Source organism: Agelaius tricolor, unplaced genomic scaffold, assembly GCF_023055355.1.
Source record: "Agelaius tricolor isolate 1412-34295 unplaced genomic scaffold, bAgeTri1.0.p SCAF_6, whole genome shotgun sequence".
Classification (NCBI taxonomy): Eukaryota; Metazoa; Chordata; class Aves; order Passeriformes; family Icteridae; genus Agelaius; species Agelaius tricolor.
In genome coordinates, this window is record NW_027269266.1 from 23,648,367 (window position 1) to 23,720,455 (window position 72,089).

General features: G+C 40.3%; 1 protein-coding gene across 1 annotated transcript; it reads left to right on the plus strand.

Annotated features, from left to right (window-relative positions):
* The first annotated feature begins 1,020 nt into the window (after nt 1–1,020).
* Nucleotides 1,021–29,874, plus strand: SDHAF3 (succinate dehydrogenase complex assembly factor 3). The gene is made up of 2 exons (XM_071429046.1): nt 1,021–1,302; nt 29,093–29,874. The coding sequence occupies exons 1-2, from the start codon at nt 1,141–1,143 to the stop codon at nt 29,294–29,296; spliced, it is 366 nt and encodes a 121-aa protein (XP_071285147.1). The 5' UTR covers nt 1,021–1,140; the 3' UTR covers nt 29,297–29,874.
* Nucleotides 29,875–72,089: the final 42,215 nt, after the last annotated feature.

A 72,089-nucleotide genomic window follows, 5' to 3' on the forward strand; every position in this document is an offset into this window, starting at 1 on the left:
TCCAGAAATCTTCCCTGAAAGAAATGTCTGCAGAAAACACAGTTTGAAAATATGAAACTGTACCAATCAATTTGAGGATCAGGCTGCCTCTGCCAGGGCCCAACTGCTCACTCTGACAGCACCACTGGCAGGAAAAGGACAGGAGACTGTCATTGAGAATAGTGAACCTGTAAGTATTTGCTTTTATTTCAGTAACTTTGTGTTACTGGGAACTTCAGTTTTCCATCAATGAAGTGCTTAGGACAATAAATAAAGAAATAATAATCAGTAAAATAGCCTGTACTTTGCTTTTTACTCTGTTGCTCTCATATAATGACTTGTGCATTCAATGAGGCAGTACATTTTTGTCATTTCCTAGTATTTTAGTAAAACTTAATGCTCCCTGGCCCTATGGAAATGTTTCCTTTTTGTTTTGAATCATGAGTAATTTCACTGGCTGGAAGGAGCTTAACACTCACCCGCAATGAGGCAGGACTTTTGCCACTGCTGCCACTGCCTGACTCTGCTTTTTCCATTATATCTATGGCTGCTGACATTTGAGGGTTTTTCCACATGGGTGAGTTGGAAGTGATGTTAAGCTGCTGAAAAAGCTTTATGGAGAGCTAAGGAGTTGGAGTTTGAGCTGTCAGTGGGAGGTAGGAGAACGCAGGAGTGTTCTCGGTAGTGACAACGCGGTGGCACAAAGTCCCACGGGGGCAGTAAAGGCTTCTTGCTATGACTCCTCTCGTCTCATAGTGAAAATGCAAGTAAATCAAATTTTAGCGTATGATGCTTGGGGCTTAGTGGCCTAATTAATTTGTGCCACATTCTAATCTGGTATAAAGTACACATTTCATTCTTCTGGTGGTGAACCTGGAGCCAAAAATGAACTGATTTCTTTATCTAAGGAAATAAGTCTTATGTGAACATCGCGATCTCTGCCACCCGCAGCCGTCTTTGTGAAACAACATCCTCCATGTATTCTTCAAAGTACTATTTGCAACCCCATTGCTCGGTATCGCTCTAAACGCCACCGGCGAGACGCAGACTCCACGTTTGCGAGCAGGACCGCCCCACACGGGCCGCTGGGCGCTGCTTTGGCTGCGGCGGGGGAGGCGCGGCCCGGCCCGGCCCGGCCCCGAGGGCCGCCCCAGGGCCGCCATGGCGGGCGGAGCGCGGCGCCTGTACCGCCGCATCCTGCAGCTGCACCGCGCTCTGCCGCCCGCCCTGCGCGACCTGGGCGACCGCTACGTGAAGGAGGAGTTCCGGAGGCACAGGGCGGCCGGTCCCGCCGAGGCCCAGCGCTTCCTGCGGGAATGGGAGGCAAGTGCCCGCCGCCCCGCGGGGCAGGGACGCGGCGGGGCCCGGCGGGGCGCAGGGCAGGCCCCGGCAAGGTCAGGGGCGCCGGGCGGTCGCAGCTGCTCGGGTGTCGGGCTCGGTGGTCTCAGAGGTCTTTTCCAGCCCAGCTGATTCTCTCTGCTCGGGCATGCTCCCGTGAAGGGCGAGCTCCTTGCAGAGCTGCAGAATGCCTTGTGACTCCATGTCTCTAGGCAGGTTATTTTCTATGGTTCTCAGTGCCTTGCCTCGAATGTGTGTGAGCACACACAGGTATATGTAACAGAGTGGCCTCAGTTATATAATTAGCTATGTATAAATATATAAATAAAAGCATACGCACAATTATCTGTATGATCTATAATAATGCATTGTATAAGTATATATAAATATTTACAATGACATACATAACTAATTGTATAATTATAATTAGCTAAGTATGGGTGTAAATAGCTTCCCTGTGAACTTGCATTTGATTTTGGAGTAGCATTTTTTCATTGTTTCTTAAGGAAGTAAGTCTTATGTGAACATTGCTTCTCTGCTTAACACCCCTTCCCCTGAACTTCCTGCCTGGTTTCTCCAAGGAGAGAAAAGCACATCACTCCCAAGTGACGAGATCGTAACAAGTTTCACAAGCAGCAGAGGAAGGAGACCTGTAAGGTGCTTTCCCCACATGCCTGGACCCCAGTAGCTATCAGCATATTAACAGGTCACCAGGAGTCCACGTGGCAAACGTATAGGCACTTCACAGAGGAGAAGCTTCAGTTAAAGCATGAGCACAGCTGCAAGAGACAGATGTATTGACAAACTTCCCATTCATTTTCATGCTCCTTGAACTACTGGCTTGGTAGTACTTTTGAATCTCAAAACTGGTTTCCTTTCTGTGGAAGGAAACTCTGTTCGGCTTTGCAGTGGAAGGTGGTTAGCAAAGGCAGCATCCATTGCCTCCCAGCTTACCAGAAGAAGGGTCCTGGGGGAGAACTGCCCCATCCCTTCTACCTGCAGTAGCTGAAATCTTAGGGCTTAGAGTAACTGGGGCATCAGGAATAAGCAGAGAGAAGACTGCCTGGTGTTCTCTACAGAGGAAAGGAATAAATGTATTTTAATTGCCTCTTGCCAACTGATAGATCCTCAAATCAGAGAAATTTGTATCAACTTCTCAAATGCCTGGTGCTATTGTAATTTTCAATTGCCGTTTACTTAATACTGCTGAAATGTTTCCGCATCACTGCTTTCAATTTTAACATGAGCTAAAGAGACAAGTTACAAGTTACTATTTCCAGTGCTAAAATCTTCCTTAAAATAGTTTTAGAAAAGGAAGGAAATGTTTACATTGAAATATCTTTAGCCATTTTTAAAGTGAAGTATACAAATAGTGAAAATGTTTCTCAGTTCTGAAATGTTTTAAAGGTAGATTATAGAGAAAATGGTGACAAAAATTAGACTACGAGTAACGAATTGAATTTTGAAACCTGACATTTAGTGCTATTAGCTATGATATGTTCAAGGAAAGGAAACTAATTTAATAACTGTTTTGAGTGTGTGAATATAAAGAACTTTGCAAATATGTCTGTCTTCTAACAAGATGCTGGGAGATATTAGCACGTAGTTAATGTGTCTCTTCTCATATTTAATTTTTGTTTTGTTCTGGGGTCTTTTTTTCACCCAAATAATAATTTATTTTGAGTGTGAAATTTGAATCAGACTTTCACATTTTTGGCGTGTGAGACTTGCTTTGCACCTTATGTTATGCTGTGTTTCCCAGCCCCATGAAGACTTGAATGAGGTAATCAAGGAAAGTGGACTATGGACAAACTGGGATTAGGTAAATCTGGGCTCTAATTACATACTAATTAATTCATGTTGGAGTCAGTCCTCTGGCCTGTTTTTGGCTAAGATATAGTTAGTTTTCTTTGTAGTAGCTTGTTCAGTGCTGTATTTTGGATTTAGTGTGAGAATAATGTTGGTAATGCACTGTTGTAGCTGTTTTTAAGTGTGCTTACTCTAAATCAAGTATTTTTCAGATGCCCATGCTCTGCCAGTAAGGAGATGCACAAGAAGCTGGGAGGGAGAATGGCCAGGACAGCTGACCCAAAGTGGCCAAGTGGATATTCCATACTATACAACCTGTAGGATGTTCAATATATAAACTGGGGGAAGTTGGCCATGAGGGTTGATCACTGCTCAGGCATGGGCAGGGTATCAGTCAGCGGGTGGTGAGCAGTTGTACTGTGCACCACTTGTTTCTCTTGTATTTTATTTTTTGCACCCTTCCTGGGCAGTTGGACACTCTTTTGAAACAGGTAGGAAGCTCCAGGACAGGTCTTGCAGGACACACCAGCATAGCTGTGGAGTGCTTAGATTCTTGCCTAAGAGTCACCCAGTTAGCCACGAGGGAAGCTGAGATAATGCTGCTGCTCATGTAGCTTGTACCATAACTGTGCTTCTTGCCTCTAATTTTATTAAATGAAACAAAAAACAATCAAACCGAACAAAAAAATCCACCTAAACAAATCACTACAACATTAATACAAACTGGTTGTCCTGTTAAGTTTCTTTTTTTTTTGGAAAAATGCATGCTTACAGCTCTGATAACAGTATTATGGCATGTTGCATTTCCAACTTTTTTCTTCCCAATTTGCTTGTTCATTAGGCTAAGCATATACCTTGCTGTATGCACATTGGTGTTGTCAATATTCAGCTTCCATCTGGAAATGTTCTTTTCTCATACCTTCTGTAGAATGCAGGGCAGGGCATCTGGTACAGAATGGCATGATATCTCATGTTACAGAGAATTAGTATTCTTAACTTTATGTTAAAGTAATATGTCTTGATGTATATTTATCAGAGGGTAAAGATTATGGATATGATGATTGCAGTGATGTTTCTTGACTTTGAATGAGGATTCCAGTATGAAGTGTAATCTTAATAAGTCATCTGAAGTGCTTTTTGAATGAAAATTTCCAAGATGTTGTATTTTAACATGAAACTCCTTGACTATTGCTAAATCTCCTCAGGCTCTCTTTGGGTAGTCAGACCTTCTGGGTGCACCTGAATATAGTTCATAGCCTGTGGTGTGCTTTCTTGTCCTCCAATATTTGATTCATACTAGCTGAACATTTAGAAAACAGGCCTGGGATTTCAATCACATTGTGGTTGCCTCACATGATGCCCCTGCCCCCCTTGCTATTTAAATTATGTTGAGTCAAGGGAGCTGGGCATATTAATTCAAGTTTGTAGTCAGGTGGAAGTCAGCCTCTTGTCCCAGGCTGTGGTTGCTGTCCCAGCCTCAGGGAGGCTGTGTCATGGGGAGGTTCAGGTTGGACATCAGAAGGAATTTCTTAGCAAAAATGGTTGTTAAGAACAGACTGCCCAGGGAGGGGTGGAGTCACTGTCCCTGGAAGTGTTCAGGAGATGACTGGATGTGGCACTTAGTGCCATGTTTTAGTTGACAAATTGTGTTTGATCAAAGGTTGGGCTCCATGACCTTAGAGGTCTTTTGCAGTCTGAATGATTCTGTGATTGTGTCTCACAAATGGAATAAATTTCCTTTATTTCTTATGAAACAGAGTGGAAAACCTATAGGGAGATTTCTAAGATCAGCTTTAAAAATAAAAGGAGGAGAAACAAGAAGTAAAAAGCTCCGAGATTATATTATTGTAGGATGTGAGTGGTTCATGTTGTTTTCCTGTAAAGGAGATGAGAAGGGACCTCATCTTGTTTAGAAAGCACAGGAATTGAGGGATTTAATGTTAGAGCCAACCATGCAGATGGCTAATGAAGTTTTGTAGGAAACCTAAGCTGACCTATTTGCACTTATAAAATAGGGAAACTATCCGTTGAGTATTCTTGGAAGAGTTTTTAAGTGGGTAGCATCAATAGTAGACTGCAAGTCCATATGTGCTCATGTCAAAGTAGAAGAATATAAATATTGTGGTTTTCCTATCATTGGTATTGGATTCCTAGTTTGTGTCTGGAAACCTGCTGGAAAATATTAAAGAGGGATGATACAAAGAAAGTGAGCTTTGTTGTTCAGGAATTATGCTTCTTCAGGTAGATTCAAATTAAGCATATAAATTATTAATATATGTTCCTATCTATTTTCTAAATAGTTAATATTTTAATTAAAATAATTGGTACTCATTTACAGGAGACTGCTGATATAATTAGATTGATACTGATTATTATCTTGGAATGGTATTGAATTAATGTTGACAGGTATGATAAGTCAGTTCAGCAGTCTTCTAAATCACGGTAGCTGATGAGAATGCTTACATAAGATAAGTAATATTAAGATAGTATTGATTACTTCATTTCAGATTGCAATAGGTTCAATATTCAGCTAAGTAATTTCAGTAACAATTTGTTTCACATTTAAGCATTAATTTTGAAAATGACCATTTTGTACTTGGCTTTTTTAAAAAGCCTGACCCTGTAGATGAGAGGGCCTGGACTGTCACTATGACAAGCAGAATCATTCTGCAGAATTACACAACATTTTCTCAATTTAATAGATTGAATAAATTGCCTTTTGAAATTCTTTGGCCACTCTTGACCTTTGGAATCTTTTTCCAAGCTTTCAAATGAACTGTCACGTAGCCTCTCAGGAATGACTAAATTTTTGAATCAGTGCATTTGATGCAATACAAATAATTGTCATTCATCAAATTTATTTTCAGTTGCCTGCGTCACTTGAAGTATTTACTTTGCTGGGAAGATTGTGGGATGCTGTCATATCTCAGAGAATAAAGTTGTTCTGATATGTCTTTTTCTGCTCATGAGCAGATACACTTACAGAACTTTTTGCTTCTTAATTTTCTGGGCAAGTATAATCTTCCCTCCCCATCTTGATTTATTTTTAAACTACTAGCACTCAAAAATATGTTGGAATGTTGAGTGGAGAATTTGAAGAGCAAATAGTCAAAGAGGGTGGAAGAGGAAATTGTGGCCAGTACTGGAGTCAGACTGAAATGGGAATGGGATGTGTGGGTTCCCCTTTGTGCTGTCTTTCAGCAAATAATGTAGGTAGTACAAGTATAAAACAGCTGCTGGCATTCTGAATTCTGCTCTCAGTTTCAGTGAAGTGCATTATATAAGAGATGTTTTCTTTGCCTGACAAAGAAATACATTTTTTTGGAAGTAAAATATGTCTTTAGGTTTTTTGCCATTTTATTACTTCTATTAAAGTTGTGAAATAGGATTTTAGAGTAGTATTTCATTTTAACATTACTGGATACATTGGAATTTGCTTTTAGTGATTTTTATGGCTATCTGGATGAAAACCTTATTAAGAGTAAATTCCTACTGAGTCCTATGTTTTTATCCCCCACTTAGGGTGTTCACTAGTTATTAATCTGTAAGAACTAAACTGTAGTCAATTTCCTGTATTTTCTTTTATATTTCTCAAATGGTAGGAAGGAATTTTGCACTTTTCTGAGAGCCAGGGAGTTGTGGCTGATAAACTGAAGAGCATTTGGGATTAGGGCATGAATGGCTGCAGGAAATCAGGCTGCTGCTCTGACCTGGTGTTCCTGGTAGCCTGCTTGGTTGTAGGATTTGAAGTCTAACTCTGATGAAATTTTGCCTGGATGCACCCATGATTTGGTGAGTGTCCTGAATTAGTATTTATGTGCAATTGCAAAGGTTGACATTTGTTGTGAATCCCAACATTTGTTGTGAATCCAGTTTGTTGTGAAGTTTCATGCAAATGAAACTCTTTCATATTATGCCATCACTTCCATCCTTTCAGTGCTCTTTCAGTTTTGGCTTTAGAAGCAGGAGCTGGTGTCTGCTTCTCTTCTGTAGAGAGCTCAGACAGTCTGGGAGCTTTCTGAAGTGGTGAGACTTGGGGTAGCCTGGTGGATACCCACTGCCTTGTGCATGATGCACACCCATTGCAGGAAGGGGAATTTGTTACTTCTCACCTGGAAAGCAGCATCATTGTCCTTCAGGTTCACCTGGCCACTGCTGAGACCAGTGATTTTTTTTGCTGGGTTGGTTGTTTTGTTTATTTTCCCCCCCTGTGTACATGCTGGTTTTAGACCTTTACCGTATTTTCTAACTTCAAAATTTTATAAATTGTAGCATCAGCATTCTCAATGCTTCTGTCATGTTACTATGCCCATTATCTGTATGCTATCATATCTATGATTGCATGTAGCTAGTCTGTAGATGGCTCTTTTGATAACTGCTTATCTGCTAGTTGAAGTTTTTATTTACAACTGTTTTGACCCAGCAGGAAATCACATGCAAGTCAGAGGGGTGACATCCAACAGTAATGTCAGTCACTTGCTTCTGCCAGTCACCTCAAGTACAATGCAAGTATAAATACATGATGTGCAAATAGGTTTATAAATTTCAGATGGTTTCATAGCATGCCTTGGATATTTAAAATGTGGCATGAATTGAATCCCTGAACTGAATATTCTTGGCAGAAAATAGCAATTTTATTAGTTACAACTTAGGTTGAGAAGTTTAAATTGCTGGAGAAGCGGGATGCATCTCTAATGAGTGTTAACAGTTTACTCCTTACATTGAATAGCCCTGAGAGGCCACATTTCTCAGGGCTGAAGATACTCTAGAAGTTTTGTGAATGTCTGCTCCATGAGCAGAGACCTGCACCTTCCTAATGAGTACAGGTTAGTGACAGGCAGTGTGAGAACAGGTCTCTAAATAAGAAAAGAGCCAGACACAGTAAAAGCAGAACCAGTAATGGAGCATTTACAGAATTGTCAATTTAAAAGGTAATTCAGGTTTCCATCTAGTGGTGGTATAAAATTCTATCCAAGCCATATGAGGCAGCATGTGCATAGCCATGTTCCTAACATACCATTGTACTGGTGCATATGTGTGAAACTTAGGGAATCAAAAGCCTTTATTGTGTATAAATTATATATGTAATAGCACATAATTCTCAAGACCTCCAGATTTTTTTAAGTCAGAGCTGCAATGACCAGCAGTCTGTTATTTTGTGCATTCAGATATCCAAATACTCTTTGAATGTACATTTATCTTATTTGTTGTGAATGAGGCTGATTCCTCTTTTTCATTATTCCATGACAGCCATTTAAAAACGTTTAACTTGACACAGGTTATTGAGAGCAAATGGGTTTCTTAAAAGGTTTTCTCCAAGTTGTATCTGTGCAAGTATGAGTTTTGTTCAATTTCTTGCTTTCTCTTACATGTAAACAAAACAGAAAAAAAAAGGAAACGGGAACAGATGAGTATTCTGATTCTTGTGCCCCAGTGTTTTAGCCCTATTTTTAGTATTTAAAGTATTTTGCAGTAGAATTCAGAAAACCTGCTAGATTATGTTTTGAGATGAGAGTTAACAGTGATTGAAAGATGGACCAAGCACTGTGATGCTGCAAGGATGTTCATTGACAAAAGGCACAGATATTTAAATTGTTTCAGCTTCTGCCTAAAAATTTCCAGTTGTTCAGTCTTTGTGTGATTTAGTACATAGCAGGCCATAATGTATATTTTTTTCTTTTGCACAATTACTTACCACAGCAGGCTGTTCTGTTCTTTGGGAGGGGGACACAGTTTCTGCAGGTCCTTCTTTATGTATCTTTCTCACTTTCTGCAGTTCTTTCTCACAGCTTTTTCTCACAGCTCTTGCTGTACAATCTTCAGCAACTCAAGAGTATTGTTCATGTCCTTTAGCTAATTCTGCTCTGCAACACAAGGTATCGAGGTCTGAACTTTGTTGCATTTTAAGACAACGCAGTATCTTAAACACTACATGGGTCAGACAAACAAACTGAGTATGAATTGCAGTTGTAAAGTTATGAGGATTTCTGCTTGTTTGTATTTTATTGACACCTTCCTTCTAGCATTTGTTTGGCACTTGTGTGAATATTGTCAGCATGTAGTGTTTTGTAAGCATGGTAGGTTTTTTTACCGCCTTGTCAGTGCATTTCCACTATCAACACTGTAAACACTGCCAACTTTCTACAAGTGCTGTCAAGTACCATATTTTGTAATTACTGCAATAATATTATGAGTGCTGTAATTGCATATACTGTATAGATGTGCCTTTCTGTCCTGTGTAGATAGAAAATTGATATTTTCTTCAAGTTAAAATTGCATCTGGAGCACATCAGAATAATTGTTTAGAAACTGTTTTTTTTTTTTTCTTCTTCTTTCAGTGTAATGTGAGGTTGCACAAATAGTGTTATGCATATTGGAGGATTTTAAAGCCCCAGATTTTTTATATAGAGAGCTATACTTAAGGCATACTGATGTGTACCCATTGAAGAATGAAAGGGGTTTTTTACACAGTTCACTGATATTAAAGTAGTTTAATTGAATATTGTTTTTTGCAAGAAGTTGAACCTCAGATTTTGACCTTTGACCTGATGATCTTGTATTTAGTGGCATCTTTATCACCATTCATGTTGCTTTAGCAGTCTTTTGTATGCTGAGAACTTTGGCTGTTTTGAGACTGAAGCTGACTGTACTTACAACCATACATCTTCTTTCTTCTTGGTGATGTCCTGCTTTTTGTGCAGCTCACTCCTGGGAATCCATCAAGCAGAAAATTTCTGCTGAAATACATTTTGTTTCTTTGTCTCAAAGCTGCTAATTTCAAGCTGTATTTTTTAAGGATATAATTTAGAAAATATATTTAATCATAGTGTCTGATAAAATGTTTGAGCTTCTAGCTTTTAAAGGTCGTTTCCAGAAGTAATGTATAGTAATGAGGTATTTCTAATGAACAAGTTAGAAATCCTACTAGAAGCATAGTTACTGAGTGTTGGATTTTAGGCTTACTGAAATGTGGGAGGGTTGAGTCCTGTTAATGTCCTGGTTTTTATTGTTTCAGGGGTATTAGTGAGAGACAGAGCAGTCTAAGATGAAAAAGAGCATGATGCACTTTTTTCTTCACTGCAGTAACTAGGTAAATTTGTAAAATACCTTCTAAATTGATCTTGCAGCCATATTTCAAAACTAGCTAACAAGAGACACAATGTAGATGCATCTTTCCTTTCTCTGTGGGAATTACTGAATGGTGTAAACTTGATAAACTGGTTTTATACAACTTAATTGGTATTTTTTCCTTCCTGCTGAACTATTCTATTCAGTAATTTAGAGGAAATGAACATTAGGTCACTGAAACATTTTTTTTTCTTTTCTTTTTTTTTTTTTTCTTCCTGAACCAGAAGAAATGTGGTGGAAGGGTTTAAGTCCCTGTCACCATTGCTTCTTTGGAGATGTCATGGCTGAAGGTGTTGGGTGGTGTTGGAAGTATTGATATTTGCTTTTTTTTTGCTTATTATTTCTCTCGCTTATTGGAATAAGCCAGAGAAACTGGTTTATTTTTTTGTGGGCCATCAAATACCATTTATCTATAACCAGTTTATTGCTTCTTATGATTGCATAGTGAAAGCATGTGGTCTTTGTTGTAGAATTTGGATTATAATAGGCAGTCTGTATTGAGGTAAGAATTCATATTACATTAGCAATCCTTGAGACTTCCATCACCTTCTGACTGGAGTCTGTAATGCCCTTATGTGTAATCTCATGGCTGATTTTTGACCTGATGAAAGAAGTGTTGTTCACAAGTTTGCAGTTTTTAAAGTGTACACATGATGGCAGCAAATACTTAGGTAGAGAAGCCTTGTTCCTATGCTAGAAAAAAGAGGCTGCTGAATTTTCTAATACAAACTAGAATTCCTACAGATTCACTTATTGTTAAATTATTTATTGAAGTATATATTGAGAATTGTTAACTTACTGCTACAAATGTTGAGAAGGCTTTTCAATTAGAAAACTTTACTGGGCTTTCCACCTGGTTTAGTCATAATGTGCTTTCTGGTTTGGATTTGCATTGGTAAACAGCACTCTTGGGCACAGGGTGTGACTCTTGTGGATGGTGCTGGGCAGGGCCAGGGGTTGGACTGGTCCTTGTGAGTCCCTTCCAATTTGGCATATTCTTTGATTATAAAATTCAGATCAGCTGTGGGAGTCCCCAGGAGGGTAAGCCCAGAGCAGATGGAGCCTCAGTATGTAGATGCAAAACTCTTTTAAAATTTTATTTTTGTCATAATGTATCTGTTGAGTTTTAAAGCAATTATATTTTCGGAAGTGTACTGTAATAGCCCAAATACAAATGTTTTTTCTACCAAATAAAAGTTTTATTGCTAGTAATGTCACATTTTAGATGCTGTTACAAAGTATGTTAGTATTGCATAGTACTGTTTAGAGTAGGAAGTTTGCTATAAAAATGAAAATATAGTATAAAATATTATTTACCTGCTTTTATTCCTGGATGCCAATGAAACATTTAAATTGAATCTCTTTCTCTTTCTTTGCCCCTTTCAAAATGAACATGGCATATGTCAGTCATCCACCATGATATTTTAAGCCAGAAAGTTACAGGTTGCCACAGTTCCAATAATAAAACCTTGTGGAAGGTGTAGGTCAGCTTTTGGCAGTGGTACAAGCAGGCTGCTCTAAAATTAAGGATATTTTGGTTCATGTTCAATTACTTGTTCTGTCTACATACTTTATTTGCAGTAGTTTAAACTTGATTTTATGCTTAGAATTAATTTTAAAGTGTTTGGGAAATCATGATATTCTGTTGTTTTCTGGGCCTTTTAAATTTGGTTTATTGTTCACAGTGAAGTACCCTGGTGAGCTATTTAACATCCATTATTACAGTGAGTCATTTTAGGAATTTATTTAAGAGATCCATGATGCGAAGGGTTTTAATTAAATAGCAAACATGTCTTTTGTTCTTCAGTTCAGCTGCTGATTGAGAAGTGAAAAGAAATTTCATTGGTAGCACTAGCAAATGTTGTTCTGGTTCATGGACAGTTCAGTACCATCAGTGTAACTGAAAGGATTTACACTGTTGGGAAAAACATTATCATCCTGTCAAGAGGGAAGTGAGAGTTGCTTTGTGAATAATGTCAACTCTGATTTGTCTTTAAAAAAAAAAAATTATTTGTTTTACTGGTGAATCTGATTTTTGTGGAGTCCCTGTCTGCCAGCAGATGCCACTCCTCAGCAGCAGAGTGTTTCCCAGACTTCACCAAATAGAAGAAAATAATTGTGGTAGACCCTTGCCTTTTAGATATAAAACAATTAAATATTTATATTGCTATAAATATGTATAAACAATTAAATATTTATATTTTACAATGGAGCTGTTTAAGGGTTTGTTTCCTGCTGATGCATTAAACCCCAAGGCTGCAAAAATGGTAGTGTGTGAGGTAAGATGCCTTTGTTCTTCAAAGTATTTTAATTGAACAGAGGTGACCCAGAAATCCTTTGGGGCTCAGGGAGCTTCATTACAGAAGGTGTAAAGGTGTCTGTGTTGGAATTGCTGAAAAGATGTAATGAGAAAGCCTTGGAAACTGAAGTCTCAATGGCTTGCAATAGGCCAAGTCCTTGTAAAACCTTTAAGCATATGGAAAAGCAGATGGCCCAGTTATAAGTGTAAGAAGGAACTAAGAAGTGAAAATAGACAAGGAAATCCTGGTAAGAATATTCTGTTTATAATTTCTAAATTTTGAAAAGATATTGTGATTATGTGTCCTGGGACATGAATTATGACATATTGCTATCTCTAAACTTCAACAGCCAGTGTTTTTAGCAGCTGGTGTTTTGGATATGGGCAAGGCCTGCCTTGGCCTCTGTAGACATCTGCAGTAGAAGACTATTTTGATAATTGTCAAATATGGTTGGACCACCAGACCCTGAATTGAGATGATGGGTGTCACCTTTACAGCCTCAACCCCTTCCATCTGTCTGCCAGAAATGGAAATACTCCTGATATAGCAGACAAGTTTTTGACTTTTCACACAGAATCACCTGTGTGTGTTGTTTCATTCTAAAGGGTTTTGATTTATATTCCTGGTGAGAGAAGATATGTTTTATATATATATATATCTATATATATATGTGTGTGTGTGTGTGTGTGTGTATATATATATATATACACACACACACACACACATATACACGTATTACGCCTCCTCAGCTTTAAAAATAGTGCAGACTACTTTCTTGTGGCTGGTGGGAAACCTGTGAAGATCTGGGGATGCCATTTGAGCCCTGGATAAAAAACTGTGAAAAAAGCCATAAGTGCCAGTTTTATTGCATTCCCACGTTTCCTGGGAAAGTTCTCCTTTAAGTTGTAGTTTGTGTTCTGTAGTTTGGGTTTCATCAGCTCTTCCTTGGAAATTGTGTATTCTGCATTTTGTTTTATTCCCATCACTTTCAGGGAAAAGTGTTTCTGATTTCATTTGATGTTACAACAAACTTGCTTCTCCTAAGGATGTTTACTGGAGCATTGATTAGTGTCAAGTATCCAGTGTTAACAGACTTAAGTGTTTCACAGACTTAATTTTCTAGATGTTAACTATTTCCAACCTTTTTGAATTTTTTTTTTCTGTATTCATATACCTACAGCTGTGCAGTATACATGCATGGTGTATTTCAGGGATTTGGCACCGTCTACTTCATTGAGTGTTTAATAGCTTTGACTTGAAGCAAAGCATATTGAAATCACAGGGTGATTTCAGTGGCTTCTTCTGAAATGGCAAGTGTGCTGGACAGTCTCCTCAGTGGACAGTAGCTGTGGGTGAAGTTGAAGTTCCTTTCAGCTCTTTTACTGAAGTATGAAGGTAAAGCCATTCATGTATCACAGTGTTTGGTTGAGAGAAAATAGTTGGAATTTTGCAGTTAGAGAACTGAAACACTTCCTGTTTGCATGCAAGCAAACCTTTGTATTAATTCTGCTTGACAGCCTTCCAAATGTTGTACTCTGCCATGCAGAGCCTTTGGAGCCTTCCCAGTGATGGGGTTTTGAAGAAGTTACCCCAATACAAAAACTGCACAGCGCAGAGGACGAGACAAAAGCAAGCAGTGTATGAAATAAGCTTTTGGCTTGGGAATAGAGATAACACACTTCTTGCAGAGTTTTCTGGGGACTGTTTGGCACAGCATTGTTCAGCTAAAGGTGGGTCTGTACTGCTGAACTGATGTGATCAGCAGGAAACAAACTTTGCCAACTTTGCAGCTGGCAGTGGAACAGCCCATTTCCATGCTGTTAAACTCCTGTGCTCCAAACTGCCTGCTGGGAGCAGTCCCTGATCTGTGCCAGCTCACTGGCTGAACTTGGGAGTTGTTTCACATAAAGATGGTTATCCTTGATCAAAACCTGTGCCAGGGACTGTGGCACCAAGGTCCCAGGGTGGGTGCTTCAGTTCTGGTACCTTCTCAAAGCATTCCCTGGCACTGCTATGAGCTGTAACTGCACACAGAGTGCTGGCTCCTCTGCTGTCAAGTGCAAGTGCTGCTTTTGTTCTGAATTCTCTCTGTCACACATTAGCAGATCCTCAACAGCTGTTGGATTTATCTACCTTTCTCCAAATCAAGAGTTGTCATATCTGAAATCTGTGTGGAGGTTGAGCTGTCTAAGAAACAAGCTCTGAGCTCTCTGGTGCTGTTCTGCTGCTGGTCTCGTGAAATGAGAGGAGACTCTCTAGGCCAAAATGAAATTGCAGTGCTGGGCACTGTGTCTGCACAGTAGCATTTGTGAATGTTCAGCTCTAGTGGAAAGTACATTCCTGGAAGGAAAAGAAAATGAAAAAACCCACCTTTGCTGTCTTTCTAACCAGCAGGGATTGCCAGACATGTCTCATTATTCTGCATCCTAGATCGGTAATATTCAGTACCATTCAAATATTATTTGAAAACTAGCATATTAAGAAAATTTCATTTGTGATTCAATTCAAAGACAGCATTCACTGCTATTTCAGAGGCCTCTGGAGAACATAGTCTATCTGCTGTTCAGGGTTATGCTTTGTGTTGATAAGACAAGTAAGCACAGACTTTTTCATCATTCCCTTTTACTGACCTGCTTCTGAAATGTCATGGGCCAGGTTTACACTCTCATGGGCCACAGAGATGAGACTGAGTTTGGGAAGATTGTTTCGTGTGGTGACTTTGGGAGGGTGTTGTGGGTATGGGTGAAGGAAAAGCTGCATGAAGAACAAGCTGCATGAGCGAGTTAACAAGCTGTTAACTTGTTTGGGTGATGATGGGTATAGAGGAGCTCCTGAGTTCCCTCAAAAAACTAGAGCTACTATCATCTTACACAATACCTCAAGGGCAAGCAGGCAGAAAATAAACCTTTGAGTAATGCCAGTTTGTGTATTAGAGCATTTCTAATTGTGTTTTGTTGTCACAGAACCTTATTTGGGGAACTGTTAAGATGTACTGCTTGTAAATTTTGATCAGATTTTTTTTTTGAGTGCTATTGCATAGTGTGTGTCGTTTCCAGTAGAAATGAGGTTTTGTTATTTTTTCACTTGCATATTGTACAAGTAAAGCTCCAGTGACTTTGGTATAGAGAGGAAAATCATAAATACAGTCTGTTTCTTATCTGAAAAATAGCTGTTAATAAAGTTTTGTGTTGATTATGAAAGAGTAGGATGGAAACTAGCTTGTGTGTGCTAGTAATAGCTTGTATACTAAAAGAGTTTGAATATATCAGCTGATTATTGAATAATGTCAGTATTATATTACTGTCTGTCTTAGTGAACTATGTAGTTGATTAAATTGTTTTGAAACAATTGCCTTGGGGGAAGAAGAGAACTGATGATATAGTATGATATCTTCAGTACTGAAACATTTGAAAAAAATCTGAAATCTGATAGTCCTCAAAACATAATGTCAGATCTTAACAATAACCTGAGATGTGTAATTTAAATATTTTTATCTTGGGATTAGCCATTAAAATACACTTGAACTAATCTTGGGTTTTTAATGAATGGAGTAATAAAGCAGAGGTAGCCTGGAAGATCTTTACTGGCAGGGCCATTTTAGATCGAGTTGGTTGTGACCTCATCCAGTCCTTTACACAAAACCTTTTGGATTTTGCTGGTAGAGGATGTGCAGAAAAGATTTGACTTAAAGTATAATTTTCAAATGTTACCTGAGAAGGTTCCCAAAATTTCTTATATTCAAGCAAGACTAACTACAATTCTAAAAGTCAGTTGTAACCTAAGATGTATTCACAGGTGAATGGTGCTGAAGTACAAGTGCTGACTCAGCACTCTGAAGGAATATGTTCACTGACACACATTGGTATCCTTTGTGGCACTTTCAATTGCTTGGTTTCAATCCAAAAGTAGTATGGATGGAAAACCTGAAAAATTTTTAATCATACTATATTGGGTTTTGCCTAATAATTAGTTAAGTTTACATAGAAATGTAACTGCATAGGTGTGATATAGTTAGAGGTGTGTTTATGCTTCCACAGTATGTTTAGTATGCTTTAGTTTAGTTTATCTGTTTTTATACAGAGACACAAGTCAGCCATATAAATTGCATATGTTGTTGAAATGAGGATTAATGTGCTATACAGGGTGGAATGTAACTGTGTGGAACAACTTTCATGGTAATTAGCAAGAGTCTGGAAACCTGTGACTGCTGTCTACATCATTATTAGTTTTTATTGTATTGGTTTTGGTAGATTGGTTGTGTAATTATTTGCACAAATGCACACTTTTAATGCACAGTAGCAAGTATAAGAATAAATGAAGTGTATGAGTTTGTGCATTTTTTTAATATTAATGCCATGGTATCTAAAAGATTTATTTCTAGTCTTTCATGGCATTTGATTGATATCTCACAGTTTCAGTTGAATTTATTTAGTAGTCTAGCAGAAAGCATACAGCAGTGTGCAGTGGATTTAATTGTGAAATTGAAATTCACTTTGAATTTATTTGGCTTTGTCCTTTTTTTCTTAACCTTCAGATGTTCAGTTGTGTTATGTGAGATGAAATTCTCATGGTCCCTTGTGCTATTTAGCATATCCCATTTGTTGATTAAGCTTTTGGCCCAGTGATGCCCCTATCACTGAGTACTTACCAAGTTACCTGCCAAAGGTTTCCTTTCTCCTGGGTAATGGAACTTTTTTGTTTTTCATTTGTGATTAGGTAGCTTGTAGGAGCACTTTTGAGGGAAGACAGATTCTGAAAAACATTTCAAATAGGTATGATAATTTTGACAGCAGCTGTAGCAGAACTTTCCCAGGGAAATTCTCTACCTACCTGACGAAATAAAGCATTACCAAGAGGTTCTGTAAAGGAAGATGTTTTGCAAAGTTGTTATTTGTAAATTCACTGCTGTAGTGGATATAGCAAAGAGTTCAATGAAGATGAGGAAATCTGCTTTATTTTTGTCATAAATATAGTAGAATACAAACGATCCCATCACTTTTCCCCAACGCTGTACAGTCTTGTTTCAGTGTTTTCCCCTATTGAGGCATTAAAAATGGATGTTAAAGTGTTATGCTTTGACACAGAGATGTTACATTTTGTTCCAGTTTTCTAGGGCAGCGGTCACTAGGCTAGGCTAGTTCTTCACTATAGCAGCAGCTGCACTCCAGGCTGACTTTGCTGTAGTGCTCTGCCTCTGGCTCAGAGGTCCAGGGGAGCTTTCAGTGGCTAGCTTATAGGGACATTTCCCAAGCAGCCCACAGGTGGCTTTTGGAAGTGTTTATTCTGGTTCACCTGTGTCTCCTGTGATAACAATGATGGCAGAGGGGCCCCTGCAATCCAGTGCCTTCCTGTGCATGGCCATGCTCACAGCTGTGACCTGCAGCAAAGGTATGCTGTGCTCCCCTGCTGCATCTCAGAATACAGGGGAGGGGAAGGGCTTTCCCCTACATCACTAAACAGATGTAGTGGGACTGGTCTAGGCTTCCCTCTCAACTGGTGCCTTCAGAAATTACTTTTTTTTCAAAGGTACATGAAATGTTCTGCAGGACAGCAAATCGTGCTAAGAATACTCATCCATCCCTTTAAGACTGAAATAAACCCTGCTCACAAAGACCCCATAAATTGCCAATCAGTGTGATCCATGAGGTTTTGCTCTGCTTGTGAGCAGATGTCCACAAGACTTTCTTTTCCATATTTGTATTGGCTAGCAAGTAAAATTCATTAAGACATATAAAGAACTGAAAAATAGTTAAAGTTTTTATTACTCAAATAGTATTGCATTTTTAAAATAAGTCCAGAGTAATTTTAAAGCCATGCAAATATAACCTGAGATAATTCCTTAGTGTTGAAAAGTCCTAAAACACAAATGAAATCTCATTAATAGCTTTGATATTCTCTGACTGGTAGGAGCCATACTTATTGCATCATCAGTGGATGGCAGGCAGAGAATTTTCTAAACTTATTATATACTCAATTTAAAACCCTTCCTGATCATGTACAGTAGGAAAAGAACTTGGTGTTTTTAATCCATTGTAAGCAAACAGTGCAGTGGTTTGACATTGATGCTGGTGATAGGAGTATCATTGTATTGGTGTGCAGAGGGCAGCTGAGCAGATGTGGGTCACTGTACCAAAGTGATTATATGGTACCACTTAGAGCAGAGGTAGTTTATCATGGGAGTTTTGGACATACAGATACAACTAGTATGTGACACTTCCCATTTGTGCTCTTTGCCACAGGCAGGCTGCTTCTGCTCCAAATGTTAATGTTTTCTTTACCTCTAAGTGAAGAATGTGGCTGTAGAAGCACCTGCAAGAGTGCCAGAGCACAGAACTGAGCTTGCCTGACCAATCTTTATGTGGTGCATCCCTGTTTCTGAAAGGTTGCCCTGATATTTTCATGACTCTGGTATTTTCACAAGCTTTTTAAAGTATTGAGGTAAATTAACTTCTATGCCAGTTCAACATGTACCTGTTTGCTTGGGATCAGCCTGGTTTTGCACAGAGAAAAAGGAGACGTTCTAGGTGGGTGAGAATTTTTAGGAATATATAGGCAGTCTGGATTTTTGTTGTGAAATCTTAGAGCTTTGTTTAACTGAATTCACTGAATTCAATTCACTTAAAACTGAAGTACATACAGCTCTAAGCTATTTGACATACTTGATTTCCATTCCTTTATTTTTCCTGTTTTCCCTGTCATACAGTACAGAATATTTGATGGATTTTTTTTCAGAAGTACTTTCAGATTAACTGTCTCTACAGTACTTTATTGAATTTTGAAACTTGTTTGGCAGATGACTGAGTTTTCCTTTTGCATTTCCTGCTTAATCCCTCCAGTCTTTGATGGTGAGGCTGTCACTTGCTGTATTGTGACAGACACTATAAAAATCCTCTTAAATGTCAGAGGTGTTGGATAAACAGATAATGACTTGCAGGTGATTACAGAAGGTTTTTGGAATCTCATATTGGAGGGTTCTCATGTAGTCAATAAAGATTCATGCTCCCTTTTAGCAGCTCTTGACTGTACTGATAACACATTTGTTTTCTTCAGTTAACTTCTGTGGCCAGTTCTGAAGTAATTCAGAAATTCTATAAAAATCTGCAAGTTAAAACCCTTGGTAAGATACATAAATTTGTAGGCTTTAGCATTTTTTTATATTAAGAAACTGCTGAAAAAATAAGCCCAGTTTAGAATGGGAACTTTTAGTTTCTCTGAGCATCTTTATCTGCAGTTACACCAGAGGACTCTCTGGCTACATATGTTAAGGAACTTTATGTTGTCATTTTGAGAGCAATAAAACTAAAGATGAAGGAAATAACGTGATTTATTCTATTGCTTGGAGGATATGGAAGACTTTTTAAACAATTTATGTTATTAATTTCATTTGACAGAGGTAGGTGTATGTGTATACAAAGCATTTGTCTGGTCTAAAACTTGGATGCCATTTAACATACTTTGCTGCAGCAACATGAACTTAAAAAATTTCATTTTAAAAATTTGCACAGTGAGTAAGAAGTTAACCTTTTGTGCCTTTTATTAAGTACTGTGAAGTAGATGTTAATTGCAGTAACAAGCTTTTTTTCCATAGAGCGAATTTACAAATATAAACCAGTGTGTTGTTTGTTGTTATAAGGAAGATGTCAATAAATCAATTTGCATTTCTTTTCATAGAGATGTCCTATTGCTGCTGTTTAAATGTAAGGACTGAATTGCAACCAAATGATTGTGGCTAAGTACACTGATTTATTTTTACAGAGTAAGACTTTCAGAAGTTCCAGACTAAATGTCATACTTAGATAAGTAACACCCTTATTAGAATTCACCCGTGTTTCCCACTGGCAGTATTTTTTTCATTTTTTAATGAAAAAAAATTGATGAGTCTGCCTGTGTGTAGGCTTTCTTTTATTGATGGCCAGTCTCCTAGGGAGTGCTCTGGGAAGAGCACACCTCAGAATGTTTGTGTCTTGTTGAAGAAGCAGGTAGATAAACTTCCATGCCTCCTTGTTTGTCTGCTTTAAATTCCTCCACAAGTGCTGAGGTAGGGCTTGTCTCTGTCCCCTGTTACTGGACATAGGAATACTGGCCAAAGAAATCAGCCTCTGATTCAGTGTTTTCTGACACCAAGTTTGCATTGCTAAATTAGTATTTGCATGTATTGTATTGGAACAGGTAACATTGACTATGTTCATTTAAAACTGGGGAGCTTTCTGTCTTTTTGTCCCAAGGAGTGAATCTGACTTCTACACTAATGATCTTGTATGTTTATAAAATATTGCCCATGACTTTTTACTTAATTCATTCAAGCACATATTTCTTCTACACATCCATTAAAGTAAAAAATTCAGTGCACCCTCAGCAGAAGGGTTATTTTTGGTGTCATGGAAATCAATACAAGATGCCTATTAGTGGATTAATTTTTTGTTTATACTTGAGGTTTTCTTTGTTGCTGTATTAGTTTAAGGTTTTGTTTCTAATGAGCATGTAGAAATGCGTGCAATGGAAAAATAACAATACCAAATTTTTTTTGGATATATATGTACACTTTAAATGCATCATTAGCTATAAATTGAGTAGAAGAACATGCATGGAAGTCATTGAAATGTTATCATCTAGGGTATATAATCTTTTGCATGTTCTTAGCATCTAGCAGTCTGGCAACTAACATGGTTGTCTTGGAAACAGGCTTTATTTTCCTTTTGTGAATATCTAGATGTGAAATGATTATCTTCCTTAAAAATCTATAAATAATACTTCTGAAAGAAATAACTGCAGATTTAAGATGCTTGTCATCTATTTAAAGAATTGAAACAGAAGTCTGCAAGTGGTTGCATTGTGAGTTTTAATTATAGTTGTGTGCTTATGTTGATAAAACAGTCTTTAGTGTTTTTTTTAGGTAAAATGCCTATCCTTAGTGTTGATATTTGTCTGGGAATTATCTGCAATGAAACACTTTGCCAAGATTTCCTAGCTTAATGTTTAAATAGAAATATTACAGTGTAACTGATGCATTAGAAGTGAAACTCCTAAAACCAAACTGATACTGTGACTTACAGTCTTTTCCCTTGCCTTGTTTTAAATTAACAGCATGCAGTAAATCCTTGGGTATTCTGTGAGATTATAGCATAATATGTGCCAGATAAAACTTCGCTTTTTTATTAGCCAGAGAGCTGCCTGGCTATGCACAACATAAAATGTCAAAGTAAAATAGAAACTGAGTCAAGAAATTACCATCTTTCAAATTGTTGGGTTTTTCTTAGGATTTGTATGCAAATATGAAATAATGTTCTCAAAATTTAATTTTTCTGATCTGTAGCTTATTTGTCCTTATTTGTCAGCAGTGTCATAGTTTGCTATTAGTAACAGAGTATTTTCATCCTGATTTTTACAGATGAAAGTCCAGACAGAATAATTGTCCACGTTTTGTTTCTTAAATTTTTAAGTTTAATAAGTTTTCTAATGGAGGTTTTAATATATTTCTCTTCCCGGTATTTTTGTCTCCAGTACCAATTTACAAGGCTTTTAAATTCGGATATGTACATCAGAGAAGAATATTTTTATAAGCCTCTCATAAAATAACTGGTTTTTTTCAGCAAAACTCACACTTTGAATGATACAACCTGAGAGAACCATGGCAAGATCTTGTTTAGCCATTGGAACCCAATTGCGTGACCACTTCTTTCATTCTTCCTCCCATCTCTTCCTCCTGCTTCATTTCTTGTGCTGCACCCACATTTCAGATTGATCTCTTTTTCCCAAACTTAATTGACCATTTTATTTTTGCTTAAATGTTCAGGTGTGTTCCAAATTTTTTAACTTCCTTATTCCCTAGAATAAGATCAGGCTTTCTGTGTGAGGCCCGAGATGAAGCTTATTGACCTAACTGGAGAGAATCTTGAACACTTAAAGACTATGGTTGTTACCAGATGATGCAAAAAGCTTTTAGTGACCTGTATTTTGGCCCCAGTGTACAACAGTGGCATAAGTATTCTGCACCCAGAAAGAAATAATCACAGCTTGTTTTTCCACAAATAGTGCTGTGTTCCATTTTGGATGCAATAGCATTTATATGTGTTTACCTTGATGGCCAGGCTGTAAACTTCCCACTTTCACCTCAGATTATGATCTCATAAATCTTACATTAAAAAAGGACATTAAAATAACATGTTATTTAAGCTACAAACAAAGCTGATTTAGTCCTTGAGCTTTTTTCATATTCCTCTAAATAAATGTCATTTCTTTGAGTTTAACAATATTAGTTAACTGTGTTCAGAAAAAGCAGTCCATTTTATACCTTCCTGATCAAATAATAATTCTTCATGCTGATTACTAAGTATTACATAATTATATTCCCTGTCTCCATTTTAGCTGAAGATTTTTTCATCCTTTGCTCCTAAACTGCAAACAAGCAAGCAATTGAAAAAAAAACCCAAAAAACCAACCAAACTCCTTATGGTAACAGTTGTGTATAGTTACAGTATGTGCATCATTGTGTGAATGTGGTCAGTTCCCTGAAATTGGTTGATAGTCACACACTAGCATCCTTCTTGAATATCCTGGGAAAACCTGATGTTGTTAAAGTTCTCATGGCTTTTCCTTTCAGATTAACTTTTAGTAAACTTTGATGTTTTCTTTTTCCTGTTCTTTATGATGCAGAGATGTTGTCCTGGAGAAATCTGTTTTACCTCTGTGCATTGTAAGACATGGTCTTTCATCCCCAGAAATGAAATTATGCATAATTCCAAGTTAGTTCTAAAGATAAAGAGGAAGTACAGTTTTTTTCTCTCATGTGTTTCACTTCAGGATGTTGCCAAGTCTGCTATAAGCAGCATTAGGAAAAGATAAAACAAACTTCAGGGGAGGGATTGCAGAGTCATTCAAGGAGAAATGGTATTTTTGTTGCCTTTTGTAATTAAAAAAGCACAGAACAAAATGACTAATGAACATTTTCCTTTTAGCATAAGCAAGGAAGTTGATCAGATAGTCATCTACAGCCAGAGACATGTAGTAGCTTTCTCAGTGATGAGAACCACATCTCTGGAGGACGGTGTATCCACTCATCACAGTGTGTTTAAGACAGAAGTTTCTCTCTCCAGTGCCCAGCACAAAGGCAAGCTACATCTCTAGCTTCACTTTGGGCTCATGGTATTTAGGTGTAGGCAGTCCCATTGCAAGTGCATGACGTGGCTTGAAATGATCTCTGCAAATCTTCCCATCTAATAATGGACTGAAATACAAAATAGCTTATCCAAGCTGCTCTTTACACAACTTGTTTTAGAGCTTCTCATGAATTACAGTATCTTGTTGCTATTTCTTTCCTGTATATGCTTGGTGTGTCATTACACATATGGTGGATGCTCAGGTGATTCAAATGCCACAAGAAAAAGTTGCCTTTTCACCTTCTGTCAAGACTTGCAGTAGGAGCTGGACATGTTTATTCCCTAGAGGTCCTCTGCTGTGCTAGGTACCTCGGAGTGAAAGTCCTGATTCTTCATTCTGTTGCCCTTTCCCCAGCAATTACTGTTTTAATTATTCACATAAGAAACTCTTCTAATGCTGCCATATGTCATTACTTGGTATCATTCAAATACCATTTGATAGGTATTTTCAAAAGCAGGGAGAAGGTTTACTCAGAACTCTTCGTAGTATATTGATTTTTCTTTTTTCACTTGTTAATGCTGTGACCTTTACAAAACCAAAAGTGATTTATAGTTTAAATTTTGAAATTGATAATAACATTGCTCCTGTTAGAGGATGTGGGACTTTACATAGGTTTTTATTCTCATCGATTAATTACTTTGGCAGTAATTGTATTTTATGCAATTTTTAAAATGTTTAGGGCTATTTTAATGGTCTTATCTCGTGGAATATAGATTGTTATGGGTTAATGTGTTTGTGAGTGTGTGAAAATGTTCACTGTAGTGGTGTATTAAGCTGAACTTAAATGTGGTAGAATTTTCCTGGGTTTAGTACTGCATTTCTAACTATACCTACAGCTTCAGGTAAAATGTATGAAGAAGATACTCTGGATTTTCATGGGGTGTAGCGCCCATTAAAAAACCCCTTCTGTAATACTATATCTTTTTCTGATTCTCAGTTTAACATCAAAACAACTTTGCAGTAAAAAATATAGTAAATAATTTGCAGAATTCTATCTGAATGAATATGAAATTATTAATTCAACATATCTCTGCACAACAATAAGAACAAGGTGCTCCTTGCTGTGCTGTTCATTCACAGCTGTTTCTTCATGCTGCCACCCTTCGCAGCATGTGTTTGATTTTGCTCTGAGTAGCAGCAGAAACACTTGAAATGCTGCAATTTGAAATTAGCTTCCAGGGAGTGATGACAGTGGCTTGTCAGGCCATGCTTTTTCCTTTTTTTTATGTCACCCTGAATAAAATAAATTTAAAATAAATTGATAGCATTTTTCTAGTGCCTGACCATGCCCTGTGGAACACGTCTCAGAGTAGCATTTTCTGATCTGGCCACAGTAATGTTTTTTATCAGTGCTGTCATTTGGCTGCAAGTGGAGATAGTCTTTTTGAATGGGTGAATACTTCAGCTTTATACTTCAACTGCTTAAAGGAAATAAAATTTTTAGAACTTTTTTAAAGAGAAAATCTGACTAGAAAGTGAATTATACAGGTAGTTACTATGAACAGACATATCTTACTGAGATTTTTTGGAGCAGTTGTCTTAAAATGCAGCATTGTACATGTTTAGGAGGATGCCAGAGAAAAGAAAAATTATGATTATTGTTCTTTTCAGTGAAAATGAACTAATGGGCTCTTGATTCATTTAATTTTATGATTAAATAATAAATGTTTATCAGCACTTTGTAGTAGCATATGAGATAAATGTGTGTCATTGTGGACTAGGTCTGGTAGGAGTCTGTATATCTGGCAGTCAGGGAAGTGGGGCTTTTGGTTGTGGGATTTTTGCTTTTATTTTTCTGTTTAATCCTTTCTCAACTTGGAAGACAAGAAAGCTGATGCTCTTCCTAGTGTGTGGTATTTTAAACCTCAAATGTCACCCATGCCCTTGCCCTTTAATGAATTTGTGCATTCTATGAATGCCCATGAGTCAGAGAGCAGAGGGGAACTCTGTATTTGCTTCAGTTAGTGAATTTAAATAAAAAACCCCTATTATAGCAAACACTCACCTTCTGGTTTTTTGTATAAATAATTTAGAGGTTCAAGCATTTACTCATATAGGGTTTTAAAAGAGCCTGATGCTTGGGTTCAGCATGCATACTGTAGATGCCAGTGATCTGAGGCAGAACCATGACCTGTGTGTGAGGAGTGCATCAGACCTTCCAGGGGAGGCATCTGCCTCCCCACTGCCCATACAGAGGGTTTTGGGGTGTCCCTGTGGTTGCACACACTGATGGCAGTGCTGTGACATGCCAGTCTGCACCTTGGACTGTTACCTTGCGCCTCCTTGAAGGTGAGGAGGGTGCCTGTGATATGGATGGGCAGCAGGCTGGGATTTAATATGGAATAAATCAGCCATCTTCTGATGGTAAATGGTCAGGAGAGGTGATTGTAACTTGAACTTGATTCTGATGCTCTGTTTCTAGTGGCAGTCATATTCAAGGGGGAAAGGCTTTTGCCATTCAGCAAGTGGTTTGAGTTTTGCTTGCTTTTTTCATGTCAAAGCACAGAAAGTTTACAGCTGGAACAGGCAGAGGATCATTGTAGTAAGAACTCCTTCCAAAGAAATAACTAACCAACCTGAAAACCACCAGGGAGGAGGGCTCCTGTGTCCCTCTGCCATCCTTGTATATGTTGAGCCTGGCTCTGCGAGGGTGCAGGATTACTTGTGTTCCATTTTGTGTCTTCTGTCTCTGTGTTTGTGAGCACAGTGTGATCCATAATTGAAATAAGATGCCCTTGAAAAATCTGCTAAGGATTTGTGTCATGAGTGATGACAAAGGAGTTTTGTTATATTTGAATGATGCAGTTAAATACAACATCAAATAAAAGGCAGAAGTGAAGTAATTTTCCTTGTTTGAGGAAGCTAACCAAGAGTTGGTTTCAGTTCTGCTGGTGGAAAATAGTTAAATTCTGTATTTATTAAGTTGTAATGAAAACTAGACCTTACATGACCATACTGCTCCTTATTACCTGAGAGGGACTGTGATCATTGTATTTTATGATGAAAGTTATATTATTGAAAGAGCAAATGTTAGCTTCTCCCCTTTTTATTTTTTCATTATGCTTTTAAACCTGTTACAAAACCTTGGAGTTCAGCACATTAAGTTCATGTGCTGTTAGGAAAAAGGCACATTTTCTAGATAGAAGCTGAATATTAAATGATTATGTACCATCAAATCATGCAGTACCTCTCCACAAATCACTGATCACATAATAATAGTATTAATTTCTGAGGGAACAGTAATGTATTAAACAGTTAAATATTCCAGGCTTTGTTCCTTATCTGGTAACACCGGGAGAAAAAATGAGATATGCCACTATTTCATCTTTTATAAAGGCTTTTATAAAGGCTAAAGCATATTTTATTTGATGCATCACTGACTTTTGGTAAAATGAGGTGAGAAAGCTCCATTTTCTGTTGGGAGTCAACCAGAGCCCAGCATGTTTCCGCTGTCCAGTACTGAATTTCTGTTCACCTTGCAGATCGATGTGAAACTGCAGCCACTGAGGCTTTCTGCTATGTACAAAACATTTGTCCAGCTAGAAAATGAGTGGGGGAAAAGAGCCAGATGGGAGCCCACTGGAGTGTTGTGAAGCAGAACACCTGGTGTGAGGAGCAGGGGATGTGCAGTCCATGACCCTGTGTCTGGGTGCAGGGCACCTGTGGGAGTGGGTGCTGCAGCTTTGTTGGGGACCACCACTACCGAGGTCTGGGTTCTGAAATGTTGGTGCACTGTGAGATGAGGTGCTGTGGTGTTAGATTAAAAAAAATTGCCGACTGTTTGCCCGTAATTAATTTGATATTTTTGGAAAACAGTCAACAGTTTGTAAAATTGTAACTGTTTCTTAAATGGACTTGAGTTATTTCCAGGTACCAGAGGTCATGCCTACAGCAATAGCTGCAGGCTGCTCCCAGGTGGATGTTATTAGCAATGGGGAGGACTTTCCTCCCTCGGTGGAACCTGCACTGGTGGGACACTGTATGGAAAGATTCTTGAGGTTTGTGTGTCCAGTCAGATCTCTTGAGAAGATGTAAAGAGTTTTGCATTGCTTGCTTTCAGTATTGTGTCTGAATTATATGCTGTGAATGTTGTTGTTGGTATAGTGAAAGTAGTGTGAGGTTTGTTTGTTTGTTTGTTTGTGTGGGGTTTTTGGTTGTTGTTTTGGTACTTTTTTATGTGGGTTTGTTAGTTTTTGTTGGTGTGGTTTTGGTTGTTTTTTTTTTCCTAGTCCAGAGTCAGTACTGACTGGATTGTTCTGTGCAGAAATACAAAGATAGAATAAAGTAGAATGAGGTGGAATGGTTGATGTGTGTTACTGGTCTGCTGGGTAGCTTCAGAGATCACATTTGTCCATCTGCCTTGACAAGAAGTTCTGTAATTTGCAAAGTTGAAGAATTAACCCATTACAATTTTTTATCTTATCATTACAATGTGATTGTTCAATCATTGGGAAAAAACCTATTTAGTTTGTTTTAAACCCTACAGCAGCTCTACCATGAGGTGATACCACTGAGGTGTAAGTTTACCATGGCAATTAACTATAGTGTTACTGTTTCTGAACGCCTGTTTAATTTAAAAGCAGGAGAGGTGATGTTGGGAACAACCTTGAACAATCAGTTTGATTCAGAGTCTGTACAAATAATAATTTACTTTTGTTTGCCCCAGCTTGTTTTAGCTGTCAGTTTTCTTTAAATAGCCATGAGTTAAGCTTTGCAACAGGGGCAAGATCCTGCTGACTTCAGTGAGGCTTGACATGGTCCATTAACAATCTAACGTATTTATGTTAGTAAATGGTGTAATTTTGAAATTTATCACAGGCTCATGAATATCTTTATTTCTTCTCACCCACTTCTCTGGAATTGTTAGACATACAGTTCAAGTAGTGGCTTTAGTTACTTTGCTGGTAATTGGATTAACAATTCAGTATGTCGTGCCAAGGTTTCTTTCAGCTGAAAATTGGGAATAATGCTTTTGCTTTTCTGGATGTATCAGTTTACCAAGTGTATCCTATTGATATCCTGCTATATAGGAAATATAATTTTAATTGTAAATAAAATTGTAAATATAAATTTAATTTATATGTATATTAGATCTATAATTAAATTTAGTTTTGTTTTCAATAGTAGTATATGATAGGGCATTAATCTGTAAATATATGCATTTTAAACTAGCTACATAAAACTACTGCAGATACTAGAAATGCTTGAATAAGTTATCTTTCTTATAAAAAGTGTTATTTTTTTTAGTCACTTGTTGTTGATTAATAGACTGTTGTAGGAGATTGTGTAAGAGTATGTTATTACCATATAATGCTATTAAAAAAGTTGACCTGAATCTTGCTTTTTTCAGTTTTGTGACCTTTATATTTCTTTCTCATTAGAACTATGCAGCAATGATCCAGCAACAAATTAATGAGGACAAACAAAACTTGAGAGAAAAGGCTGTATATGGAATTCCACTCACAGAAGAAAAACTTAATGACTTCCGTGATGAACAGATTGGGCAGCTGAAGGAACTGATGGACGAGGCTACCAAACCTCATAAAAAAATCCCTATTTCTAAAGACTCAGAATACAAAACCTAAAAGATTTTAAAAAATATTTTAATGCATATTGGAAGCATTTTGAAACTGCTTTTTCCAGTTGTACTTGAATGTGGTTTCCGTGAGATAATGGATGCTGCTGATGCTATAGCTTGTCTGAAGTGGATGTGTTTGGCTTTCTGTGCAAGAACAAATGGAAAAATGGAATAATCACACTTTTATGTTAATTGCATTATTTTTTCTTCTTTTTGTTTTTTCCTTCCTAATGGATGTTGAAGACTGAAAGAATTTGGGGAAAGTAAATTGACGTTTTTAAAATATGGAGTTGTAGTTTTGGGGTTGTTTTGTAATCTTGGCACCTACAGGGCAAAACATCTTTCTGTTTGCTTATCATCCTCTTCCTTAATGGAAAAGATGCTATTAGCATTTATTTTCTGGTGAAGATTCAGTAGACAAAGGAATGGTACTAGAGTGGGTTTGTTTTCATGGAAAGAAATGAGCAGTATTAGAAAAGCATACTGCTGGTGAAATTGGAAGTTGATTTTTGTCTTGAGCTTTATTGTGAAATGGACTTTAAAATAAAAGATGTAGCTCATTATTAAATTAATCTTGAATCACTCTTATGCAGAAAATTCTGTGTTTTTTTCAAAGCTAAATTCAGATTATTGTTAGTATCTAAAATTTTTAAAAACCTTTTATGAATGGGTTGTGCATAGTTTGAATTCAAAGGTTCTTTAAAAACTTGGGATCCCATATTAAGCAATATTTTGTACAGACCAGAATTTGTAAATGACTTGATCACAGAAATTATCCTGTTGATAATACTGTATGACCAACATTAGTAATTTAGTTAGGTCTTCAGTAAGACAGTGTGTGCAACACTTGTTGTAACTCATACTGTTGGAACTAAAGAAAAAAGGGGGTTTATCTATTAAGAAAAACACATACATTTCTGTGCAAAAGACAGCTTTAATTTCATCTTCCAAACCTAGTTTTATATTATTAGTTTTGTTCTATTTCTGGACCTTTCTCTGTCTGCTACTCACAGCACATTTAAGACAACAAAATTTCTTTGCTCTCGGGGAATAACAGCTTTGACAAGGAAGCACATTTCCATCTGTCTCAATTTGTAATAACATGCTGTTTGCCAAAGCTGCGCTCCAGGATCCTAGCGGAGTGGGGAGCAATCTGGGGAGCTGCCTCTTTCCTTCTCCTGTACCTCTCTTCCCAGTTCTTTGATGGGGTTGTAGGCTGCAGGTTGCTCATTTCTATTAAAAGGTCACTTGCAGAATAGTGTGTGAGGAACATGTGGTTGCTTTGCTGCATTGTTGTGTTTTCTGAGAACCCCCACGAAGGAAGGAGTGATGAATCTGACTCCATGTTCTTAGAAGGCTAATTTATTATTTTATGATCTATATTATATTAAGGAATACCATACTAAACTATACTAAAGAATACAGAAAGGATACAGACAGAAGGCTAAAAAGATACTAATGAAAACTCATGACACCTTTCCAGAGCCCAGACACAGCCTGACCATGATTGGTCATTAAGTCAAAACAATTCACAGCAGAAACCAATGAAACAATCACCTGTTGGTAAACAATGTCCAAACACATTCCAAAGCAGCAAAACACAGGAGAAGCAAATCAGATAATTATTGTTTTCATTTTTCTCTGAGGCTTCTCAGCTTCCCAGGAGGAGAATCCTGGACAAAGAGATTTTTCAGAAAATATGACGGTGACAGCTGCATCTTCCTCTGGCACCCACTGCCTTTGCTGTGTGTGCAGTAGGAACATGCTGTAGCCTCAGGCACCCAGTGCAAACAGGATGGAAAGGCAGAGATGACATCCAGGCTGTAGAGCTGTTCCCAGGTCCTGATTCTGGTGCTTCAGACACATGGTTGGAGAGAATGGCAGCTCCTTCCTGGCCTGCTCCATACCTAGGATGCCCCAGCATCAAAGTGGGAACCAAATGGCATGTGCATACAGGAGCCTTGAAAATTGTCTCTGATACTGCCATTCACACATTTCTAAAGTCTTGTTCTTTTTACAGTTTAAAGGTTGTAAAAATCTAATCCAGCTCTAAAGTTTAGGGCAATAAGATTGATTCTGTTGCTCTTCCATCAGATGAAGAGTAATCAATAATTCCATCACTAAATCTCTTTGGTTTTCTTACTAAAAGTAATTTTTGGGTGTTGACAACAGAATTTGTTTCCAGTCCTTGATTGGTAGTAGACCTGTGCCTGCTTTCCAGTCAGTATCCAAGTTGCTTCAAATTTATTTCTAATACTGCAGTTTAAAGCACCTTATTTTTACCAACTCATTTAATGGAACTTGTTAGTTCAATGGAACTAGGTAAAATACTTGTTTTAGCTCTGTCTACTCATGTATGCATCTAGGTTTTAGAGGCTAAATTAATTAATAATGAAAAGTTGCTATTTGGTATGAAAACCTTAAGCTTGTAATGAGACCTAAAGGGAGTTGGAGGTGAGGGTAAACATCTTTATATGCACAACCCCTTGTTTAGTAAAGCCAACAATTTTTTCTTTTATTCCCAATAGTAGTTTGCATTTGGTACAGTATTTGTATTCTTGTTTTAAACAACTCCCACAAAAGCCAAAATTCCATTACAGGAATGAAGCATCTTTTGAGATTGCTGGCTTTAAGACAGGCAGTGCTAATAGTAAGGTGTGCTCTGGTCTGAGCAGGGCTTATGTGGGTGGTGGGGCCCCACAGAAGCTTTGTGATGCCAGCACCGCCACGCATTAATAAAATTCTTTGATTTACAAGTGTGGTTACTGACAGTTAAGTTGAAAACAATCAGTTGGAGTGAGCTGAAGTTTTAAGTAGCTGGAAAAGGCACAAGCTGAAGTCTTACAAACAAGTAAAGAATTTACAGAAATCTCTGTCGTTAAAAATGACCAGTTTTGATATGCAAAGTTACACATGTTAAAAAGAACAAATGAAATGTCCTTCTTTTAGTGTTTTGTTAGGCCTATGTTGTGGGTTTATGCTGTTTTTAACTGACTGGCTCGCAAGAGCTATTAGGATGTATTTATTTCTTAAAAGTAAATTAATAATGTAACATCTTGAAGGTAGGATTTATGAAGAAGTTTTATTCCTTACCTATTTGGACTTTAATATTTTTGAATTATTAGTGGACATTCTGTTTCTTCTTCTTGAATACGTATTTGTGAGACACTGACTATGCATGGATGAGTCAGTGGCCAAATTTTCATTGGCTTCTAGGTAAAAATATTGGAGAATTAATGAAGGAAACATGGCTTTCCCTGCCTGTCATAAGCTATTTTATCTTCTGCTTTCTCTGGCTAAATTAATAGCAGAGGGAAGGCTGAATCTTCCAGCAGACTGATTTACCCAAGTGGGACCACAGAGGATCTGTGTAGCTTTGATGTATTGTGAAAGCTGAATCACTGTGAAAAACAGCTCACATTCTAGGGCAAAATAAGTCTCTGTGTGCTATCCTGCTTAACTGTTGATTTTCAGACCTCTTGGAAAGAGCTTCAAGGTAAATCCTTCCTGTTAGATAGTGTAGATGTAGGAGGGTATAGATGCAGCACAGATGTTGCTGGGATTGTTTGATAAACAGGACTGCCTGACCCATCTCCTACTGTTCCATGTCCTGGTGCTGGACCAGGCTGGGTGTGCCCACCTCACAGTGAGCATTGGTTGTACTAGTTTGAAAACAAACCAGTGGAACATTCCAAGGCAGAACTGCAATTTCATAGGAAAATTAAAATAAAGGCAATAGTACAGAAACACTGGCTTAAACTGACAGTCAGAATACAACCTGACACCCTGTCAGTCAGGGTGGTGGTAACAGTCTGATTAAACGGTGGCTGCAGTCCTGTTGGAGTGATGGATGTGGTTTTGTCAAAACAGTGATCCTGTAGAACAATCTGGTCTTTCTCTCTTGAGGTCCAGGAGTGAGTGTCGAGCTCTTGTTTGCTGGGAATCCAGTGGTAGTGCCCCCGTGGTGTTCCAAGCCTCAGATTGTATCCAGGTAGGAATGTCTGGTTCCTCCCTCTGGGCAGGGCATCTCACAATGGGATGATGTAATTTTATGAGTCATGCAGTGAGGCTCCATTTTCCCATTAGCAGAGATAGCCCCCCCTGAGGGAGTTGTCAGGGATGAGTCATGGAAAAGATAAGGAATACTGCCCCACCTTTTTTAGCAGTTTATGAAGATGGCAATAGAATACATTATTTTGGTTACATCTTACAATGTAACCTAAGACAGTGGTGTATGGAGGGGTCTTCCCTGTGGAGCCACATCAGGAATTTGGCTGCAAAGACTGATGCAAATTAAAAGGTGTTAGAAATGATAACATTTGCACTTGTAAATGATCTGTGTTTGTTCATGGAGGTTATGCATCTGCTGCAAAACCACTGGCTTTGGTAGGAACATTTTCAGCAGTTTCAGTGGCCACAGCTCTGCTCTGGGAGAAATGACAGTGCTGAGTCCTTCCAGCTTTTCCAGTGCTCTGTCTACCAGGTAGGGTACATATAGCTCACAGAACCAAATTTTATTTAGATGCAGCCTTTACATATGTATATATAAAGTATTCTTTGTTCATTGAAGTTGAGAGCTATAAGTGAGTGCATAAATTCAGTGCATTAGAATGAAATGTTTTTGCTACTTGTAGCAGTGTGTTATGAGGAAATACCAGCTGTTTCAACAAGCTCATTTACTGGACACGTGATCCTGCACAACTGAATGTGTGTCTGGGGAGTGCAGTGTTTAATCTCTGTAACCATTTCAAAGCTATTACTTGAAGTATAAACAAGGAGGAATCCTTTTTTAAATAAAATGACCTTTAGTCATTGAGTATTTATCAGCTTGTTATAAGTGCTTATTACCACTGTAAAGCCCTTAATAAGTACTTTGTTGAAACACCACCACTTGCAACACAACTTCTATCACTGATGAGCCTTCTGGTTTATGGCAGTTACATTCCTTGAGGGTTGAGGTGAAATTTGTGTTAAACAAATGAACCTATTTACCAATTTTTTCCCCAGAGGTTCCTATTTCTGGTTTTGACTGGAGAAAACATGAGTACAGAATCTGAAACACTGATATGTGTTTATCCTGTGAGATTAACAGCAAAACCAATACAACATGCAGAGGAATCTAAGATGGAAATTCCCTGTTGGGGTTGTATCAAGGGCAGGATTTCACTTTGCTTTACTGTGGTGGAATAATATACAGAATCTGTAGCACAAAAAGTCTGCCAGAGCAGACTACTTGAGTACATATTAAAAATACCATGCTGTTATCAGTCACCTTTGATTATAAATGAAGAGAACTTTTCAGAGCTGAAAAAAATCTCAAGTTAATCAAATACTCAGTTAAAACTGATTTAAGAGCTCCATCCTATTCAATTTAATAATGTGAGCACATACTACTGAGTAGTGGGAAAATGGACCTGTCCTAAGTATCAGCTTGGTATTGTACAGTGCTCCCAGAATGTACCCTCAGGTACACTAAAAAGGAAAACTCCTTTGTGGCTTTTTTTTACAAATGATGAAACTGAACTACTCTGATTCATTTTTTCCTTCTTAGTTAAATTACACCATTCCTGTCCAGTTCAGCTATTCCAAATTAACACTGTCAATTGAAAGATGAGCTTGGAAAAGAAATTAAAGGCATTTTAATGTGTAATGAGGTTTGTTTAGATGCATCTGTATTTCAGCCTGCTTTTGTCTTTCTAGTCACAGAATCACAGAATAACCTCTGTTGGAAGTGACTCATAAGGATCATCAAGTCTAGCTCCTGGCCCCATACAGGACAGCCCCAAAAAATCACACCATGTGCCCAAGAGTGTTGTCCAAACGCTTCTTGAAGTCTGTCAGGCTTGGTGCTGTGTCCACTTCCCTGGGGAGTCTATTCCAGTGCCCAGCCACCCTCTGGGTGAAGAACCTTTTTCTAATACCCAACCTAAATCTCCATGGCACAGTTTCATGCCAACCCCTTAGGTCCTCTCACTGGTCACCAGAGAGACTGGCCAGCACAGCACCAGTCATGCTGTTGGTTGCTGATTTCACATGGAGGAACTTAGCTCAGACTGAGAGAGGGGAAATCAACACCTCCTCCACAAACAACTGGGATGCCTAATGATGTGTGACAGACACATTGCTGTGGGGTGGGCAGGAGTGTGGCACACACACAGCTGCACATCTGCAGCCCCTGCCCAGGAGACTGGCAGGCAGGGAAGAAAGAGTTTAGGAAGAACTGGCTTTGTTAAAACTTAAGTCTTCCAAGCATCTCTTGTTACTTTAAGGTACTTTCCTCTGGAGAGCCACTGCCGAGTGCTGATCCATCACACAGAACTCCAAAGGCACAGCCAAGGTCTTGGTGCCAGACACTGACTCAGACTGTGGGGTCCAGTCTTCCTCAGGCTCAAAATTCCCCAGTTTGTCCTGGAAAATGCAGTCTGTCCACTGCAGGAGAGAGGGGTCATGGATGTCTGTCAGCTCCCCTGTGCTCAGGAGTGCAGCATTGCCTGTGTGCCTCTTGCACTCTGCATGGCTGTGGCAGGTTCATGGCAGTAACCTGGGACAATTACTGTGATTTTGGTGCAAATACAGCAATGCAGCCCCCTATTTTCTAGGGATTTAGTACAGTGTTGCCTTCCTGGTCCCACAGTGGTGGAATGGTCAGAGGAAGACCAGCATTAGTGTTAACATTTTCCCTTCTCCATTGCTTTCTTTGTTGTCGGCAGTTTGTGTTACAGCAGTGTGCTTTACTGCATACAAGTCCTACAGAGGTAAATCCAGTACTTCCTACCTGCCCTTCCCAAGCCCTGTCTCACACCCCAGATCTCAGGAAAGCTTTTGGGTCTAATTTGGCCCACACTACTCACCCCAGTAGCCTGCTTTCAAAACTGCAATGAACAAGTAAGTTAGAAAATATTTTATTCTCTTTCTGCTCTCCCGAGCCTCAGGTGAGACTATAGGATTGGAATTGTAAAACTGAGGAAGGGAAACATTTTTCATTGTTGCTATGGAGACTGGAGTTTATGCAGCAGTGACTTGTCCTGTTTTCTCTCTCCTTTATCTTAGGCCAAAAAAAAAAAAAAAGGGAAAAGGAACATGAAAATATCACAGACAAAACCTCTGGGACATAAGATTACAATTTGGATGACCTCTCAGCAGTATTGCAAAGAAAAACAAAGATGACAGGAACAAGGAGAAAAAAGTCTTTGTGTGTCAAGACAGTCTCTTTCTGCAGAAAAGGAACATAAGAACAACCACTGGTTGCAGATTCTTTGGAGGATCCAGTGTTCCCTGTCCAGAGCCACTGCTCCAGCCCTGCAGTTCATGGAGCCTGGTCATGGTCAGATGTTAAGAGAGCAACATAACACTTTTAACAGTAAGATAGACCCATATTTTATCTGTAATATGCATCTTTCAACAACAGGGGTATGGAATCTGGGACTTTACCTCCTCCTAAATGGCTGTGGATATGGTCTTCCCTTGTTTGTTCATCACCTGAAGGAAAATCTGGTGTAGCAAGTGTATGGCAGTGTGGTAAGGAACAGACATGTACCTGTTCCTTGTGAGCACATGATCAGTAAGGGTATGAAGGGTACAATACATGAAGTCTGTACCAGGCTCTATTGCAGATCAAAGCATGAAGTGTGTCTGATCACATTGCTGCAGTAAATAAATTATTTCCAGTATCTGAAAGCAGCTCTGAAGTTTCAAAAAATGACACGTCCTAAGCATAATAGATTGCCCTTAAAAGACCCCCACAAAAGAAGTGGGACTCTGCCAGACTAAAGGCATTTTGATCTTGCAGGAGACCAAATGCATCCCTGACACTGTGATCAGACATGTTTCAGAGCATTGTGGAGAAATACCTTTTTGGTTTATGACCACTGAAATCCTGTGCTGAAGGAGCAAAGAGGGTGCCCATATGGCCCGATCCCTGACCTCAGATCCATCAGCAGCGTCTTCTGGTTGTCATGACTGGGTACATAACTGAATCCATGTGCTTCTCCACAGTGATGCATGTGTCAGTTCTGAAACAGCACCCAACAAGTGGAAATGCTGCAGAGCAAGTAAATCAGGTGGAATTAGCTTCTCCATTTTCTCTTCCTTTTCACTGTTGAGCTCTGCAAAGCTGCAGCTGGCTCCCAGAGCAAGAAGTGTTTCTCCTGGCTGTTCCTAAGCATCTCTATTGCCTCTAGTTAACAGCAGCCAGGCAGAGGGTGTACAGATGTCTGTGCTGACTGACAATTATTGAAAGACTGGATAATGGCTTTCAGTGTTAAGAAAACTCCCAGAAATGAGATGACGGGACGTGTAGGAATTTATTCGTTTGGTTACTTATGTTGAACTGTTGTAGGAATTTTAGGGGATATCAAACCAAAAGCTCACCAAAATCTATATAGCAAGTCAAAACAAGCAAGGAATATTGACCTGAATGCCAAGGGGGTGATGCCTTGAGAGGCTATGCAGAACAGAGGCTAGACAGTGTTAAAGGAATCAAGTGGGTATTTGTTAAAAAGGCCTTCAAAGGATACACCTTGGGCAGTACAAGAGCCTCCCCAAAGGCTACACCCAAGATGGACAATGGATCACACGTTTTCACACTTTTGTACATTTTGGTCCACTTATATATTGGGGTTAATTGTCCAGTTACAGTTTCAAGTTAAGAAGTCCCATCCTCCTAGATTGCTCTCCTCAATTTGCTGTTGTTTATACTTTTTTAAGTCTGAAGGTGCAACAGTGTCCTTGGTTCTCAGGCTGGGAAATTATTGTTTTGTCTAACTAAACTGTGAGGAGAATTTGTTAACACATTATACGAACTTCAGAGTTATATACTAATGCAGTACAGAATCTGGAAAATATGAAAGCTAAAACTTAGGGCATCAGGGGTACTTGGAGCTAGAGACAACCCTGTAAAAGCTATTCCAATGTTATTGACATCCTACAATGTGTATAGTTATTTTGAAACCAATTTTCAGCAAGTTTACAGGCCAAAATATGATTCTGCTCATCTCAAAAGCTGGATAAATTTAAAAATTGATGTAAAATCAGCCTCAAAGGGAGAGTAAATTAGCTCCTGAGAAAACATCTAGAGAACTGGAACGGGGATCTAGGGGATTGTTTTAATTCAAGAGTGTCTTCAAATGCTAAGTGCAAGTTAAGAAACTGATTCTAGCTTGAAGACAGTTCTTGCCTGGTTGGACTTGATGATATTGGAGGTCTTTTCCAACCTTAATGATTCTATGATTCTGTTCTTTATTTTGCTCAGGTTAATTCATTTCTTTATTACCATAAGAACTACTTGATGAGTTAAAATTTAGAGCTATTTCTTGTCAAGTTCAGAAATAAATACAAAAACTGATGGCAAGGGTTCTTAACACCAGTATAAAGAGTTCCTATAAGTAACTAAGACTTGAGAAATTTGAAAATTCCTGGTCTCTCCTGCACAAAACAATGAAAAAAGCTTAGAAAATTAATAATGTTATTAATTACTCCTGAACAAAATATGTGTAATGAGATACCTGTGAAACTCTTCATATCACATAAACCTTATGTATTATTTATAATCACTTCTGGGTCTCATCTTTATCACAAAACCCCTTCTCTTATAACTAACTGATCACTGTAATTAGTGATGGAATAGTCATTTATAAGAGCAAAAGTTTGTTCCCTGCACAAAGGTAGCTGGGGAAAAGCAATAAACATGAAATATCAATGCTACCTGTGGGATTAAATTGCTGTTTTCCAATAGCTGCAATCTGTAACAGCTTGTTGCTGTAGCTGTTTGAGAAATGTGAGGCTTGATATACAGCCATGGTTAAGTTAAACCACACTCTGTTTTTCATTTGGCTACCCTTTAAACCAGGTAAACACTGGGTGTCACATCCTCTGGTGTGCAAAGGAGTATTTGTGCTGGTGGGAGCCAGGGAATGTCCTCCTATGGAAAGGGGGCACCCATTCCCCATGGTCCCCACTCCTGCCTCCTCCCCAGGCAGTGTGACAAGCTGAGGATGGGCTCTTCTGACAGCTCAGCAAACCTCTGAGGGAAATCCTGACATTATGCTGCACACTGCTCTCAGCAGGACTGCAAAGTCCACACTTCTTCCCTTGTGGGGAAACAGAATGGAAGAAAGTGAAAATTGCATCAAACCAAATCTGGTCCCAGCTGTGTTTGTTCTTACTGTGTTTTTTTCCAGTCCCGAGGAGGCATTTCTTGACCAGAACTGTTTGCTTTTAAGCTCAGAAAATGGAAAGCCTGGCTTGGGAAAAAGACATCTTATCTCTTCCCCTTTGCAGGTAAGAAAATCTGCTCGAGGTTTGCAAACCTGGCTAAGATTATTGAAATGGATGCTTTTTACTGAACACCAGAAGCTCTGGGGAGCTCAGGGCCCACTGCACTGGCCTCTGTGCAAATGTGCAGGGGCTTCTGTCATCACTCCAAGGGATCTGTGTGGATTTTCTGAATTAATTTCAACACACCACAGAGGGGATTAGGAGGGGACCTTTGTACCATCTGTTGTGGACTGCAAGTGGACTTTCTAGAAATGACTCAGATGCTTTGGCGTGGACAGGCTGCTTAGATGTGAATTTTAGCCTCAGGTCACTGCATAGCACCTGGAACACCAACATTTAAAGAGCATATTAAAATTCCATATCTTTAAATAAAAAATGAACTTTAATATAAACATTTGCAATAAGCCCCAAAATAGGCTGCTTGTATTTTTTTTTTAGAAATTATTCTCACTTTGCCAAGTACCAAGTATGCAGCAACATCTGCTGCATAAAAAGCACATCTGGTGAGCAGGGGGAGAGGGGGCAGCCCCAGAGGTCCCTTTTGGAGGGTGTGGTGAGGGGTGGGGATGAGCAGATGTAAGAGGCTGTGGAGCAGCTCTTGGTACAGCTGCTCTCTGAGCCTTGTGCTGCATGTACCATTGCCCTGACCTGTGCCACCCCTGCTCAGCCTCATTCAGCATGGACAAGAAGGCTTCCCAAGCCCCAGGAGTGTGGCTGATTGCTAAACTCACTCTCTGCCATAAATATGAAGGGGTTTTTCTACTCTTTCTGACATTCTGCCCAGATTACATGCTGTGAAAATTCAGAGCTGTCATGGAGACTTGACATGCTGGTGAACACCTTGTCCAAGCAAGATTTTAGTGTATTTTCTTCCCAACAGGTGGGAGAGGCAGTTCCTCCTAGACTTTGGACCACAGGCCTTCCTAGGCCTTTGGTGTGCACTGTGCTTTCAGGGTGCTTGGGAGCAGGGTATGAAACTATTTATAGTACTTGGCATATCTCTATGAAATATTTATAGAAGCACTATATTCCAGTGAATTTCATCACTGGCTCATGCAATTCAGATGATAAAAATGCCCGTTCTAATCCACAGAAAATAAATCCATCACCACTGTAGGAATAAGATTTACAACTGGCAGCATCACTGAGTAACTGGAATCCAGAACAAGGACAAGCCCCATTCCTCCAGTAAGCCCCAGATACAGGGGAGAAGGTGGCAAGGTTCACCTCTGTCTGTGGAGCCAGGCTCCTGCTGCTTGTGTTAGAGAAGGAGATTTGTCAGCATCTTGGCCTGAGAACCAGCCTGATTTCCAGTCAGAGCAGCACAGGTTGTGATTAAGGAGCAGCATTGCTCATTGCTCACCCTCACACAGCTGGTGTAGAAAAAACCCACAGCTGCAGACAAATTCACAGTCTCAGGTCCTCTGCTGGGAGATAGAAATTGCAATGATCCATAAGGTCTGTCTAGAGGCAAGAACAGTATTTCATTTGGTTAAGGGGAACCTCCCCATTCCCTGAGCACATGCATAAATGCTGGTGCAATTATGCAATTTAATCCCACATAAATGCAGAATAAAACCCACCATGAATGAGTTTTCATCAAAAGCAGAAGTGAGTTATGAAATTGTGTTCAATATAGTGGTGATTTTCTTTTTCTACTGCAGGACAGACTCCAAGGTATGCAAGACAGAAAACCTTGAAATAAAGTCTTCCTTTTCCATGGAGATTTTATTCTAGTTCTTCCTTTGTCCTCCCTTGTTTTCCTACTTGAAAGTAAGTTGTCTCACCAGAGTGTCAGGCCCTGGCAGCCCCATCCCACAAGCAAAGGAGGTGGTGGCAGGTCAATCTCCTTCCTGCTGCTCAGCCCTGCCATGCCCTGCTCCCAGGACACAGCTCTGGGGCACAGCTGACTTTGGGGGAGATACTGGAGTAAGAGAGACAGGAGCCAAGAGTGGCAAGCTTGGTTTAATTTGTTTTATATTTTCTGGTTTTTGGTTTTTTTTTTTTTTTTTTTTTTTCCCTGAGTTTTTTTATTTCAGGGTAAAAGTGGAGTAAGAGATTAGATAAAGAAGTACTGAATGAAGAGAGCTTGGATCAGTGGTGATGAAGGAAAAAAGGGCTGGAAAAATAAAACACATACTTTGTCACAGGACTTCCACACCTACTTTGGGGACAGCAGGCTGCTAGATCCAGCAGAGACCACGATACTCCAGGCCACTGGGTTATCAGGGAGCAAAGCTGTCTTTTTGCAGGAAAGCCACCCTCTGTGTTGCCATTGTCCTGCTTTGGAGTGTAAGTTCAGCCTTGGTGAAACCAAACAGTCACTGGCTGAACTGGTTTTCTGCATCTCAAACTTGCAGTCTGGGAAACATCACCATTTCTGCCTCTCCATACTCTTCTGAGTTTTCTCAGCCCTTAGCAAGGATGAACCCCTAAGTGATATTTCTAGTAAGAAGGCTGTTTAGAAACAGATGTGCAATAATTTCAGGAGCATCCTTATTTTAATGTAGCCTCATACAAATTTGTCTTCAAGTCCTTTGGATGGCTAATTCCTCGTTGCACATGATGATTCATCATGAAAATAATAATCACTTTACTGGCTGCATAGCGTTTAATCTTTCAGCAAATAAAGAAGTGATTGAAACTTGCTCTTATCACACCAGAACAAGTTTGTTCAGAAGAAGAAAATAATTATGTTATTTTTGTACAAATTGGTATAATGAGCTGTCTCTGTGCTATTATCTCTGAGCATTAACTGGCTCTATTATGCAGGATAATACTCTGAATAATTATTACTTATCTGCGTGTACATACACTGAATAATAAAATAATTAGACCTTTTAAAACAGAGGATAGAAAAGATTCCATTTACTGTAATTCTGACTTTCTGATTATAAGGTTGGAATAAAAAATGTGATATTTCATCAGTGTGTCAAGCCACTAAATGCTGGATTTGTAGAAATCAGTGCAGGATTTTGCGTAAGTCAGTCTAGACTGAGCAGAGATTTACATAAGGATGGGAAGGATCTGGGCTGCTGAAATTCAGGGATGGCTGAAGCTGCTGAGCACAGCAAGCTCTTTGCAAGAGCAGTGCTCCTGCTGCATGCAACTGTGCTTTGGTGCAGTGCCTGTCCCATGGGAGCCTGCACATCTGGAGAGCAGGAGGAGCTGGGCTCCTGCAGATGTGGAGGCTCCTCTCTTCTCTGAGTGGAGGCTGCTCCTTTCCCTCCCAGCTGGCCAAATTCCTCATGAGGTGGAGTGAGCACAATCTGCCTGGCAGCTCAGGCTGGTGTCTGGTGCAGAGCTGACCCAGCCATTGCATCTCAGAAAAGTTGTCTGGGCTCTTGGGCAGTATGAGCACACTGGATTCTCCGGAATTAATGCACATACATAGGGAGCTGTCACATGCTCAGAGTGCCAGAGCCTCCCATCTGTCTGATGGGGCAGCTTCTGCTTCACATGTGTGCTGGGAAGACAAAAGTGATTATGTTAAAAATGGTGGTGTCTTACTGTACTAAAAGGTAAAATGCTCCAGCCCTGTTTTTTGGTTTTGTTTTTTGCTTTTGTTTTTGTTTTTGCATATCTGAAAGACATATGTCCTTCAGAAATAGGACCATAGAATAGTTTAGGACATGAAAGACCACGTCTGTAAGTACCACATCTGTACATCCATTAAATACCAACAGGGATGGTAACTCCACCACTTCCCTGGTCCGGCTGTTCCAGTGCTTAACACTTTCCATGAAGAAATTTTTCATAATATCTCATCTAAACCTCCCTTGGTGGAACCTGGGGCCATTTCCTCTCATCCTGTTGCTTGTTACTTGAGAGAACAGACTGACCTCCACCTCACTACAACCTTCTTTCAAGTAGCTGTAGAGAGCAACAAGATGTCCCCAAGGACATCCCTGCTGTCCCCAGGAACGGAGGGATGGGGAGCCTGGATGCAAGCCCCGATGGCTGCCAGCAGGGAGCAGGATCTCTAGGGTGGTGTAAGGCAGACCTCTCCTGCCCCAAAAGGCTCTTCAGAGCCAGGACACAATCAAACATACACGGAGGTGTTAGCTTTTATGTGATTGCAAAAGCAGACAGATCCCAGGGATCATCAAAACCTCCTAATTGTACTGGTCCAAATGAAATGGAATCAGTGGGAGATGGCTACTGCAGAGAACAGGGTTAAAATGTTGTGGTGGGGAGATGGATGAGTGGTGCTTTGAGCTTCACATTTTTAGATGTTGCTCTTTATTTTCCAAAGCTGCATTTCTGCCTATCATGCACCCTTCTTGCCTTCTCTTGCCTTCACTCACAGTTCATGAGCAGGCTGGCCTTGCCTTGTGTGCTCATTCTTGGCCTGGGATTGAATTTGCTTCATTTGCCATCTCAAGAGCATGACCTTCTGACTTGCACAGTGGTCCTGAGGAATGGCAGTGGGTGTTAACCATTTCTTGATGGCTCACTATTTAAGGGGAATTTGCTTGGCTGCTTGTTTTTCCAGGACACCTCAGGAATAACCAAACTGTGTCAGATAATGAAGAGAAGCCAATTCATCTCCTACTCTCTTGCAAATCCCAGACACTGAGTTAATCACAAAAATGATTAGGAATTCAAAACAGACTGGTGGAACATTTTAATTCTGTTTGTTGAGAGCTGTAAACATAATTGATTTACATTTCTCTGCAATAAGTTAATTTGAGAGAATGCTCCCATTGTGAATAATATCAGATTCAAGGCTGTATGGCTTACGAATCTCAGTGGCTCCACTGGAGAAAATACAGATCACTCCTTGCTGCAAAGGATGAAAAGGATAAAGACTAATGACTGGTAAATGTTGGCTTCCTGTAAACAGAAAATTACCAAATCTGATAAATGTAATACATTAGCACTGTTACACAAGAAGCAACATGCTCTCCATTATCCCTGATAGGTTAATGGATCAGTGCTGAAATTCAAAAAAAGAAATTAGAGAGAATCTTTGGATGCAAAGTCTCCAATATCCAGAGTAGTTTTGGTTTTAAAAAAAATTCCTGGAAATACTACAATTAACTGATGGTATGATATATGAAACATTCCATTACAAAATGTAGATTGGCTGAAGATGAAGATCCCTACGGAAGGACATCCCTTGAGATTGAATCTTTGGCTGTAATTGTGGTGAGTCAGACAGAGGGAGGGAGTGGGCTGAACATGGAAATGCAGCAGACCCAGATTCAAGCTCCTGCTGATGCTGCAAATGTTAATCTTAACTGGCTTGTCTACAGACTATCTAATGTGTCTTTTTCTTTTTTTTTTCTTTTTTCTTTTTTTTTTAACTTTTCCATTTCCTGAAAAAACTTTGTCATGTCTGCATGGAACCAGATCTTATGTGATTTTTTTTTTTTCTGAGTGAAAGAGAATTTTTATATCCTGGAGAGCTCTGTGGTCCTCCCAAGTAGGCAGGAGAAACACAGACACTGTGAAAAATTCCTTGCATACTATTGTTACCTACTGCTATTTCTACAGCAAAGTGAAACAATTCAGAAACTAGAAAGGCTCAGTATTCAGTTTAATCAAAAAGTCACTCAAAATTCTGTAACTAGGAAAAAACCCCAAAATCCCAAGCCCCACAAAAAATGGGGAGAAAAGCCCCCTCACCAGCATGATGAAGGCAATTGGGTGAAAAGAACAAGAGAGAAGGCCTTACTCACAGTGAAATGAAGTTAGTTAAAAAATACCTTAAAGCATTTCAATAAGTATTAGTAACTACCAATATGGAAAAAGTTTCCTTCTGACACAGCCTAATCACAGTGACAGTGAAAATATTTCCCCTTTTTAATGTGATTAATGCAGGTCAAGGTTTGCTGTGTGCTTTTGCAAGCATGGCTTGCATTAATCACACAGATGTTGCAAATGCCTCTGCCTTGCCAACACTCATTTCCACAGCTCCTTGTTGTTGGCACAGCTTCCCCAGAAGCTGGGCTGGAGCACTGAGCCTTGCTCACCTGTCCAGGTGAACTCCTTCAGTGCAGGATGCTTGGGCTCCCAAGCCTGTTTTGTTAGGGAAGAAACTTTGTTGTCACCTCCTGGTAAAACATATGAGGAAGGCTCTTTTTAGCAGCAAAATTTGAAAATATTTGTAATGTTTGATACCAGCTTCTTGTAGGTAGCACTGCAAAAGCAGCTCACCTGCATATACATTTTATATATCCCTAGTAATCCTAACCCTTGCAGAGTTCAAATTTACATCCAAATCCCTTTGCTAGCAACCAAACTAAAAAAATAATTTTTATGAGGCTATCATGGAGGTGCAATTAACCGTCACTGTAAAACTGAGTCTTTCTTGTCTCTGAAAAGAAAGAAAATAATAATTTTCAAATGGATCTAAAAATTCTGCTGCATCACTAGAAAAAAACAGGCTGGATATTTTCTGCCCCATCCAGTGAATTTTAGGGATGCCACTGTGGGTGCTACTGTGCTGTTAGGATGTGAAGAACAGAAGGTGCTGGGATAGGTGCTTGAAGAGTGGGCAGGTGTCTTACCTCCTTCTCCTCTGCCAAAGCTCCAGTGAGAAGGATGCTAAGATTTCCAAATGTCAGTCTTTCCAGACATGGAAAACACCATTTATTTCTTAGCTCAGGGATCCTGGCCAAGACACCCAGAAACACCCAAATGTGGGCTGTCATCAGAAGTGAATGAATATTAGAAGTCTGCTGGGAAATGCAGTTAACATTAATGAAGTACTAACATTTTGTTAATTTACAAAAGGAGCAGAAGAGGACCCTGTGCTGTGAAATTGTACCCAAAGTCAGTTGTGTCTGACTGTTAATCACAGGGTTAGATGGGGTAGAGATGTTAGTGGCAAGGGCTTTTCCAATTTGTTGTCCTGAGACAGATACAGACTCTGTCCTTTCCCATTTCTTAGCAATTTCCTCTGATTTGTTTTGAAACCTGAGTTTCTCAGAGAGATGAGAATGATTATCTCAAACTGTTCTAGATTTACAGGATCCACTCTGGCTCAAATTAGCTAGAGGATGTTCTCCATAGGTGCAGGCATGAGTGGGTTATATTTCATCCTGTTTTTCTTGCTGTGAGTTTAATGGCACATGATCTTTATGAAACATTCACCAGTCTATAAAAGCATGGTGTTTTCCCTATTTCAATCTCATTTTGCAAATCTGCTTTACTCATTAAATATATGACAATGGCACATATGCTCTGAATAGCTCCCTGGTAACCTCTGTTTAAGATGAGGAACACAGATTTGACCTAATTTCCTTTGTGAAACCTTGTTATGCTCCTGAAAAACATGATCCTGATTTTGTAATGATTGGCTCACTTAGAAACAGGTTTTCAGCCCTTTGCTTTGTTTTACAGCCCCAAGCTCCCTTTGGTTTTCCATATACAAGCAAGTTTTTGTTGCACCTGATGGCTGTTGGAGCACACTGCACAGGAAGTGCTGGCTCAGGGCTGCTGGTTTGCATCCTTGTCTGCACCAAAGTGCTGCAGAAGTGTCCTGGTTCATGGATGGCCTCACTAAACCTCACGTTGCATTCCCAGGGAATAGGCAGATTCATCTTGCTATGGAGATGGGTCCAGCACAACTCATTCATCAGTGCTTTCTGATGGGACAATATTTCATTGACAGAAAAGAAAAACATTTTTAAAATGGTCCTTCACAGGATGAGCTGTTGCCCCAGGCTATTCATCACAGTGATTCATTGCAATTTCATTTCTTTTGGGAAGTGTTCTCACTGCTGCTCTAGGCCACTGTGTACCCCTATCTGTCATCTTGGGGGGAGTGACTTGCTCCATGGGGAACCTGGTGTTGGCAGGATACTGAGATGTATAAAAATGCGGAATTATTGATTAATTTCCTCCCCAAATTTCACATGAATTGCTCAGACAGATGAATGTACGTGTTGTGTTTTGTTAATCAGTTTCTTATAAACATTCCAGTTTTTCATGCCTGAAACCACTGTGTTGACTCATGCTTGGTTCAAGAGCAGCTCTGAAGGATGCTGGCTGTCATAACACTAAGAATTTCAACCTATGCCTCAGAAATTCTGGAAATCTGTTGGTTAAGTAGGTGCCATATTTGTGGCTACTATAGCTCTTCAATATCCATCAGTGTGTAAACTCAGCCTTGAAGTTTAGCTTGCACAGAGAAGTGCTGAGGGACAGCCGTGTCCTGGGACTGAAGGTGTGCCAGGGAAGCTGCTGGCAGTGCCAGGGTGAGCACCCAGAGCTTGGAGGGAGCTTGGACAGACAGAAGGATCTCCAAGCTCACCACGTCACTGCTTCTGTGGCTCAGACAGCTCATGAAGGGAGTCCCACAAAACAGAGTTCCATGGATTAATATGGCTTGGGTATGTGTGGGAATGCCCAAGCACGTCCCCTGCGAGGGGAGACCTTCACGCTGTCTCTGTTGTCACAGCCAGTGACCCTAGGGGTCCCCAGAGGGCTGTGCAAGGTTCCAGGTTCTCAGGTTGCAGGCACAGGTCTCTCTCCTGGTGGATTGGCAGAAAGCAGGATCAGAGTGACTCACACACGGTGTGGCCACAGTCCTTGTGACACTGCTGGTGTGCTTCTCTTCTCCTCCTTGTCCTGACATAGCAAGGCAGCAGGCTTGCCACGCTGCATTTTTGTCGTGAACGGCGGAAGAAATGCTTCACACAATATGCGTGAACGGTAAATCTCAAAGTTTATTGAAAGCTCACACATATTTATATTGGTGTTAATGAAGCTTATACATATTGCAAAAGCTGAGCTCATTATTGGTTAAAGCACACTTAGATCAACTACACTTACTTCTAAGCTCTAATGATTATTTTGTTTCTATGTTTGCATTCTTCTAGCTTCGATACCTAGGATATCTACATTTTCTGGCAAGCGATTTTCTCCCCCATCTTCTCGTTTCAGCGAAGGTCACTATGACCTTTGTCAGTGATTGGACACTGGTTACATAATCTCCAGCTTGTTTCTCTTATCTTTATCTAACGGTATCACATCGAAGTGGCTTTTCTCAGCTAGCTAATTATCCAAAAAGCTCTCTACACATTTTGTAGCTGGGGATATAGGTGGGTGAAAGGGGGAAGTCTACTGAGCATTCAGGGGGATGCAGAGGCAGTGAGATGAGAGATACTGTGGGGTACCTGGGTCTGGAGAAAAGGGGCAGAGCTACTCTAAAATCAGCAGCATGAAATAAAGCTGAAAGATAAATGTACACAGTGGAACTTGCTCAAAGCAAAGTCTGATATTGAGGGACCTCATCTGTCAGCAGGGAATTCCTTCTTTCTATCCCGTGTAAACCATCTCTCTTTGGCTCCAGTTTGCAGCCATTCCCTCTTGTCCCATCACTACATGCCCTTGTAAAAGTCCCTCTCCAGCTTTCTTATAGGCCCTCATGAAGGACTGGAAGGTTCCCCAAAGCCTTCTCTTCTCCAGGCTGAACAGCTCCAGCTCTCTGAGTCTCCTTCACAGGAGAGGTCTCCAGCCCTGTGACCAGCTTGGTGGCCTCCCTGGGCTCCTTCCAGCAGGTCCATGTCTTTCTCATTCGGGCAGCCCCAGACCTGGATGCAGCACTCCAGGTGGGGTCTCAGGAGAGCAGAGTAGAGGGGCAGGTTTGTGAAAAGTACAAGAGCAGAAGCAGAGCATAGGCTAAAGGTTTGCAGAGGAGAATTGTGCAGGTTATGAACTGGGGGTGTTTGTTGCTTTATGGAAATAACTTCGCACTCTCCCAGCATCAAAGATTATTATGGAGGGTTAACAATGAGGGGAAAAGGAAATTAAAAAGAGCTGGAAGACAGATCCATGCACTGTTTTAAAAGGTAACAGTGTGCATTACACAGTCAGGTTTGACATTTCTGATGTGGTGTTTGATGAGCATGATTAGGCTGAAATGGACGAGTCAGGTCTGCTTTGGACTATGGTGGAACCAGGGTTTAGCTCAGTTTTCCCCATCTCTTTTAATTCGTTCCTGAATTTTGCACTTTAAATGTTTTCTGTTCTGTTATAGAAGAGTTTATCAGCATTTTGCTGAAAAATCTGATGTTTATTGCAAAAGTTCTGGCTTTCTTTTTCACAACAAAAGCATAAAGCTAACTAAATTTGCACAAAATGCCTTCAAAGATGGCAATTCCCCTGTTAATGAAGCTCCCAAGGAGGTGAAGCTGCAACAGTCAGGTTTCTGATGGCAGTAGAGATACTCATGGCTTTTCTGCCATTGCTTGTGGCTCGAAATTACTGCAGCTCCTGCAATATGGATTTATGGAATTGTATGAGGCTTGCCTGGTGGGAACAACTCACTGAGCTACCAGGCAAGTTTGGGTCTCCCCTTATAATCCAGATATACAAGGATTTTGGAAGGAATGCCGTTATTGTGGTAGAATGCTTCCTTTTTTAAGAAATAGAAACATAGAAACATTCAGATAATTTATTTCTGCTCCCTCTTTTTCTGACCAGAATTACTTCAGTGCAAACTTTGGTCACCAGGATATAACACCTCCATGCAAGCATGCTGTAGGTGTAAAAATCCCAGCCTGGAGAAACAAGGGCAGAAGGAGCCTTTGTGATTTTGGTTTCTGTACTCATCTCCTGTGGCTGGGAAAGTGGGGCCCAGAGGAAAGATACTGGATTTTGGCCATTAATTATTTTTTTCAATCTTCATTCAGAGTGGTTCAACCTTTCCCTGGAGGGATACCAGTTGTGGACACTCTGATTTATATTCTTACATCATGGCAAAGATTATACAACAAAAATATGTGGACTGGTTATCTAATCACTTGGATGTGCCAGTACACTGATTTAATAGTATCTTCCAAATTATCCTCAAAGTTATCTGTGTACTTTCCTTCCTTCCTTCCTTCCTTCCTTCCTTCCTTCCTTCCTTCCTTCCTTCCTTCCTTCCTTCCTTCCTTCCTTCCTTCCTTCCTTCCTTCCTTCCTTCCTTCCTTCCTTCCTTCCTTCCTTCCTTCCTTCCTTATCACTTTTTAAAGGGATTTTTATTGTTACAGTGAGCTTTTACTGCCAGGAGATTTTAGTTTGGTGATACATTCCTGTCATCAAGTGTACTATGGTAGCAATTCTATCCAGGCATCCTACACAGTGAGCCACAGCCACTGGTGAAAGAAAACAGTATTTCAGTATATTTAATGTTACTTTGAGGTAGTGTCTTGGGGAGGATGTTAATGAGGTCCACAGTCTTTAAAAATATAAATTTGTGTTCTGGATTTAATCTGATTCTGGGGAGGCAGCCACTATCAGTGAGTATCAGAGTTTCATCAGACTTAGAACTACAATTCTTCATACTTTCAAGCTTCCCAATCAAGGCACTTCATCTACTGGACTTCTCAAATATGCACATTCAACTTTCTAATACTTTGTCTTTTAAGTAATTTAACAACATAAATTTCACTTTGACTTACAGAAAGAATATTCCTAGGCATGTTTGGATCTGTAATTTTGGCTATCAAACCCCAGAACAAAGGGGGAGATGTTTCCTGCAGAAGAATGTTTACATATCTATCCATGCTATATATTCTAGAGCTTTCACAGCTGCATAACTTCCAAGGGGAAAAGGGAGACCTCAAATTACAAAATTTAAGATCACAGAGGACATTTATATTCCCCTATGAAATGTGCAGTAGAGCCCCAGTTCCTGTGTGATAAGGCTCAGTTTGTACTACAGTTACCTATTGTACCAATTTTCTGTCTTTAAATTTGACTGCTGTTCAGGTAGAGAGAGAGTTCACATTATTTTCAACATAAAAGTTATAAAACTCCCAGTAATTCTTAATAAGAAATTGACTCTTACAATCCTTTGAAAAATAGTGCTTGACCAAGCACATATTGTTTTTACATATTTTACAATGTGTCAAAAGGAAAATGTCCCTTGCCTCTTAAAGAAATGTCTGTCATTTTTCTGCCTACAAGTTGATCAAATAATTCACCACATCTATGATCAGAATACATATACATTGTAAAGGGGAGAATCTATCTGGAAAAAACCAAGAGTTAATGTGAGCCAACAGCCCACCTCACACCTCTGCAGCAAAGGTAATTCTCTGGGGGACTTGAGGACTCTGCTTTTAGAGTTTGAAAATACCTGGTATATTATCAGAGAAGTATTTTTGGTACATTTCTTCTATGACATGCTGGGAAAGTCAATCAGTCCCACTGGTTGATCAGTGCAGTGCCATCTCATGTGTTTAATTCACGCTGGGTTCAGAGACTGTCGCCACAGCAGTTAAAAGATTAATCTGCCTTAAACTTAAATGCAGCAGAAATATCACCCTGAGAGCACAGACAAGCCAAAGCAAGGTCTGGAAGAGATGCCAGCTGAGGCCAGGACTGTATCCTCAGAGAATTTCTTGGACCCACAGGCTGAGAGGCCCCCATAGCTGCTGTGGTGGCCACAGGGATGCAGCACCCACAGGGATGCCCAGGGATGGAGCTGTCCCAGTCCTGCACAGGGTGGTGGGATGAGCCCTGGGCTTCCAGAGAGGCTCCATAGCTCCTGGTCCCCAGAGAGCCCTGACACCCAAAGTCTGTTCAAGTCTTGTATGTATCATTTTCTGCATTTTTTTCTTGCCTTTAAGAAGAACTCTATGATTCATGAGTAGATATTTATAAATTCACGTGGGTAAATATTTGGTTCTCTTCAGCTATGTGGAAAACAATTAGATGATGAACAGATTGTGACTAAGTACAATTAATAGTGCCAGAGTGTGCCTTCACAGGGGAATAAATACAACAATTAGTGTCTTATTTTATCAATTGTATAGGTTTGTTTCTAATTATAATGGCACTCACAGAGCAGGTTAATACAATACATCAGCTGAATAGGAAACACCAGCTCCTCTCAAATCCCAGGACTGTGTAACTTGGGAAGAATAAAACCTACTATGAAGCAGAAACTTTTTCTGGACTGATGCAAGCTCGGAGGCCATCTTTGCTTTTTAGAAAATTGAGGACAGTTGATGGAGGAAACTTTGGGCCCAAGCCTGAGCTCCAGCCCAGACACTGATAACCATGAGCTCAAGTGACCGAGCTGCACTGGAGTCAGGGGGTGCACAACAGAGCACTGCACCCCATGGATGCAGCTGAAGGGCCTTCCCACTGCAGCTGGATGTGCCTGTGATGGAGATCAGCTTCCTCTGGGCTGTCTGTCAGAACAGGTGCTGGGAGGCAGGGACAGCAGGTTAGGATGCAGGAAGGCAAAGCTGCTGCCTTAGCTGCTGCAGCCACTCCGTGTCCTCAGGTGCCCCCTGTGAGGTGCAGAGAACCAGACACCCAGCTAGAGAATGCCATACAGCTGCAATTGGCTCCATTTGGCTGTGCACCATATCTAATTTTAAGTTGCAATGTCACACTTCATATGGCATAACTTGTGTTGACTGGAGCTGCTCAGCTCTGGTGAACCCAGGCAGGTAATTTCTGGGGTGAGAGAAGGGATAGCCTTGCCACGTACAGTCCCTCGTCAAATCCCATGGGAAAAGTTGTCTCCATTCTCAGAAGGGCAAACCAGCTGTCAGGAATGGCCATATAGTTTTCATTACAATTTCTGCTCTCCTGCCTGTAAAAACCTTGTGACCTTTTAGACGAAATGGCCAGCTAAGGTCCTGGTGGCTGATACCAGACTGTTGCAATGGAGGGCTCTGGATAACCTCAAAGGCAGGTTCCCACCTGCTACATCACTTGGTATGGAGAGGAACTTTGGTGTATAATTGGTCACATGTTGGTCACTAATCCCATATTAGCTCTTGATGTCAATAAATTTCCCTGTATGATTGGAAATAAGAGCTATCTTGGTTCCTTTTTCATGGAGACAGAAAACGTGACAATTTCTGAGCTCTCCATGGCTCTCTGGCACCGTTAGCAGCACACGTAGTTGCATTACTCAGTCTCAAATCAATCCCTACTTTAATTGCTCTTGCACTTTCCTGTGCATTGTTATAGCACTCAGGAATTACTTCAAAGGTGCTATTGTTTTTCTAAAATGTATCTTATTGATAAAAAGATCTGACGTGTTCTATGCAGCATTTCTGATGTGTTCTATGCAAATGCTGCCATTCATCTTTTACTTTTAGCTGGATTGTTTTGAGCATGGTTAACTAGAGCTTTAATAACTTAGCTACTGTTCATGTGTAGATAAAACCAAAATTTAAGGGGACAGTAGGTGATTTAATCTGAAGAGCATAGCAGCAAGCAGACCACCAGCAGCAGAGGCAGTGTCCCTGCCACACATCCTGCCAGCTCCAGCTGCCTTGGGATGCTGTTGTGAGGGATGGATGTGCCATTGGCAAAGAAATATGTCATGTCCCCTGTCTGTACCCACTCAACAGACTAACATCTGGAATGCAGAAAGGGATCTAAAGCCCCTCCTACCCTTGCTCTTGCCCTGAAACCAGCCTCTTGTGGGATATGGGGCAAAAAGGAGGCAGAATTACATGGGCCTGATGCCCTCCATTTGCCTCTCTCTCACCCATGGTGGTGATTTATCTCTTCTCAGAGACTGAAAGTTGAAGGACCACAGACTCAGAAAAAATATCAGGTGTGATGTGAGGCAATAGCAGAAAACTTAGTTTAAACAAAGAAAGAAAGTTCCAGAACTTCCACCAGAAGTAGAACAAACATATATGTATATATTTATGTGTATTTTCTAAATATTGTAATGATTCAATGTGCAGCACGCAGTAATGACTTGAGCTATTTTTGGACATAACAAAAACCCACCTTGAACTGTATTAAAGTCTATTGTACCAAAAGTGATATTCAGACTGAAAGCTGTTGCTCAACCAGAAAGGACTTTCTGTAATTTAAATTAGTCTCAATATGCTTGAAAGAACATATAAAAAGACTCAGCTTAGATTATTTTCTTAAAGGCACACAAAACTTCAGCTGATTTAGTTTAAGAAATGCAAATTTTTTTCTAAGGCTAATTTTCATGGGGGCAATCTTCTGTAGCTCTCTTCCCTCTTCCAAATAAGCTTTTACAAATCTTCAGATTGGCTATTTGCATCTGTATTTTCTGAAGTCATTATTCATGTCTTCCTGATGAAGACTTACAGAAATTTTAAAGCAGTGTATTGCTGGAACATAAATTGATAGAAGACTTTAAACTTGAGGTGAAATCTTAATAAATGGTAAAGTTCTTTTATTTACTACAATAAAAACATTTTCTGCTGCTTTCTTGAGGTTGTATGCATACTACCAATGCTGTCATCTTAAATTTTTTGTCTGTATCATCTTGGAAGAGAACTGCTTCAGCTCTTGTTTACCAGAATTTTCTTCTAATCTCCTTAAATTGCCTTCCCTCTCATTGATTCTAGTGTGCTGATTAGATTTATAATGACTATAACTAGTGCACAGACTAAGATCAGTCTTAATGTTTGCAGAAAACACAAACCAATCCAGAAGAATGTCACATGCTGATGTTCTTATCTCCTCTTGCTGGTCCCCAGAAAAAACACTGGATTCAGAGCCCACAATCAATCCCCAGAAGCAATCCTTCTCTTCACATTGAGCAAAGCAATTCATCAGTAGACTGCAAGCAGATTCTTTATTAAACTTCATCCACAAAAGGGAACAAGCCCCCCTGTTTTCATTCTGTCTGGCCTCCTCAAAGATCAATGTGGTGGTTGCAGGTGGTTTTTTGCCATTTCCATGGGCTCAGATAGTAGTAGAGCTAATTCACGCTAGTAGACACATAGAAACAAAAATAAAATAAAGACAGATGAATTCTAGATTGTTTCCTGAGCCCTTGTTTGCTGCCATAACCCTACACCAAACACACAGAATGCTTTGCCCATATATGACAGCAATTCCCATCAGCACCTGTGAACAGGTCTTTCTTCTGCCAGAGGTGATTTTGTGCTGTTGACCCAATGTAGCTAGGCATGAAATTTTTAATTGCAGAAGTATTCTGCCTTCCCAGGGACTATAGGAGTAAGCACTATAAACCCATTAGCTTTTGCTGAACTGCTCTCTTCTATTGTCAAACAGCCTTGGGCAGCCAAGATCCGTTCTACTCCCCCAGGAACTACTATTATGCCAACCTAAATTTATTTGACTTCAGTGAAGTGCCTGCCCTTACACAGCAAAGAGAGATCAGACTGGACCAATTGTCTTCAGCAATGTTTTTCTCTGTTGCTGGATAGATAGCATGTCTAAACTTTAATTTAATAAAATAAGTGTATCTAGCATAAACAAGATGGACTAAGGTTTGTTGACAAAATGGAGAGGTTATTTTCATGGACACTGATTCAAGGTCTTCCAGAGAAAAATAGCATTTAACAGATCTATTGTTGTTGAATAAGCAGTAGAGAAACTGGGAAGATCTATTTACCTAATGTTGGTTTTATATTTTAGAGGTATTTTGCTGGGAATGGGGATACATTGGGCAAAAAGCGAACCTTTTATTATTTTCTTTTAGAATCACAGAATCATGTAGGTTGGATGGGATGCCATCTTCTCCAAGCCCCTGCTCCTAGCAAGACCAAGGGTGAGGGTGTTCATTCTGTCCTTGGATGCTTCCAAGGATGAAGATTCCACAACATCTGGACACCTTTTCCTGCTCTTGACCACTGCTGTGGTGAAACCTTTTGTCTTGAATGAAGTTGGCCTTTCCCTTTCTTCAATTTGAGCTTGTTTCCTTTTTCACTCTGCAGATCTGAGAGCAGTATGAATTAATCTTCTGTATGATTTCCCCTTAAACAGCTGAAGACAGCAGCAAAATCTCTATTTAGAATTCCCTTTTAAAGCAGACTCAAATCTCTCAGTGTTAATGTGTGTGTCCCAGGACCCTGATGGTTTGGGTGGCCATAACTCCCAGACACATGATGGGATTCTTGGTGTGTCCTGTGCAGGGCCAGGAGCTGGATTCAATGAATGGGGCTCTTCCAACTCAGCATGTTCTGTGATTTTGTGACTTTCTCCAATATGTCAACGTCTTTTACTGTGGAGCACCAAACTGCTCACTTGTTTAATAGAATTTTCTCTCTTTTAATTTTATTGCCCCCCACCCCAGCCCACATTTCCAAAAATTATGAATTCAAAAAAAGTGCTGCATTTCTAAAGCTCTTTCAGCCACTAGCTACGGACAGCCACTACTCTGCTGCAACTGAGATGATGCTTCTGGAACTTTAGGAGCTCTGAATCCAGTGTATTTGGTTTATGTGGCAAGGTTCTTGTAGTGAGGGGTCTGCAGGGCTGGCTTCTGTGAGAACTTCCCAGAAGCTTCCCCCATGTCCAACAGAGCCAATCCCTGGAAGCTCCAGGATGGACTTGCTGCTGACCAAAGCCAAGCCCATCAGTGATGCTTGTAATGCCTGGTGATAACATATTTCAGAAAGAAAAAAGTTATTGCACAGATGTAATTGTGGTCAGAGAAGAGTGGAGTGTGTGAGGAGGAGCATGTGAGAGGAACAGCCCTGTTTACACCCAGGTCAGTGGAGGAGGCCAAGGAGGTGCTCCAGGGGCTGGAGCTGAAATTCCCCTGCATCCTGTGGTAAAGACCATGGTGCACCCCTGCAGCCCGTGGAGACCCATGTTTTCGCAGATATCCAGGTATCCCATGCTGGAGCAGGCTCTTTGCAGGGACCTATGGAGGCAGGAGCCTGCAGACCCATGGACAGAGAAGCCGTGGTAGGAATCTCTTCTCCCTCCTTGCTGGGATTCAGGGAGTTGTCCCCAGTTCCTGAGCCCAAAGGAGAATTTTTTTGTCTTGCTACTCAGTGGTGCATCCTGTCCAGTGTGCTTGGCAAGGCTCTCAGGGGCTGGGACTTGGCTTATTCATGGGATTCCTCTTTAAAGGGTCCTCTCAGGAGTATCTTCAGCATTACACAGATCTCTGAGGCTGTGCAAGCCCACACAGCTACTTGGGTTTTGGCAATACAAGCCAGGGCAGACTAGGAGAGGCTGGGATGTCGTGGGGCACCCCAGTTTTATCCCACATCACATCACTTTGGCTTTGGTTTATAAACCCGGCTGTGAACCAAATCACTTCTGGCAATTAGGATTGGAAAGGCAAAATGAGGTCTTCCCACAGCAGCGAGCTTCCCAAAGCAGCTGCTGCATGGATGTTATTCTGTTCCTTGCCTATTAATATTCATCTTGCTTTTCAGATGTAATATTGATTAAACCTTCATAGGTAAACAAATGAGATGCCTTCCTTGCAGTAAAAGCTTGAGAAAGGCAGGACATTGGCATTGGTGTGCTGTTTTCCTCTGTTCAAATATGATCTCCAAGCACTGGCAACATTATTTGAATCTAATAAGCAAGCAATTTTAGAGTGGTGATATTCTAACAGTTCCATCTATCTAGAAGACAGGCATTTTGAAGGACTCCATTTGGTGGGTTGGCAAAGCTGCATCTGTACAGAATAAGAAGAATTCAGATATGACATATTGCATTATCTCTTTTTCTCTGCTAAGGCAACTTCAGTCCATGCATATGAAAGTTGTATTCGTGAGTGAAGACCAAGGCACTAGATGAATAGAAATTATTTCAACCATAACACTGCCCCTATCAGGGACCTAGCACATTTACACAGGTATTTTTCATCTCTCATTATTTTGTCTTTTTTTCCCAGCAAAGTGCCAAACCCTGCAGGCTTTGCTTGGCATCACAGGCATTCTGCAATGAGAAATTAAAGAAAGACAAGACAATGCAAAATGAGAGCTGCAACATTCACAACAGGAAAGAACTAAAGGATATGTTCAGCTTTCCTCAATATTAGTTCAGCTGCAGCAGGTGTGTTGTAGTCCCATGGTCCTGATTCCTCCTTCTTTATCTCTTTCTTACTCAGACAGCTTTATTGTTTCTGTGAACTGGAATCTTGAACTCCATCTGCTCCACTCAGCAGCAGAGAGAGATAGTAATAAAAGTGAGAGGGTGAAATGCCTGCCATGGGCGAGTGCTGCATTTTGTGTCAGCTTGATCAAAAGCAAACTCCTCCTTTAAAACATATTTTAATTACTTATTAAATGACTTTAAAGGGTTTTTGTGAAACAAAAACTGACAGAGGAATATCAGCTTTTAGAAGCACTTAGAAACCCACGCACTGCATAAATGCTTTCAACACATATACATACATATATATATATATGTATATATATATATATAGCTTTGAATAGCACCATCTTTCCCACTCTTTCCCACCACACTTTCCTCACTATAACTAAATCCAGATTTTGCCCACAAGACATTCAGGTATTATGGAGAGGGTTCTGCTAAAAGATTTGGGCAGGTGCACAAGCTGACCCTTCTGTTTCATTGTGCTTCAGTGGCTTGAGTCCTTGCACTCTCTCTGAGGCAGAGCACCAAGGCTGCAGTGGAGCCCTGTGTTGGGAGGTGTGCAGGCTGCAAGCCAGGGAGCACAGATGGCTTTTCCACAAAGTGCAGTCGCTGCCACCATGGGCAGTGCACAGCAGAGCTGATGGAGAGGAGTTTGCAGAAAGAGTGTTGTGCTCAGATAACTAAAAGTTTTATCATGATGTGTCCAAATGGCTTTAGGTTACATTGGCATCCTTAGCTGGTGTTCTCTGTGTGATTGGCTGTACAACTGGAATGGTAGAGCTGTGTTGGGATCAATGTATTTAGATCAAGGTATTCATCTAATTGATCTAATTTAGATCAATGATCTAATGTATTGATCTAAATACATTGATCCCAATACATCTAAATACATTGATCCTTGTTCCAAAGGATCTTCTAGGAATATCTCAGAAAGCAGAGCAGAAAGCCTGGCTCACAGTGTTCTGAGCAGGCCACTGCATCAGCCCCTCCAACGTGAGCATTAGCAAGGAGATACGGCTAAATAATCATCTGTGTTTCAGTTTAGAAAGAAAATAAATAGGAAAGAGGCCACAAACAATCCCTTCTGACAGAAGAGGATGACTGTTTAAATTTGTTTTGACTGAGCATCTATTAACCAAAAATGGAAATTCAGATAGGTTAAACTGCAAATTCAGCTGGTATTTCTCATGTTGTGTCATCTCAAAAGAAAGAATAAAGTAGGAAAAGATAGGCAAAACCAAAGTGTTTTGAATTATGTTAAAAACAAACAAAAACCCCAAGTTATTTACTTATTTATGTGCTTAAGGAAGCAATCACTGGAAAACAAAAATCTTCTTCAGCTAATGTCTCAGCTGGAAATCTTGTAAGTGGCATTATCCCTCTGCAACCTTGCTGTTGTTTTAGAACTTTTTGATTAACAAAAAAAATGCATCTTTCATAAAGGAAGACACCATTTCTATGCTGGTAATATATTTTGCCATGGACTGTATAACACTGCCCTATAGTTAATAATAAAAATTGGTACAGATTATAAGGTCAACAATGCATTTCCTTTTACTGTAAAAGGTAATGGTTTCACCTGGCTGTGGAAGCCTCTTACAGGCAGCACTCTGTGGTGGAACACATAGTCTTTGCCACTGTTTGGAGCAAATTTAAGTTGTACCATAAGATAAAATACTGGTGTGGCCAAGACTTTTATATCAGGTATGCCGTGGCTCAGAAAGGGCCAAACAGTAATGCTGAAGTGAGAGCAGTGTTTTGGAAAAATATTCACAAGTCAGTAAAAATTTCAATTTCAGACCTTAAGTTTTAAATGTGTTTCTGAATTCATATCAAACTGTACATTAAAGTATGAGCAGAAGTGCTATAAAAGTCAGAACATTTATTTCATCATTTTCAAATAAGGCCATTTGATTTTTTTTTTCTTCCTAAGATATCTAAACTAATTTTGAAAATTCCACCTTAAAATTGAAAAAAAAAATCTGAGGTTGAACAAACTGTTTTTTCGATCTAGACATGCATTATAGAGATAGGGAGGAGGCTGCCTCTTACAAGACATAAAAATAAATTATTCATGCAGCCTAAATATGATGTATCTATTATTTAACATCACCCTGTTGTTTCAATTTCACATTACTCACACAGCAAAAGTGCAGAAAAACCCAAATTCTTTGAAGGATGATACAGGTTCATCACATGTGATCTCATAATAAATGTAATTGTCTAAGAAATTGGTGTTCCATAGATCTGTAAAGGAGGGTATGAGTAATTAGAAGTGCTGTATGATAAATCAGGAGAGTTCTTCCCTGCAGTCCTGAAGAAGCAGCACTTTAGATTTGGTGGAGCTGTGAGCTCTTCTCACTGATATTCCTGCTGTCAGTCCAAGACAGTTCTGTTGACAGGTGGCATTGATTTTTCTAAAATGCCAGCAGGCTGACTCCTGACTGCTCTGGCTTTGTTCTCCCACAAAATGCAACCCACAGAACAGGTCAGGAGAAGGCATTCCAAAACTGAGGAAAGTGATGTGTGCTGAGGGAGTTTTGCTCTAGGGAAAATTCCTCAGAACTTGCAGGAGAGGCAGTGCTTGTGGGGAGAAACTAAAAAAGATAATAAACTGTTTCTATTCTGATTTCTATAGAGAGTCAAAAGAAAGAGAAATTTTAAGTAATGGTCTGCTGAGATTTGCTCTCCTCTGACTTACAAATTGGAGAGAACAACCTGTATCCTTCTCAGAACCTGGATCCCAGTGGAAATACATACTAATAGAAGAGTAATGGGTTGTCGTGTTCCCTGCCAATCTCTGTCTTTAATCCATAGATTTTTTTTTTTTAATCTCACTCCCTTCTCTTTCCACCATTGCATTCAATCCACTGCAAGTACTGTCATGCCAGGAAGCCAGGCATACATGGAGCAGAAATGCCTTGACTACATATTTTATGAGGGTCCTTAATCACACGCGTGGAAAATGTTTATTTTATAAGTGCAGAATTGTCCCCTGGGGATGTTTTGCTGCACAAATGAGCCTAATGAGCATTAGAAGAGCAGTTTTGTTCTGGAAAGTGGTAGGTTTATTGTTCCTTAATTTTTTAATTACAACCCCTGACCTGAATGACTAGCATGAAACTGTAAACAGATCAGGCTTACAAGCAACATGCCTTTTTAATCAGTGCCACCGAGGGGGATATGGCAATGTGCATCCCCCATGCTGCTCAGGGTGATGCAGGGTGAACTCTCGCTCTGCTGAGCGCCAGCACTGACCTTGCTGCTGCTCCCCTGGGAGCTCCTGTCTCCTCTGCTCTTTGCCAAGGCTCACAGGCATCTCCCAGACACAAACCCTGTGTGATACAGGCACTGCAAAGGGGCACGTGTAAATGAATGGACTTTGCCTCCCCGAGGGAGGGAGCATCACACAGACACACCACACACAGCTCACGGGTTTCTCATCAGGTGAGACCTGTGCTCAGTTGGCAGCACAGATTTGCAGAGATAGGGAAACATAAAACAGCAAAATGTGTTCTCATGGTTGTACTTAACATCTCATCTGACTGGTGGGCTGTGCCCCCTGCCAAAGGTAGTGACTGGTTCCTCCTTACGTTTTCCTCCCTGTGATTCCCTCTGACTGATCACAGGAATAGTGTCTTATGTCATCATAAAAGACTATATAATTATTTCATCCCACTCTTTAAGGTTACCTGATTAGTAAGCCTATAGCACAATTTAGGTTTTTTTGGGTGATATAAAAAAACTGATCAGCACCCAAAAAATTTGGATTTTTCTCCTCAGACCTGTTAGTAATTTCTGAGCAGACAGATGGGCTGCACCCACAGGTACCATTAGGGTGACTCCCCTGAAACATCCCCAGATCTCCTGGCAAGCATCAGTGTTGACAGATTGATTTCTTTGTCCAGGCACCACTGTCCTTTTCAGTCAAGATCTCAGAGCAAATGTCAGGCTGCTTTTCACCACTAATCTTTTGAAAAAACCCAACAGCTTTATATTGCTGCTCCTGCTCATGCTGAGAGCATGTCAGCAATGGCCATGCCCTCAGATACAGATCTATTATCTGGGTATATGTACCTATATCTGTTTTCTGTATATCCATTTTTATCAGTCATTCAAAAAAAAAAAAAAAGAAGGAAGAAGTTTTTTTTTAAAAGCTGTTCTTGGCTTTCATGTTAAATTAATTTTTTTAGAAATACAGTAAGTGAACCTGAAGCATTAAAAAATGGTAGCCCAAATAAATATCTAGTAAATATCTATGTGTATCTCTATTTTGTATGTAGATACATACACAGGGCTAGAATAATCTATTTGGAACTGTTGTCCCTTTGTATTTTTTATGCTAGGGATGTGGAAATGCTGGGACAAAGAAGAAGAAGTGAGTGTGTTCAGATGGGGGCCAGAGGCTTGGCTTTCAAAGCAGCTGAAGCTCTTCTGTCAGTGAAAGCACAGCAGCAGCCAGAGCCCCTGACAGAACACAAGTATACATGTCCTGCAAAAACAGTCATTATCCAGAGAACATCAGATTTCTGCAGTGCAAAACCATAAAAAAGAGTTCTGAAAATGGAAAAGGGGATCCAAATATACTTGTGATTTTTGCTGGTGTCTTGAGAGTCCTTTTTACTGTGTATTTCTGAAAACAACCCATTTTATCCTAGTAGGAGTGTGTTACCTGGTGCTGACTTTGCTCAATGCTGTTTGCAGAAGAGATGCCTTTTTGTTTGGCACTCACTGAGTATACAGAACACAGAGAATGGTTTAAATTGTGCCAGTTTGAGTGGTTTAAACTGTTAGCAACACCACAGTAATGTATCTGTTGCTTTTCCTAGCAGAACAAACCCCTAACCCCCCGTGGTTCAAGGTGTTCCTATTTTCTCTTCTATTTCTGTCCCATTTCCTTTCATAATCAAAACATCACTACATTAGATGCCATACGTAAAAAAAAGTCTGAATTTTTCAGGGAAAAAAGTTTAGTTTTCAAACTAAATTTACTTTACAGAAGATAGTGGAAGTGTGGTTGCTGGCTCATTGGCTATGTACACATCCAAACTAGTTTTCACAACATGAAAGAGCTCCTTTCTTTGGTCAGAGGCCATAGCTTGTAACAGCTCCTTGTAACAGCTCAATCACCTTTTACTGTGCAGTCCTCTGGCATGTGGGTCCTGCTGGACCCCAATATGCAGGAAGAAGGTACCTCCTAATATCAGAGACATTACACTTGAAATACTATAGGCTAAACACATTAAGAAGAAAGAGCAGAAAATTTTTGAAGAACATTTGCTCCCCCAGCTGTAATTTTTGTGTCTTTTCCTTTCTTATGGGTGAAAATTCTCATAGAAAGGTATTAAGAGTTCCATGTCGTAAATGCCTGTTATCTTGCTATACTTAAGTGATAGTAGGACCCTGCTGTGAAGCAGTTAATTTTGACATTTTGTCGAAGATGTGTCAACCCTTTTGATGACTTTTTATTTAGTGGAGTGGTGGCATTACTTCCCTACATAGTACCAAAGTGTGAATCTCAGGGTGAGACACTTTTAGCACAGCAGGAAATCTCGATGGGATAGTGGCTGGAAAAATTGTTTACATTGTCTAGAGAAAAAAAACAGTCTGGGGAAAAAAGTGAGGAACGTTAAGCAGGATTGCTCGATACCTTCTGACATTCTGTTGCTCCTTTGAATTCAAGGAACAGAGTTAGTGAAGTACCTTAAACACATTTTTATGTGTATTGGTGTTGCACCACCTGTTTTATGGCCACAGAGGTGGCTTCTGTGAGAAGCTTCTGGAAGCTTCCACAACACCAGGCAGAGCCAATCCCCGGTGGCTCTGAAGAAGGACATGCTGCTGGCCAAGGCTGTGCTGATTAGAAATGGTGGTAATGCCTCTGTGGTAACACATTTAGGAAGAAATCAAAACAGAGGTCATGGTGCAGTTTTAACTCCAGCCAGCAAAGAGGAGGAGGTGAGAACATGTGAGAAGAACAACGTGCAGACACCAAGGTCAGGGCAGAACAAGGAGCGGGAGGTGCTCCAGGTGCCAGAGCTGGGATTCCTCTGCAGCCCATGGTGCAGCCCATGGTGAGGCAGCTGTGCCCCTGCAGCCCATGGAGAGCCATGGGGGACGCAGAGATCCACCCACAGCCCCTGGAGGAGGAGCCCAACTGGGTGGGTGAGTGCCTGGGAGGAGGCTGTGAGCCTGTGGGAGACCTGTGGAGAAAGGGACCCTGCTCCCAGGCTGGAGCAGCCTGTCCTTGGAGGGATGCACCCCGTGGAGGAGCAACCCACACTGCAGCAGCCTGGGGAGGGCTGGGGCTGTTCCCCATGGGATGGACTCACACTGCAGCAGCCTGGGGAGGGCTGTTCCCCATGGGATGGACTGCTCCCCATGGGATGGACTGTTCCCCATGGGATGGACCCACACTGCAGCAGCCTGGGGAGGGCTGTTCCCCATGGGATGGACTGTTCCCCATGGGATGGACTGCTCCCCATGGGATGGACTCACACTGCAGCAGCCTGGGGAGGGCTGTTCCCCATGGGATGGACCCACACTGCAGCAGCCTGGGGAGGGCTGTTCCCCATGGGATGGACTCACACTGCAGCAGCCTGGGGAGGGCTGGGACTGTTCCCCATGGGATGGACCCACACTGCAGCAGCCTTGGGAGGGCTGTTCCCCATGGGATGGACCCACACTGCAGCAGTCACAGGGAGCTGCTGCTTGTGAGATGAGCTCACATTGGAGAGGTTCACAGAGAGGGACCCCACAGAGCAGCAGGGGAATGACCCCTCTGTTTTAACAGCAGGAGAAGCCACGGGTGATGAACTGACCGTAACCCCATCCCCTGTCTCCTTGTGCCACTGGGGCAGGAGGTAGAGCTGGAAGGAGGGAGGGGTGGGGGGAAGGTGTTTTTGGGGGCTTATTTTACTTTTCATTATCCTGCTCTGATTTTGCTAATCAATTCGCTTTGTAATAAATTCACTTCGTATCTCTAAGTTGAGCCTGTTTTGCCCTTGATGGTATTTAATGAGGGATCTCTCTCCAGTCCTATCTCAACCCATGAACCATTCATTAAATTTTCTCTCCTCTGTCCAGCTGCAGCAGAGGAGTGAGCAAGTGGCTTTTATGGGTGCCTGGCATTCAACCAGGGCAAAACCACGACATTATGTCATCTGTAAATTTCTTCTTACAGAGCAGAAATCACAGTCATATTACAATTCTCTTCTCTTCACCATTTCATTTTAACATTTTCTTCATCATCTTGTGACTTAATTGTGTGGCAAATGCACACTCAGTCTGTAAATCTATTCCACTGTAGTGTGTTTTTAGAAGACCCATTATGAAAATGCCTTTCAAATTATAAAATATTGAAACAGATTTGGCTTCTCCCAGCTAGTGAGATCAGTAGATCTCTTTCTACCTGGCTATTTAAATTGGTTTTGTTTTTCAGAGATTAGTATGGCCAGCTTCTTTGAGAGCTGGCTTCTTTGTGGGCCTCTTCTAGAAAAAAGTAGCTGTGGTTTAGAGAAGGGGTTTGCAAAGAGCTCGTGTTTGCCATGTGCTGTGTGTTTATGGACAGAAAAGGAGCACTATAAATAACACTTCTGCACAACTACTAGGGGGGTATACCTAACATTTGTCCCAGTTTTTGTGCTTCCAAGGTTGCCTGAGGTTCATTCAAATTCAGTGTTCACTCAATATTCAGTTATGTTTCACTGAAAAATATTTATATCAGCAGTGAGAAAAATAATAACAAACCCTGAAACTTCAGCTATAAGTGTGTGCTACTTCAGTGTTCTCACTGAAACACTTAAAGGGCATTTATGTGGAAACCCAGGGCCCTGGGAATATTTCTCTGTCTGCTCTGGGGTACCCTGACCCCCAGGGGAGCACTGACTTTGACCCTCATTCATGGAGAAAGTTTCCTAAACTTCAAGATAGGCTAGAATCCACTAAAGTGTGAAATAGATTATAGAGAGTAGTGTAGGTGTATCACATGGTGAGAAATTTAGGTTTTGGGATTTTTAGTATGTTGTGAATGGAAGCAAGATGGAGGGCACAGGGTGTCATCCTGGGTATCTTCTTCATTCTTCTTCTTCTTCCTCCTTCTTCCTGGGTTTGAGTGGCATTTTGTAATTGGGTGGAAAAGTCTGCATTGCGGGCTCTGTGGGATCAGTTATTGGGTTAAAAGGGAAATAATCCAGGTGTCAGTTCTTAATTGGATAGTTTAGTCTTACAAGACTAAATCTCTTGTAACAAGAGTTTGTTGGCCATTTTGTGCCTTCTAATGAAAAGCTGTCAAACTCACAGTTGTGAGACTGTTTTACTGATAAGAAATAATAAACATCTGAGTCCAAACACGAATTACTGTCTCAAGTGCCTTCAATCCAGACCCATAGAAACCCACAACTGGGACTGCCACACATTCAGAACAATATTTGCAGTTGCACATATCAAAGGATGGACAGCCACTTCAGGACTGATGCAGCCATGAAATTATCCTGCAGGCATCCCTTCAGAAAGAAGCTCCAGAGCAAAGAGAGAGCCAAGAGTTCTGTACAGTGAGTCTTCTTTTGGCTTTGGTCTGAGCTACAGCCTGATCACCAGACTGTGTACCAGGCAGGGGACAAGTGGCAAAGGAGACAGCTGGAGGAAAAACATTGAAGAGCATAATGAAAGCTGTGCTAATGCCTTCTCTCTCTTTCTTAATATGGGCTGGGCGCTACATTAGGAAAAAAGGAAAAATCACAGAATTGCAGAATCACAGAAATGCTGAGTTGGAAGGGACCCCCAAGGATAATTGAGTCCAACTCCTGGTCTAATAAACCTTCCTGGGACTTCAGCAGATCCCTTAGGTGAGTGAATAGGGAGCAGCCCACAAAAGAGTGTGACTAGGATGCATCTTCCCAATTACACCGAAATTCAAGAAATTTTAACATATGCCCACAGACTGAAACTCTCTAGTGATCATACACTGTAAAGATTGGCATAGAATCAGATCCATTTCTGGGTTTGTGGACATCTGTTGAAACAGATATACAGATTCTGTTGTTACAACAATTTTGTTTGCTGTTACTATTTCCATGTAAAAATGGAAACATTTGTCCTATTTCATCTTTGAGTTTATCTGAGCATCTCATAAGCTTCAGTCCTGGTACACTGAAGACTTTATCAGAAGGAGCAGATCTCTAAACAACATTCAAGGACACAGATTGGGATTAATAAAATGCTTTTCTGTTTAATAACTTGCTTAACCTGCTTTTCATGTTGTGCTTCTCTGATAAGCTACTGCATTCCTTCAATGACACCCTTCTGTCTGTATCTCTTTTTCAGAGCTCCCCCATATTTTATTCCTAGCCATTGTATTTAAGCCATTTGGAGCAGTTGGATGCTGGTACTGCTCATGGATGGCAAGGCAGGGCACTGAAGGCTCAAACACAGATCCCAGCAAACACAACCTGTTTCCAGCTTGTTTGGCTCTAAGATGTGTATTTAATAAAAAGCTGCACAGGACAGAGTTTGTATCTTTTCCATTATTAATGTCCCCTAGAAGAATGCTGTCTGAAGAAGGTTTGTCCCTTATTGGACAAACCATTTCCCCCTGGTATGCACAGCATTTGGAGGTCTCAAAAGTGACAGAGGAAAATATAAATAAAGGCTTGGCTTTAAGCTCTTATTTTTGTTTGATCATACTGAAGTAACATGTGGTGGGATAAGTTGCTTTGTTCCTAAGCAACAATTTTAAGGCATCAAAATTATTAATTTATTTATTTATTAATTATTTTAATTTTATTTTTGGGTTGTTGGCTTGGTGGGTTTTTTTCCTTTTCTTATATGTTTTTGTTGTTTTAAGAGGCACAGATCTCCTTGACTTGAGAACCTAGGAAGCCAAAGAGATTAATGGCTGGAAAAGATAACCCCAAGTAATGAAAAGTATGTGTTAATACACCACTTTCACAAACATTAATGGCAGTGGCCTGCCCAGGGCCAGGCAGAGGCAGGAACAGCTCTTGGTGTTAGGTTGCAGGCAAGTCCTCCCAAGGCACGTGCTGGTTATTGTCAGTTTGATGGGCCACATTGCCATCTGGGGCTGTCTCCTGAACATCAGGGAGAACTTCAGGATAAAAATCTTCCAAATCCTGCTGTCAAAGAGGATTATCAAGGTGTGTCTCTCACTGCCTCTTCTTCTGTGTTTATTCATGCACAAAATACAGGTTTTCTTCAAAACTTGCTGTTTGTGCTCCGCGGAGGTAAGAAGAGCTCTGAAACAAAGTTGTGTGTGTGCTTCCCAGAAAAATCTCTGAAACTAGAAAGGAAGCTCTCCCTACAGTGCACCAAAGCTGTTCCAATGCATGGTGATCGATCCATTTTCTCTTGCACAGGACATGGAGTCTGTCTCTACAGACAGTGCAATGTCTCTGGGACATGGGTTAGCAAGAACATTTGCAATTCAAGCTAAAATCTCTAAATTGTGTTACTTAAAGACAGAGTGCATTGTTGCTTCATTAAGTTATTAAGAGCTGTTATTTAGTTTCTAAATAATTTTGAAATGTCCACAAACCAGAAAGGGGACATTTCCTGCAGCTCCCATTAATTTCTTTTCCAAGTGTTCACATTCTGCAGGTCTGAAATCCAGGTCATTTTTAATTACATAGTTCAGGAGTCTTTAGGTGTTCATTTCGATCTCATACTGTACAAAAGACAAATCTATCCCTCAAAATCCCTGGTTGGCAGTCAGATGATGCCTCTTCCTCTAAAGTAATTTTCTTTTACACAGTGTTAGAAAAGGTCCTTCTCTTCTGACCAGAGTTCTATAAAAAGGGCAAGCTCAAATGTAAAGCACTTCTTTCTCTATGTCAAAGTCAATGAGACAAGACAAGATATCATTCATCACTGTTCTGGGTGAAAGAAGATTGTCTTTGCTAGTTTGAGCTTGGGCATCTTGAAATCTCTGGAAGAAATTCCAATTTATATATTGTACCTTCTGCACATATGAAGAAGCATGTGAGCTACTGAAAGTAATTCAGAAAATATTGTTAGCAAGTCCACAGGAGCTGTTATTCAGCACAATCTTGTAGAGGCAGTGTGCATATAAGGTTTCATCTCAGTTTCTGGGCCTCAAAACCCTTTACAAGCACTAATCTCTTAATCAGTATTTCCAACAACATTACCTGCTCAATACATTAACATGGCTTTCTCTTACTCTTTTGTAAGGAAATATCAGGTCTCAGTCTTGTCTATTCAAGCTTTGGCAGCAACAAACTGCTAATAAACAAATCATATTATAAGTACATTCTTATAAATTCCTAATGAAGTGACCAACTTGTGCTCTCTGCAGTGCACATGAAATTACAGATGCGACTGGATTAATTCTGGTCTGGTGTTACCATCTGCTGCATTGAAAATTTAAATTTCCATAGGCAGTCCAGCTCTTCTTATTCAGCAAACACTGAGGATTTTTAAGACCTGACATTTGAGTAACACAGTCCTCTAATCAGGCACTCATGGGAAGACATAGAAGGTTCAAAGTTTCCAGGAGGTTTTATATCTGACCCAGAGATGATCTCAGATTGTTATTTTAAAACAAGATGCTGAAACTTTTCACACATCTGGTGCAACTTGGTAATTTTTGTTTATGACCCAAATCAGACATATTTATCCATTATTTCATGCGAATTCTCCAGATATCAAGTCACTGGATGGGAGAAAAGTATTTAATAATTATAGCTGTGTGACACTTTTTGTTGATGCAATGGCTGTTTAAAAGATACAAAAAGTGCAAAATCATCAAGGACTGAATATAAACCCCATGAATGTCAAAAATAACTGAAGTTTCAACTAAAATAATATTGATTACCGGTAGCAAAAGCAAATACATTTCTTGTCAGTTAATCTATGTGAGTAGCAGAGGCTAGGAGAGAGAAGTATTGCCCACAGTAGAAGGTAATTAAGTTAAGGACCACTAAAGCAAATTAGATATGCAGGGGATCATCCAAAAAATGCTGATCAATGTCACTCTGGAACATTTCTGTACTGTCTTTGAAAGGTCATGATCATCAGGGCAGGGTTCTGATGATAAGGAGAGGGCAAATGTTGGGCACATCCATTTTCAGGTAGGGCCTAAAGGGATTTATAGGCCAGTCAGCTTGACCTCAGGCCCTTGAGAGGTGAGTCCAGGCATAGGACAGACAAGAAGATAATTTGGACATCAAATATTGATTTACCAAGGACATATCACCCCTGACCAATCTAATTGCCTTATTGGCTCTGGATGAGGGTTGAATATTGTTTATCTCGACTTCTAGGGTTTTCCATAATATGACCAAGGCCAAGCTAGTGAAATAGGGCCTGGAGAAGTAGATGAATAATAAGGCAAAAAATTGGTAGGACTGCCAGTCTTAAAGGGTGGTGTCCAGCAGACAGATTAGTGCCTAGTGGCATCCTTCAGGGAGACACCTGGGCTGCAGTGGTTTGGGATATTTACTGGGGATGTGGAGGAGAGAATGGAGAGTACTCTCAGCAACTTAGTGGGCAAGCTGCCCCCAGGGAAGCTTTGTGCCTGGCAGCAGGGAAGCCAGCTATACACAGGGCAGTCTTGGCAAAAGCATGGTCAGCAGGTGCAGGAAAGTGGATCTTCCTGTCTCCTTCACCCAGTGAGATGCCCTTGGAGCACTGGGTGCAGTTTAGGGCTACCCAGTAAGAGAAAGACATTGCCACACTGGAGAGAGGTGGATGACAGCAGGACAGGGGCAGGGCTGCAGTACATGAAGGGTAAGGAGAGATGGGGAAGCTCCCAGCCTTTGTAAGAGGTGTCAGTGATGGGAGCTCACTGCCCTCGTCAGCTGCCCTCTTGGAGCAGACAGGGAAGAGGGACCAGTCTCTTCCCAAAGGTGCATGTGACAGAGCAAGGAGCAGCAGATTCAAGCTACAGCAAGGTAGGAAAGCAGTTAGGAAAGTATTTTTCCAGTAGGAAAAATAAAAAAATTGCTATGAGGGTGGTCACACACTGGAACAAGTGCCCAGAGACACATCTGAGCAGGCACATACTTGAAGGTACCTTGCTTGGACACTGCCCTGAACAATCTGATCTAACATTAAATTTGGCAGAAGGGCAGAAGATTTTGAGCAGAAGGTTGGACTCGGTATTCTCCAGAGATTCCTCTCAAAGGACAGCATTCTGGATTTTACATACAGCAGTTCCTCAGGTATCCTTCAGGTGTCTGGACAGGCAACATTGAGTGTCAAGAGTCATCAAAAGGAGGCTCTTGGCCAGGCTTGAACAGTAGGGCACAGTAGTGATCATGTGGATCATTATGTTTAGATTTATTGTAAATACTGTATCTAAATATTGTCAGTGTGGTATCTAGATCAAAACTCTATCCTGTATGATAATAGATTATATATAATCAGGTGATGATCCCTCCAGTTGGGTCAACAAGCTTCAGTGAGATCTCCTTGCTTTCTAAATGTCTTAGAGAAGTCTTGGTGGGGCTAGGTGCACTTAGCCTCAGATTTAGTCTACAGCCTATGCCAAAAGGGTTATAATGTAAGCAGGTTTGGCTAGAAGCATACAGGTTTACAATCTTCAGCCGTACAAAATTCACCATTGCAAAGCCCCTGTGTAGCTACTTTAGGATTTTATCTCCATATTTGATTGGATCTTTGCACTTCTACTCTGCCAGTCAAAAGTGAGTGTTCCCTGTCTTCAACATGGATGGACTCTGCAACTTCCTGAGAACAGTCTGCCCATTCCCCAGCAGTAA

Bases quoted from the DNA above. Each gene is read 5' to 3' on its own strand.
- SDHAF3 (XM_071429046.1), top strand. From the start codon at position 1,141: ATGGCGGGCGGAGCGCGGCGCCTGTACCGCCGCATCCTGCAGCTGCAC. The intron at 1,303-29,092 runs GCAAGTGCCCGC...CTTTCTCATTAG, and splicing joins GCTTCCTGCGGGAATGGGAG to AACTATGCAGCAATGATCCA.